Here is a 72089-nt window from a genome sequence, read left to right as displayed (position 1 = left end):
TAAAGTATATTAAAAAAAAAAAAACTGTGGAGACATTGAAACATACCAATCATAGTCACCTACTCCAACATTCATAAGTAGGAAATAAAGATAAGAACAAAGATAAACCAGGATGAGAGGCTGCATGACACTTTCCTGGCTTCTTGCTCACTATTGCAGCTAAATGTTGAAATGGCTTCCCTTTCTTTTCATTTGTTCTGGTAAAATACTTTGTTTCTTTTCCCTCAGAAATAGTCAACTGAAAACTCTCTTGGCTATTGGTGGCTGGAACTTTGGCACTGCTCTGTAAGTTCTTTTTGGAGATGACTTCCTAAGTTGATTTTACTCCAAGGTGTTGGGACCACCAAGGTCTCACCCTGCCTTCCTTGGGTCTCCCTCAGTTTCACTGCCATGGTTTCCACTCCTGAGAACCGCCAGACTTTCATCAACTCAGTCATCAAATTCCTGTGCCAGTATGAGTTTGACGGGCTGGACTTTGACTGGGAGTACCCTGGCTCTCGTGGGAGCCCTCCTCAGGACAAGCATCTCTTCACTGTCCTGGTGCAGATGAGCTAAGTTCCAGATCATTTTCACTGGAAAGCATACACCCATCTCATATGAAAGATCACTGGGACCTTAAACCTAGTTTCCTAGAATTTTATTTGGGGTGAAGGACCTGAAAATCCTATTCCAGTAAGGATGCTGAGGAATGAATGGAAGGATGGAAGAGGTTAATTTAATTCAGTGTCATGAACCTCATGAAAGTAAACTTAAAGTTACTATTCACAGACTTTCTCCTGCTCCTGTACAGGAAATGGGTGAAGCTTTTGAGCAGGAGGCCAAGCACATTAATAAGCCCAGGCTGATGGTCACTGCTGCAGTAGCTGCTGGCATCTCCAATATCCAGTCTGGCTATGAGATCCCCCAACTGTCACAGTGAGTGATGTGCCTTATCTTCAAACCCCTGGAGGTATCACTCGGGCAGACTAGACTTGTCTTTGGTCTGTCTTGCTATTCAGGGACCTTGTTTAGGAGGCTATGGAAGTGGTGCCTTGTGCCTGCACAGGTATGGGAAATGACCATCAGAATGATTTTAAATCCTCTACCCCACCTCAGGTACCCGGACTACATCCATGTCATGACCTACGACCTCCATGGCTCCTGGGAGGGCTACACTGGAGAGAACAGCCCGCTCTACAAATACCCGACTGACATTAGCAGCAATGCCTACCTCAATGTGGTGAGTCCCTGTACAGATGCAAGAGCAGACCAGAGATGATGATGAAAATCACATAGAGATTCAGGCACAAAAGGCATCATAAGTTTAGTGGTTTTCTCAAATGGGAAATTAGGCTGCCATAATTAATTAAATATTCCCATTTACTAAAAAACTTGCCTATTTATTAACACCATACTGATAATTTTACCTAATATGAAAGAAGATTAATAACAAGTGCATTGTTTTTTAATAAAAGAAAATGATATGCCACTGCTCCTATTTCAATAAATTATAAAAGGCTTTTTCCACCTTCCCCCTTTTGCTGTTTCCCTTTTGCCTTACCCATTTTCTACTGTTCTAATCCCTTGCCTATGTATATCATATAGAATTTTGGCCATTAACTAATGAATCATACCAGGAATATCATTTTAAAATCTCTGCTCCTCTATCATATATTTTTTATCCAGAGGGTATATGTAAAGCCTGCATGTTATTAAAAGAATTTAGTTGAGAATGAGACCTATCACTTTAACAGATATATGTCAGTGATGCTCTAAAATATGTTGCAAGTACTTTGTACAGTGGGCACAACCAAACCGAAAAAAGTTTAGCTAATAATTAATCACTAGGCCATCAGCTGTGGGTGAGAACTCTAGCTAACCCACTGCCATTGCAGGATTATGTCATGAACTACTGGAAGGACAATGGGGCCCCAGCTGAGAAGCTCATGTTGGATTCCCAGCCTATGGACACTCCTTCCTTCTGAGCAACCCCACCAACCATGGAATTGATGCCCCTACCACTGGTCCTGGCCCTGCTGGACCCTATACCAGGCAGTCTGGGTTCTGGGCCTACTATGAGGTATACACTCAGAAATGTTAGAGGAAATGTGGCTTTCTCTTGGTCCATGTAGCTAATAATATGAGCAATATTCAACAGTTCTTGGATTGGAGCTGAAAGTGGATGTTTGTGGCTATCTAGAAGGGAGGCAAGATAAACCCCCCTGTTGCACCACTTTAATTGGGCCCTCACTAGGTTCCTTTGAGGCTAGATTCCAAACACAGATTGTGTAGGAAAGCAGGCTACCATTAGTGAGAGTATATCAATCTGTAGACACTTCTGACTGCCAGGGCATTCCTTGATTTAAGAGTTTCTCCCCAAATTGAAAATAAATTACTCAAAAGGAGTAAACAAACAGAATCCCAAATAACTAAGAAATTTGCTGGTAAAGCCATAGACCTTCATTTTCAAGGAGTTTTTATGCAACACTCCTCTACTTCCCCTTCCCCATGTCCTTTTACCTCTGCCACCACAAGGACACTGCCTACCTCTTGACCTGTACCTTATATTCTGTTAGATCTGTACCTTCCTGAAGAATGGAGCTACTGAAGTATGGGAGGCTTCTGAGGATGTTCCCTATGCCTACAAAGGAAATGAGTGGCTTGAATACGATAACACCAAGAGTTTCCAAATCAAGGTAGACTGTGTTCTATGGGTTGTTGTTGCCTGTGAGCATGTTCCCATTATAGCCCTGGAGCCACAGCTCAGCCTTGGTGTCTGTACATAACTGACTTCCTTTCTAATTACCACAGGCAGATTGGCTAAAGAAGAACAACTTTGGAGGTGCCATGGTCTGGGCCATTGACCTGGATGATTTCACAGGCACTTTCTGCAACCAAGGAAAATTCCCTCTGATCACCACCCTGAAGGACGCTCTGGGCCTGCAGAGTACAAGTGAGTTAGGGAGTGAGAAGGGACACTAAGCCTCAGACTTAAGAGAAATTCCAAAGGTTCCTTGGAAGTCATGGAGCTGTTGCACAAGTAATTGTCTGACATTGTCCATTCCTATCTGGTAACAATTGATTAATGTTGGGAAGAACAAACAGGGCTCTTCACCATTTTTTCCTTCCTTCATTCATTTCACAAGAAATTTATTGAACATCTATTACATATACAGTGCTCTGCAGGTACCACAGGTGATCTAAATGCATAAATATCCATATCTACTCTATGGAAATTTACAATCTAGTGAGAGAAATTGGATTTACAAAAACTGCAAAGCTAGACAACAATACAGAAGATATTATGTGATACTGTGCCCCCTAAAAGAATAAGTAACCTTCTTGTGAGTTCATGATAATGAAAAATTTCAATCAGTAAGATGTAAGGAGGAAAAAATGCACTGTGACTTGAAGGATGAGGAAGGAGTTGGTAAGCAAAGGGGTGAGTGGAGCAGGAAGGATATATCAGATCAGAAGACTGAAATATGCGGAGACATAGAAGGAGGAGCCAAGAACAAAATCCAGGGTACTAGCTCTCACACATCAGGTATCACTGGCTAAAAGCAAGGAGGTTCAGGATTTGTTTTCTTTTTTCTTCTCAGGTTGCAAAGCTCCAGCCCAACCCATTGCTCCGATTGCCGAGGCAAACATCACATGCGGTGTCAGCCACAGTGGTAGCTCTGGGGGCCGCTCTGGCAGGAGCTCTGGGGGCAGCCCCAGAGGTAGTGGATTCTGTGCCAACAGGGCCAGTGGCCTGTACCCTGACCCCACTGAAAAGAATGCCTTCTACAGTTGTGTGAATGGAAAGGCTTTCACTCAGCACTGCCAGCCTGGCGGTGTCTTCGATACCTTCTGCTCCTGCTGCAGCTGGTTATAACATTTTTCAGATATCACCTCACCCAGCCTCAGAAGTTGTTGTGCAATAAAAGGTTGAGCATTACTGTACAATTGCTTCTGCTTCTTTACTGTAGGATCTTAGATGTAATTGATCCCTATTTCCCAATGATATACAGTTGCTCCACCAGCCCCCAAGCCTGCAGCATGCACTGCTAGTCCTGGATGTTGGGTAGCGGAAGCAGGGGGATTAAAGGAAAATACATGGTCCCTTCATTCTCAAAACACGTATTCAGATGAAGGCTGGGGAGCCCAAGAATGTAAGACTCAGATAACAATGACCCATAAGCAAATGTCATTTTAAAGTGATTGATTTGCCCTTTTGGCTGAGAATGCACAATTAGGAGGCTATTGCAGTGATTCAGGGGAGAGGTGCAGGCTCAGAACAAAGTAGTAGCAGTAGAAGTGGTCAGAGGTGATTGAATTTCAGCTGTATTCTTAAGATTTGTTAAGCCAGCAGGTTTCTTTATGGGTTGCATGTAGAACGTGGGAGACAAAAAGGGGAGCCAAGGATAATTTCAACATTTTGGCTTAAGAAATTGCAAATATGAAATTATCATCAACTGAAATGGAGAAAGCTAAAAGTAGAGTAGATTATGAAGGAAGAGCAGAAGTTCAACTTTGGACATGTTGAATTTAAGATTGTTATTGGGTTTCTAATTGGAGATGTGGAGTAGATAGTTGGACATAACATTTTTAGAGGTAGTTGGTATTTATAGTTGGACATAACATTTTTAGAGGTAGTTGGTATTTAAAGTCAATAGATTAGATGAGATCATTAAGGGAGACAGAGAAAGGAAAGCGTTCAAGGACTAAGCCCTGAGCATTTCAGCATTCAGAGGGAGGCTGGAGAGAAGAGTAGGAACAAGTAATGAAGACCAAAAAAGGAGGGCTAAGTGAGGTAGAAGGAAAACCAAGTGTCAAGTATCCTGAAAGCCAAGGAAAGAAACATATTAAGGAGGAGAAAGCGATCAAGTTTGTCAAATACTACTTAGGTCAGGTCAGATGAAGTCTGAGAATTGACCATTATGTTTAACAACCTGTAGATCATTGACAAACTTGACAGAAGTGGGGTTGGTAAACATCTTGGTGGCAAATGCCTGAGTGCAGTAGGTTTCAGAGAGAATGGAAAGGTAAGAATTGAAGACAGTAAGGATACAAAAACCTGTCTTATATGTGTTAAAGGGAAGCAAAAAATGGGATTAAGAATAAAAGATTATGGAAAACAGAAGCTGAATTTATGTTTTCAAACCCACATTTACTTATTTAGAGATATGGGAGATAAAAATCTAACATTCTTTCCATACCTCTCACTTTCTTATTTTTATTATTATTTTCACAGAGTCAAAAAATTTTTTTAACTTAAAAATTTTTTTTTTTTGAGACAAGGTCTCATTCTGTTCCCCACGCTGGAGTACAAAGGCACGAACATGGCTCAGTGCACCCTCGACCTCCTGGACTCAAGCAATTCTCTAGCCTCAGCCTCCTAAAGTGCTGGGATTACAGGCATGAGCCACCACATCCAGCCCCAAATTTTTAATATCACTTTGTTTTATAACAGAACTGAAGTCCTATATTTAAATCAATGCAATATTCATCCCCTATACTTACACTACAGCTTATCCAATATTCATTTCTTTAATTATCTTGTTGTTTGTTTTGTTTTTGTTTGCCAAGAAGGACTTGGAGTATCTTCCATTTTCTTGCATGTATGAAAGTGCCTGACTGTTGCCTTTATACTTGATTGGTAACTTTTTGGACATAGATATTGGCTCACTCTTTTACTCAAAATTTTGTAAATATTACTGCTTTTTATTCTGGCATTGAATATTGAGCTAGTGTTTTTCCTATGGTTCTTTCATTTACTTTTTCAGGTTTGGATGTTTTGTAGTTGAACAGTTTTTTCAAGTAGTTCTGTGGCTGCCACAGGCCTTAAGTTCTTTTATATGTGAGAATATCTGCCTGTCTCCTCGGTTCTTGAAAAGTATACTTCAAGAATATTATACTTGGTAGAGTATAATACGATAGGCTTGTACTTTCTTTTCCTCAGAACTCTTCAGGTGTAGACAAAACTTCTTAACATTATTTCAAATCATCTCTGCCTTACCTTTTAATTCCAGTTGAAGCTACAGCCACCAATTCTGCATAAGCCTTAATGGTCTTCATGGCGTTATGGAATCTTACCTCAGATCTGTGTTGTGTACTTCTTGCTACCCTTCCTAGGGCTTCTGAGATACAGGTTTCCACTCAAGCAGGTACAATCTAGACATGCAGAGGGGTTACTGTCACTTACAAAGATCAGGGAAACGTAATGTTTCCACCTTTCCTCCCCTGATGTTCTAGAAGCACATTTTGTAAGACTTTTAACACCGTTCCAAAGGGATAGAGCATTTAGTTGTTTCTACCAGTGGCTAATATGATAAAAGCATGATTTTATTGGCCCTCCCTTCTTCCCTGTTTCACTCCCCTGTCTCTTACTTATTCTTTGCATTCCACTCCCAAATTACTCTCACATGAGCTACTTCCAGGTGAACTTAGCCTTAGATAGTAGGCATTGCTCCACTGTGTCCTGGCATTGAATATTGTTGTAGGGATGTTTGAAGACAGTGGATAATCACTACCCTTTCTTTAATCCACACTTTTAAAGTTATTTGATTTTTTTCCTGTGAGTGCCTGAAGAATTCATGGTTTATTCTTGAAGTTCAATAACTTAACAAGGTTATGCCTTGATTATGATGGTTTTTGTCAATTTCTCCTATAAAACAGTTGAGAGGTAAGATTTAACTTGCCTGAGTTAACAGACCTGCAGGCGGCCTCCTGGAAAAGAAAGTTGGCCTGTTGCCTCTGGAAACCAGCTATAATCTATAGCCTAGGTCCTAATGCAATCCATCCTGGCAGAATGCTGACCATGGTGAATGAGAACTTCAGCCAAGTTTACACCAAGCAGTTGTGCATAATCACAGGGTTGGATTACACCAGAAGAAAGCCAAGTGTTCTCCCAACAGATGAAAGCTAAGGTAGTAGATAAGACTGAAAGCCAAGGTTCTGCTATATCATACTGCTATTAGATCCCATATCCTAATCTCACTAAAGAAGAGTTTTGTTAAGAAGCTTAAAAGTCCCAACATCCAAAGCCCAGAGCCTCTTTCTCAGAGCTAGATATGTGCTATGTTAGATTGTTGTATGCTGCCTGAGAATAAAATAAACACCAGAGGATCACTCATCTGCCATTGCTTCTGTCTCTGACTTTTTACCCAGAAGTACTATTCCAGAAAGCCCAGTGTGCATGCTGCTTGGCTACTCACCCTGAATCACTTGACAACTGGTGTAGAGAGCTGGATGTCAGACTAGGGGCACCTACCATGGCCTTCTAGAAGTGAACCAAGGGACTTGGGATTTAAAAAGTGTTTCTCAGATGATCCCATCGCTTTCAAAGATTGGTATGGCAGTCATGGGGACTAGTCCACTAAATTCCTGAAGATACAGAGTGATAAAAGTGATACTGCGTAGTTAAGATTATCGAGCCAAGCATTCCATGATTGTTATTATTGGCCTTGGAAGAATTAGCTCTAAGGAGGCAGACCGAGGGGAGCTTGACTCAGCATCTCGAATGAAATTACAATTTGAAAACTTTGGTGAATGTGAAATGATTTATATATGGTCTTATCCAAGCAGGATCAAACAAATTCCGTCCTCTGACCCTCTTCCTATGACTGATAGGATCAGTTCAAGATGGCACAGGTTGTCATGTTATTAGGGTGTTATGAGCTCCAGTTAAATGGGTGCAAAGGGAAGGAAAGATAAAGTATGTGACTTATGAGGTTAGTTCCCTCATAACAAGTGAAGAAGATAATCTGAAATAGGCTGATTGAACTAACCGAACTTCTGGGTAGACTCCCACTATAGCTCCGTCTTAGAAAGTCTATGTGATTACGGCTTCTATATAAAGGGTTAAACATGATAAAATTGATGATGGTCCCTATCTTTGTCTATGGAAAAAAATATCCAGTGAGTTTTGGGGGAACTCATGACGCAAGTCATAATAGGAATTTCAGGCTTCATAAAGACATCATGGTTGAAGCAGAGGTGCTCTGTTTCCAGCAAAGCCCAACAGGAAGCTAACTTTTGCTTTTTGAAAGGAGGATTCCCCACCAGACTGGGAAGCAACAGCCTAGGCTCCAGAGTCGGACACTGGACTTAAGTTGTTATCAGATGAATTTGCTCAGCTGCGTACTGTTGTGTTACAAAATCAAATGGCATTAGATATGCTTACCTCAGCCCAAGGAGGGGTTTGCACCTTACTGCATACTGAATGTTCTGTGTATAGCCCTAACAATTCTCACAATATTACTCACAAAGCCATGTTGGGTGTGGTTTTTATTAATTGTGCTTTTAATTCTGCTGTACTTAACCTGTATCTGTAAACTATATCAAATATCCCTTCCCCACGTATCTGTAAGGGTATTTTCCTGCAATTGAGTATCAGATTGAGGCCAAATGTGGAGGAAAAGTTAAATATTAAATTTGAACTCAACTGAACATGGACACAAACAATGGTCACCAAGTCCCGGAACAGGTTGTGTGAGCCCCTTGAGGCGTTCATCCAGCACTGTTTTGGAAAAATCTCTATTTCAATCTAGTCCTATATGTTAGTTATTGAAAAAAATAGACAGTCTCAAAAAACAAGCTGACCTTTTTATGTTCCTTGAACCTAGTTGTGAAGGGCCCTTGTTACCGGGCCTCATGCCAAACAACTCGTTACAAAAACAGCTAGAGTCCCAGACGGTGCCAAAGCTTCATGAAACCTCTCCTCGTCTGTGCACGAACAGGTGGCCGACTCTGGAGCCCAGGCTGTTGCTTTCCAGTCTGGTAGTGAATCCTCCATAGTCTGGTGAGTGTAAATATATATATATCTTTTCCCTTCTCCCTTTCCCATTGCAATTTGATTGTTACATCAATTTGCTTATTATATCAAGTTGCTTATTATATCGTTTGCTTATTACATCTGCATTGCCATTTATGTGAGATAAAGGTTGTTTACCCTTAAAGGTATTGTGTGTGTGTCTTTTCTCCTCCCCTCACACATCTCTCACACAGATCATTTTATACCCAAAGGGATATAAATCATTCTACTATAAAGACACATGCACACGTATGGTTATTTCAGCACTATTTACAATAGCAAAGACATGGAACCAACTCAAATGCCCATCAATGATAGACTGGATAAAGAAAATGTGGTACATATACATCACGGAATACTATGCAGCCATAAACAGGAATGAGATCGTGTCTTTGCAGGGACATGGATGAAGCTGGAAGCTATCATCCTCAGCAAACTAACACAGAAACAGAAAACTAAACACTGCATGTTCTCACTCATAAGATGGAGTTGGAACAATGAGAACGCATGGACACTGGGAAGGGAACAAGAAACACTGGAGCCAGCTGGGGGGTTGGGGGCAAGGGAGGGAGAGCATTAGGACAAATACCTAATGCATGTGGAGATTAAAACCTAGATGACGGGTTGATAGGTGCAGCAAACCATCATGGCACACGTATACCTATGTAACAAATCTACACATTCTGCACTTGTATCCTGGAACTTAAAGTAAAATTTTTTTTAAAAAGGGGGGAAAAATATATAGCAAAATGCAACTGGAATTTCCAAATGAATTAGTATTTTATTTAAACATCTATATTTTAAAAATAATTGTAATAATGAGAATACATAGACACAGGGAGGGGAGCAACACACACTGGGGCCTGTCGGCGGGGGTGGGGGTAGGGAAAGCATCAGGATAAAGAGCTAAAGCATGTGGGGCTTCATACCTAGGTGACGGGTTGATAGGTGCAGCAAGCCACCATGGCACATGTTTACCTATGTAAGAAACCTGCACGTCCTGCACATGTATCACGGAACTTAAAATAAAATAGAATTGAATTAAATCTTAAAAATAGTAATTGTAATAAACTTATATTTGAAACATGTAAGGTATTTAATTCACACACAATGTTTTGTGTGCAAACTCCCCTTTCCCCTATAATTACTCCTCAGCTATCCAAGGACTTGAGGTCTTCAGATTGGGAAAAATAACATTAACTAAAATTTATTAAATAACTAACATGTGCTAGGCCCAGTGCTAGGTAGATTATCTCATTTAATTCTCACAACAACCCTATAAGACAACAACTAGTATTATCCATATGTAATACACGAAGAAATTGGGGTTCACAGGTGAAATAACTTGTCTAATGTCACATATCTAGAAAGAAGGAGAACAAAAATTGAAATATAAGTCAGCGATTCTAGAGACCATGCTGATATTCTGTTCTGTCATATGGCAACCTTTGTGCTGGACAGGTGTGGGAGAATGGTCTCTGCAATTGACTGGCATTGGTTATTCTAACAGTCTTACCCTCTTTGTATGTGAATAAACTGGCATTCTCACTTACATTGACTGCATGGGCCAGTCTCCGTTGTCTTTTTTTCCATGTTTTAAAAATGTTTTTCTTGTGGTAAAATAGACCAAAACAAATTACCAACTTAAATATTTTAAGTGTACAGTTCGGTGGTACTAAATACATTCATAATGTTCTTGAACCATCTCTCCTTTTCATCTCCATAATTCTTTTCATCATGTAAAACTCCAGCTCTATACTCATTAACCTGTAAGTCCCCATTTCCCCCTCCCCCAGCTCCAGGAAACCACTATTCTACTTTCTGTCTCCATGATTTTGACTATTCTAAGTATCTCACATAAACAGAAAAATCATATAGTATCTGTCTTTTTGGACTGGCTTTTTTCATTGAGCCTAATGTCTCAAGATTCATCCATGTTGTAGCAAGTCAGAATTTCCTTTTAAAGGCTGAAAAATACTTTATTGTATGTATATATAACAGTTTTGTTATCCATTCATTCATTGAAGGACACTTGAGTTGCTTGCATGTTTTAGCTATGGTGAGTAATGTTACTGTGAACATGGAAGTACAAATATTTCTTTGACACCAAGCTTTAAGTTATTTTGGGTATACCTAGAAGCGGAATTGCTGGATCATATGGTAATTCTATGTATGATTTTCTTAGGAACTTCCATACTGTTTTCCATAGCAGCTATACCGTTTTACATTCCCACCAACAGGGCACAACTGCTCCAATTTTTCCACATCCTTGTTAACACTTATTATTTTCTGTTTTTTGATAGTAGCCATCCTAGTGGATATGAGGTGATGTCTCATTGTAGATTTGATAGGCATTTCCTTAATGATTAATGGCATTAAGCATCTTTTTATGTGTTTATTGGCCATTTCAATATCTTCTTTGAAGAAATAGATATTCAAGTCCTTTGTCCATTTTGAATCAAGTTGTTTGGTTGTGTGTGTGTGTGTCACTGAATTTTAGAAGTTCTCTCTATATTCTGAATATCTCTTATCAGATAAACTCTTTGCAAATATTTTCTACCATTCCGTGAGTTGCACTTTTACTCTGTTTGCATTGTCTTTTGATATACAAACATTTAAAATATTCATGAAGTCCAATTTGTGCATTGTATTCTTTTGTTGTCTGTGATTTAGGTGTCATATCCAACAAATCATTGGAAGTCCAATGTTATGAACTGTTTGCCCTATGTTTTCTTCTAAGAATTTTATACTTTTACATCTTACATTTAGGCCATTGATCTATTTTGAGTTAATTTTGCCTATGATGTTAGAAAATGGCCCAAAAACATCAATGGGGCCAGATGTGGTGGCTCATGCTTGTAACTCCAGTGCTTTGAGAGGCCAAGGTGGGCAGATTTCTTGAGCTCAGGAGTTTGAGACCAGCTTGGGCAACATGGCAAAACCCTGTTCCTATAAAAAATACAAAAAAATTAGCCAGGCATGGTGGCACATGACTGTGGTCCCAGCTAATCAGGAGGCTGAGGTGGGAGGATTGCTCGAGCCCAAGAAGTCAAGGATGCAGTGAGCTATGATCATGCCACTGCACTAGAGCCTGGGTGACAGAGTGAGACCCTGTCTCAAAAAACAACGACAACAAAGAAAACATCACTGAGATTTCGATAGGGATTGCATTGAATCTGTACATCATTTGGGTAGTATAGACATTTTAACAATATTGAGTCTTCCAACTCATGAACATGGGGCATGTTTCCATTTATTCATATCTTCTTTATTTGAACAGCATGCTATAGTTTTCATTGTACAAGTCTTTCACTTCATTAAGTTAATTTCTAAGTATTTTATTCTTTTTGATGCTATTGTAAATGAAATTATTTTTATAATTTTTCATTTTTATTTTCTTTGTTAGTTTATAAAAATGCAATTGATTTTTGTGTTGACTTTGTAACCTGTTATTTTGCTGAATTCATTTTTTAGCTCTGACAAAATTTTTGGTGTGGAATCTTTAGGGTTTTTCCTATAGAAGACCACATCTGCAAGGACAATTTTACTACTTCCTTCCCAAATTGGATGCCTTTTATGTCTTATTTTTGCCCAAATGTTCTGGTTAAGACTATGTTGAATAGAAGTGGCAAAAGCAGTATTCTTATCTTGTTGCTGATCTTAGAAGGAAAGCTTTCAGTCTTTCACCATTGAGTATGATATTTGCTGTGGGTTTTTCAAACATAGCTTTCATTATGTTGAGGTAGTTTGCTTCTATTTCTAGTTTGTTTTTATTATGAGAGGGTATTAACTTTTGGCAAATACTTTTTCTGCATCAATTGAGATGATTATGCCATTTTTTTCTTCATTCTTTTAATGTGGTGTATTACATTCATTGGTTTTCATAAGTTAAATCATTTCTTGCATTCTATGAATAAATCCCTCGTGAACACAGTATATAATCCCTTAACATCCTGTTAAATTCAGTTTAATAGTATTTTGTTGAGGATTTTTGCATCAGTGTTTATAAGGGATTTTGGTCTGTAGTTTACCTGTATGTTTATCTGGCTTTGATATTACAGTAATGCTGGACATATAGAATGAGTCAGAAAGTGTTTTCTCCTCTTCATTTTTTTGGAAAAATTTGAAAAGAATTGGTGTTCATTTGTCACTAATGTTTGGTAGATTAACCTCTCAAGTCATCTGGTCTACAGCTTTTCTTTGTTGGAAACTTATTGCATTTTATTATTTTTCTGAGACAGGATCTCACTCTGTCACCCAGGCTGGAATGCAGTGGCACAATCACAGCTCACTGCAGCCTCAACTTCCCAGGCTCAAGTGATTCTCCTACCTGGGCCTCCCAAAGTGCTGGGATTACAGGCATGAGCCATCATGCCCAGTGTAAGATTTTTGGTTACTAATTAAATCTCCTTAGTAGTTATAAGTCTATTCTAATTTTCTATCTTTTCATGATTTAGCTTTGTTAGGTTTCTTGTTTCTAGAAATTTGTTCATTTCATTTGGATTATCTAATTTATTGGCATACAATTGTTCATAAAAGCCTCATAATCCAACCACTGAGAATTAGGCAAGATGGCCAAAGAGGAACAGCTCCGGTCTGCAGCTCCCAGTGTGATCAACGCAGAAGACAGGTGATTTCTGCATTTCAGCTGAGGTACCGGGTTCATCTCATTGGGACTGGTTGGACAGTGGGTGCAGCCCACGGAGGGTGAGCCAAAGCAGGGTGGGGCATCGCCTCACCCAGGAAGTGCAAGGCACTGGAGGATTTCCCTTTCCTAGCCAAGGGAAGCCATGGCAGACTGTACCTGGAAAATCGGGACACTCCCACCCAAATACTGTGCTTTTCCAAAGGTATTAGCAAATGGTAGACCAGGAGATTATATCCCGCACCTGGTTCAGTGGGTCCCATGCTCACGGAGCCTTGCTCACTGCTAGCGCAGCAGTCTGAGATTGACCTGTGAGGCAGCAGCCTGGCAGGAGGAGGGGCATCCACCATTGCTGAGGCTTCAGTAGGTATACAAAGTGGCTGGGAAGCTCAAACATGATGGAGCCCATCACAGCTCAGCAAGGCTGGCTGCCTCTATAGACTCCACCTCTGGGGGCAGGGCATAGCTGAACAAAAGGCAGCAGAAACTTCCGCAGACTTAAACATTCCTGTCTGACAGCTCTGAAGAGAGCAGTGGTTCTCCCAGCACAGTGTTTGAGCACTGAGAATGAACAGACTGCCTCCTCAAGTGGGTCCCTGACCCCTGTGTAGCCTAACTCGGAGACACATCCCAGTAGGGGCTGACTGACACCTCATACAGGTGGGACGAAGCTTCCAGAGGAAGGATCAGGCAGCAATATTTGCTGTTCTATAATATTTGCTGTTCCGCAGCCTCCACTGGTGATACCCAGGCAAACAGGGTCTGGAGTGGACCTCCAGCAAACTCCAACAGACCTGCAGCTGAGGGACCTGACTGTTAGAAGGAAAACTAACAAACAAAAGGAATAGCTTCCACATCAACAAAAAGGGAATCCACACCAAAACCCCATCTGTAGGTCACCAACATCAAAGACCAAAGGTAGATAAAACCACAAAGATGGGGATAAAACAGAGCAGAAAAGCTGAAAATTCTAAAATCCAGAGCACCTCTTATCCTCCAAAGGATCGCATCTACTTGCCAGCAATGGAACAAAGCTGGACGGAGAATATGTTTGATGAGTTGACAGAAGTAGGCTTCAGAAGGTCGATAATAACAAACTTATCCAAGCTAAATGAGCATGTTTGAACCCATCACAAGGAAGCTAACAATTTTGAAAAAAGGTTAGACGAATGGCTAACCAGAATAAACAGCGTAGAGAAGAACTTAAATGAACTGACAGAGCGGAAAACCATGGCACGAGAACTTCGTGATGCATGCACAAGCTTCAGTAGCTGATTTGATCAAATAGAAGAAAGGGTATCCGTGATTGAAGATCAAATTAATGAAATAAACCTAGAACAGAAGTTTACAGAAAAAAGAGTAAAATGAAACAAACAAAGCCTCCAAGAAATATGGGACCATGTGAAAAGACCAAATCTACATTTGATTGGTGTACCTGAAAGTGACAGAGAGAATGGAACCATGTTGGAAAACACTCTGCAGGATATTATCCAGGAGAACTTCCACAACCTAGCAAGGTAGGCCAACATTCAAATTCAGGAAATACAGAGAACACCACAAAGATCCTCCTAGAGAAGAGCAATCCCAAGATGCATAATAGTCAGATTCACCAAGGTTGAAATGAAGGAAAAAATGTTAAGGGCAGCCAGAGAGAAAGGTCGGGTTACCCACAAAGGAAAACCCATTGGACTAACAACGGATCTCTCTGCAGAAACTCTACAAGCCAGAAGAGAGTGAGGGCTAATATTCAATATTCTTAAATAAAAGAATTTTCAACCCAGAATTTCATATCCAGTCAAACTAAGCTTCATAAGTGAAGGAGAAATAAAATCCTTTACAGACAAGCAAATGCTGAGAGATTTTGTCACCACCAGGCCTGCCCTAAAAGAGCTCCTGAAGGAAGCACTAAACATAGAAAGGAACAACTGGTACCAGCCACTACAAAAACATGCCGAATTGTAAAGACCACTGATGCTATGAAGAAACTGCATCAATTAACGGGCAAAATAACCAGCTAACATCGTAATGACAGGATCAAATTCACACATAACATACTAACATTAAATGTAAATGGGCTAACTGCCCCAGTTAAAAGACGCAGACTGGCAAATTGGATAAAAAGTCAAGGTCCATCAGTGTGCTGTAATCAGGAGACCCATCTCATGTACAAAGACACACATAGGCTCAAAATAAAGAGATGGAGGAAGATCTACCAAGCAAATGGAAAGAAAAAAAAAAAAAAAGCAGGGGTTGTAATCCTAGTCTCTGATGAAATAGACTTTAAACCAGCAAAAATCAAAAGAGACAAAGAAGGCCATTACATAATGGTAAAGGGATCAATTCAACAGGAAGAGCTAACTATCCTAAATATATATGCACCCAATACAGAAGCACTCAGATTCATAAAGCAAGTCCTTAGAGACCTACAAGGAGACTTAGACTCCCACACAATAATAATGGGAGACTTTAACAACCCACTGCCAATATTAGACATATCAATGAGACAGAAGGTTAACAAGGATATCCAGGACTTGAACTCAGCTCTGCGCTAAGCAGACCTAATAGACATCTGCAGAACTCTCCACCCCAAATCAACAGAATATACATTCTTCTCAGCACCACATCACACTTATTCCAAAATTGACCACATAGTTGGAAGAAAAGCACTCCTCAGCAAATGTAAAAGAACAGAAATCACAACAAACTGTCTCTAAGACCACAGTGCAATCAAATTAGAACTCAGGATTAAGAAACTCACTCAAAACCGCACCACTACATGGAAAGTGAACAATCTGCTCCTGAATGACTACTGGGTAAATAACGAGATGAAGGCAGAAATAAAGATGTTCTTTGAAACCAGCAAGAACAGAGACACAACGTGCCAGAATCTCCAGTTAAAGCAGTGTGTAGAGGGAAATTTATAGCACTAAATGCCCACAAGAGAAAGCAGGAAAGATCTAAAATCAACACCCTAACATCACAATTAAAAGAACTAGAGAAGCAAGAGCAAACGCATTCAAAAGCTAGCAGAAGGTGAGAAATAACTAAGATCAGAGCAGAACTGAAAGAGACAGAGACACAAAAAACCCCTCAAAAAATCAATGAATCCAGGAGATGCTTTTTTGAAAAGATCAACAAAATTGATAGACTGCTAGCAAGACTTACAAAGAAGAAAAGAAAGAAGAATCAAATAGATGCAATAAAAAATGATAAAGGGGATATCACCACTGATCCCACAGAAATACAAACTACCATCAGAGAATATTATAAACACCTCTACACAAATAAACTAGAAAATCTAGAATAAATGGATAAATTCCTGGACACATACATCCTCCCAAGACTAAACCAGGAAGAAGTGGAATCTCTGAATAGATCAATAACAGGCTCTGAAGTTGAGGCAATAATTAAGAGCCTACCAACCAGAAAAAGGCCAAGACCAGATGGATTCACAGCCGAATTCTACCAGATGTACAAAGAGGAGCTGGTACCATTCCTTCTGAAACCATTCCAATCAATAGAAAAAGAGGGAATCCTCCCTAACTCATTTTATGGGGCCAACATCATCCTGATACCAAAGCCTGGCAGACACACCACAAAAAAAGAGAATTTTAGACCAATATCCCTGATGACCATCGATGCAAAAATCCTCAATAAAATACTGGCAAACCAAATCTGGCAGCATATCAAAAAGCTTATCCACCACGATCAAGTTGGCTTCATCCCTGGGATGCAACGCTGGTTAAACATATGCAAATCAGTAAACATAATCCATCACATAAACAGAACCAATGACAAAAACCATATGATTATCTCAATAGATGCAGAAAAGGCCTTCCACAAAATTCAACAGCCCTTCATGCTAAAAACTCTCAATAAACTAGGTATTGATGGAATGTATCTCAAAATAATAAGAACTATTTATGACAAACCCACAGCCAATATCACACTGAATGGGCAAAAACTGGAAGCATTCCCTTTGAAAACTGGCATAAGACAAGGATGCCCTCTCTCACTACTCCTATTCAACATAGTGTTGGAAGTTCTGGCCAGGGCAATCAGGCAAGAGAAAGAAATAAAGGGTATTCAACTAGGAAGTCAAATTGTCCCTGTTTGCAAATGACATGATTGTATATTTAGAAAACCCCATCATCTCAGCCCAAAATCTCCTTAAGCTGACGATCAACTTCAACAAAGTCTCAGGATACAAAATCAATGTGCAAAACTCACAAGCATTCCTATACACCAATAACAGACAAACAGAGAGCCAAATCATGAGTGAACTCGTATGTACAATCGCTACAAAGAGAATAAAATACCTAGGAACTCAACTTACAAGAGATGTGAAGGACCTCTTCAAGGAGAACTACAAACCACTGCTCAACGAAATTAAAGAGGACACAAACAAATGGAAGAACATTCCATGCTCATGGATAGGAAGAAACAATATCATGAAAATGGCCATACTACCCAAGGTAATTTATAGATTCAATGCCATCCCCATCCAGCTACCAATGACTTTCTTTACAGAATTGGAAAAAACTACTTTAAAGTTCATATGGAACCAAAAAAGAGCCCACATTGCCAAGACAATCCTAAGGAAAAAGAAGAAAGCTGGAGGCATCATGCTACTTGACTTCAAACTATACTACAAGGCTACAGTAACCAAAGCAGCATCGTACTGTTACCAAAACAGATATATAGACCAATGGAACAGAATAGAGGCCTCAGAAATAACACCACACATCTACAACCATCTGATCTTTGACAAACCTGACAAAAACAAGAAATGGTGAAAGGATTCCCTATTTAAAAAATGGTGCGGGGATAACTGGCTAGCCATATGTAGGAAGCTGAACCTGGATCCCTTCCTTACACCTTACACAAAAATTTATTCAAGACAGATTAAAGACGTAAATATTAGACTTAAAACCATAAAAACCCTAGAGGAAAACCTAGGCAATACCATTCAGGACATAGGCATGGGCAAGGACTTCATGACTAAAACACCAAAGGAATGCCAACAAAAGCCAAAATAGACCAATGGGATCTAATTAAACTAAAGAGCTTCTGCACGGCAAAAGAAACTACCATCAGAGTGAAAGGGCAACCTACAGAATGGGAGGAAATTTTTGCAATCTACCCATCTGACAAAGGGCTAATATCCAGAATCTACAAAGAACTTAAACAAATTTACAAGAAAAAAACAAACAACCCCATCAAAAAGTGGGCAAAGGATATGAACAGACACTTCTCAAAAGAAGACATTTATGCAGCCAACAGACATGTGAAAAAATGCTCATCATCACTAGTCATCAGAGAAATGCAAACCAAAACACATTGAGATACTATCTCATGCCAGTTAGAATGGCAATCATTAAAAAGTCAGGAAACAACAGATGCTGGAGAGGACATGGAGAAGTAGGAACACTTTTACACTGTTGGTGGAAGTGTAAATTAGTTCAACCATTGTGGAAGACAGTATGGTGATTCCTCAAGGATCTAGAACTAGAAATACCATTTGACCCAGCGATCCCATTACTGGGTATATACCCAAAGGATTATAAATCATGCTAGTATAAAGATACATGCACACATATGTTTATTGCGGCACTATTCACAATAGCAAAGACTTGGAATCAACCCAAATGTCCATCAATGATAGACTGAATAAAGAAAATGTGGCACATATACACCATGGAATACTATGCAGCCATAAAAAAGGATGAGTTGGGCCGGGTGCGGTGGCTCACACCTGTAATCGCAGCACTTTGGGAGGCCGAGGTGGACAGATCACGAGGTCAGGAGATCAAGACCATCCTGGCTAACATGGTGAAACCCCATCTCTACTTAAAATACAAAAAAAAATTAGCCAGGCGTGGTGGCAGGCACCTATAGTCCCAGCTACTCGGGAGGCTGAGGCCAGGGAATGGCATGAACCTGGGAGGCAGAGCTTGCAGTGAGCCGAGATAGTGCCACTGCACTCCAGCAGCCTGGGCAACAAAGCAAGACTCTCTCTCCAAAAAAAAAAAAAAAAAAAAAGTATGAGTTCCTGTCCTTTGCAGGGACATGGATGAAGCTGAAGCTGGAAACCATCATTCTCAGCAAACTATCACAAGGACAGAAAACCATATACCGCATGTTCTTACTCATAGGTGTAAATTGAACAATGAAAACACTTGGATGTAGGGCGGGGAATATCACACACCAAGGCCTGTTGGGGGGTGGGGGATTGGGGGAGGGATAGCATTAGGAGAAATACCTAATGTAAATGACAAGTTATTGGGTGCAGCAAACCAACATGGCATATGTATACCTATGTAACAAACCTGCACGTTGTGCACATGTACCCTAGAACTTAAAGTAAAATTTAAAAAAAAGCCTCATAATCCTTTTTATTTTTTATAGTCAGTAGTAATGTCCCCATTTTTATTTCTGATTTTAGTAATTTGAGTCTGCTCTCTTTTTTCTTAGTTTATCTAGCTAAAAGTTTGTTGAAATGTTTTATCTTCTCAAAGAACTTTTTATTTTATTGATTTTCTCTATTGTTTTACTATTCTCTATTTCATTTATCTGAGCGCCAGTCTTTATTATTTCCTTCTTTCTGCTACCTTTGGGTTTAATTTGTGTTTCTTTTTCTAGCTCCTTAGGTGTAATTAGATTGTCAATTTGACATTTTTCTTGTTTTTCAATGTGAATATTTAGAGTTATAAAGTTCTCACTTAGTAGTGCCTTCACAGTATCCCATAAGTTTTGCTATGTTATGTTTTTATTTTCATTCATTTCTAAGTATTTTTAAATTTCCCTTATGACTACTTCTTTAATCTATTATTAAGAGTGTGTTGTTTAGTTTCCACAAATTGGTGGCTTCTACAGTTTCACTTCTATTATCAATTTCTAACTTCACCTCCTTTGTGGTTAGAGAAGATACTTTGTATGATCTCTATATTTTTAAATCTGTTGAGACTTAATTTGTGACCTAATATATAGTCTATACTGAAAAATGTCCCGTGTGCACTTGGGAAGAATGTAAATGCTGTTTTTGTTAGGTAGAGTATTCTGTATATATCTCTTACATCTAGTTGGTTTATTATGTTCTTTAGGTCCTCTATTTCCTCACTTATCTTCCGTGTGGTTGTTGTATTCATTACTGAGAACAGGCTATTGAAGTTTCCAACTATCATTTATTGTCGAACTATCTATTTCTTCCTTTAATTCTGTCAGTTTTTGCTTCATATATTTTTATAGTGTGTCATTAGGTACATAAATGTTTGTAATTGTTAGATTCTTGCTGTATTAAACCTTGTATTAATATATAATGTCCTGCTTTGTCTCTTGTACATTTTTAAATTTATAATCTATTTTGTCTGTTACTAATATAGCAACTCCTGCTCTCGTTTGGTTACTATTTGCATGGAATACCTGTCTCTATCCTTTCTCTTTCAAACTATTTATGTCTTTAAATCTAAAATGAGTCTCTTGTAGACAGCGTATGGTTGGATCATGTGTTTTAATTGATTCTGCCAATCTCAGTATTTTGATTGAAGCATTAATATATTTATATTTAGAGTAATTACTGATAAAGAGGGAATTATTTCTGTCATTTTAATTATTTGTTTCCTATATGCCTTTTAGCTTTTTTGTCACTCATTTCTGGCATTATTGTCTTTCTTTGTGGTTAGTTGATTGTTCGTAGTGAAATGTTTACATTTCTTTCTCATTTCCTTATACACACACACACATATACATCTATACACATGTATACACACATATACATACACACATATATATACACACACATATGAATACACACACATATATAGCTATTTTCTTCCCCATTGGTTACAATGGGGATTACATTTAATATCCTAAGGTTATAACATTCTAATTTGAATTTACACAGGTTTAACTGCAATAACATAAAAAAACTCGGCTCTTTTACAGCCCCATTCCCTACCCCTTTCAGTTGTTGATGGCATAAAATACCATCTTTATACATTGTGTGTTCCAAAATGTAAACTAATGATTCTTTGAAATGCATTTGTCTCTTAAATTATGTGGAGAACAAAAAGTGGAGTTACAAGCCATTGTTACAATAATACTAGCTTTTATAATTGCCCATGTGTTTACTTTTACTGAGAACTTTGTTTATTCATATGGCAGCAAGTTGCTGTCTAGTGTCTGTTTATTTCATCCTATAGGACTCCCTTGAGTATTTCCTGCAGGACAGGTCTATTGGTAACAAACTACATCAGCTTTTGTTTATCTAGAAATGTCTCATGTTATCCCTTGTTTTGAAGGATAGTTTTGCCAGATAAAAGATTTTTGGTTGACACTTTTTTTCTTTTAGAACTTTGAATCTATCTGCCAACTGCCTTCTGGCCTCTAAAGTTTCTGATGAGAGATCTGCTGATAATTTTATTGAAGATCCCTTGTATGTGGCCAGTTGCTTCTCTTTTGATGATTTCAAGACTCTCTTTGCCTTTGTCTTTCAAAATTTGATTATATTGTGTCTTGCGTGGATTTCTTTGAGTTCATCTTACTTGGAGTTCGCTGAGTTCTTGGATGTCTATATACATGTCTTTCATCAAATTTGGGAAGTGTTAGGCCATTATCTTTTAAAATATTCTGTCTGCTCCTTTCTTTCTCTTTTATGTTTCTTGAATTCCCACAATGTATATGTTGGTCCACTTGATGGCTTTTCACATGTCCTTTAGGCTCTCTTCAGTGTTCTTCAATTTGTTTTCTTTCTGTTCCTCAAACTTAATAATTTTCACTCTCCTATCTTCATGTTTACCAATTCTTTCTCCTGTCAGTGCAAATCTGCCCTTGAACCTTTCTAGTAAGTTTTCCATTTCAGTTATATTACTTTTTAGCTCCAGAATTTATTTTCTGTTTTTGTCCAAATTTTTAAAAATCTTATTATTGAAATTTACATTTTGTTCACACATCATTTTCTTCATTCGCTACATCTTTTTTTTAGAGCATATTCAAGACAGTTGTTCTAAAGTCTTTGCCTAGCATATTTGCCATCAGGTCTTTTTCAGAGACATTTCTGTTGATTTATTTTTTCGTTTGAATGAGCTATACTTTCTTGTTCCTTTGTATGCCTTGTGATTTTTGGTTAAAAACTGGACATTTGAATCTAATAATGTGGTATCTCTGAAAAGCAGATTCTTCCCTTTCCCCAGAATTTGCTGGGGGTTTTTTGTTACTGTTTTGGTTTCTTGTCTTTTTTGTATTTTTTATTTTTTAGAGATGTGATCTTTCTGTGTTGCTCAGGCTGGCCTCAAACTACTGAGTTCAAATCTCCTCCCAGCTCAGCCTCCACAGTAGCTGGGATTACAGGTCACTGCACTTGGCTTTGGTTTGGGGTTTTGTTTTGTTGTTTTTGTTGTAAGGTATCTCTGTGCTGAGAATAAGCCTGAAATATAAACTTAAGATCTTCACAGGTCTTTTCTGAGCCTTTCCTTGGGCATATGCAGTGACTTTCTAATTCTCCCAATATATACAGTTGTTTTTTAATGTCCTAGTGTTTGATGTCTGGCTTCCAAATGTTGGAAAGAGAAAAATAAAGGAAAGATAAGAATGGTGCCAACCCTTTACATCACCCAAATGTTACTTCATCCAGAGGGGAAGTAGCTTGCAACAATGGGGGGAGGTGCAAGAACAATGACTGCCTACCTCTTTGTCTGCACCTTTGTAATCAGAAGCAGCAATCAGTGATAAGAGCACAGATCACTGATAGTTGAAGGACATAGTCCTTTTTTGCCCACCCTGGCTCCCACAAGCTCTGTATAAGCTGCTCCTGGAACACATGCACAGCTGCCTGCCTTGGGGCTTAGTGGTGGGGGAAGAATATCTGCTACGGTGCTAAGAACTGAAATTGACTAAAATTAACTTCAATTTACCTACGAAGCTTTCTTCTGAAGTTGCAAGCCTTTAATAGACTCTAGAGTTCCAAAGTAGTTGCATCAGACAAATTCTGCCAGTAAAATTTTTGTCTAGGAAGGGAGACAGATTCCTGGTGCTTTCTACTTTGCCATCTTCTCAGAATTCGTTCCTCATTTTCCTTTTATGTGATTCTCCTTTAAGCTAAGCATATTGGAAAAGAAGAAAGAAAGCTGCCATTATTCTCAGATGACATAGAAACCAAAAAATGCGTAGAAAAATATTTAAGCTAATAATCATGTTTAGTGATATTGCTGGAATTAAAGTTTTTATATAAAGATTAGTTGCATTTATAGAAACAAGTAATAAATAGAAGATGCAGTTTAAAATGGTACCATCTATAACAGAGACAAAATATATAAGAGATCTGTAATTTCTTAAGATGTGAAAGACTACTATGGAGAAAGTTATGAAACTTTATTAACAGACACTTTCAAAGATGTAAATAACTTGACAGGCAACCCATTTTCATGGAAAACCTTAAAATCATGAAGATTTTCATTTTTTCCAATGTTATTCCATGTAATTCCAATCAAAATTCCAATGGGGTTTCTTATGGGATTTTTATGATAAAACTAAAATGAAAGCGTAAAAGGCCAAGATAACTAAGGCATTCCTGAAGATGATAAACAGTGTGTTTGAGTTGGAGGGTGGGATACCATTACCTATGGCAGGTCTGAGGAGTGGTAGAAATGGCATTTCAAATTAGCGTGGAAAAGATGGGTTATTAAAATTATGCTGGGGCAAGTAGTTACCCACATGGAAAAAATGAAATTGGATCAAGTCTATGCACTACACACAAAAGATAAATTTGATAAATTAAGAGCTCAAATTTAAAGGCAACATTTAAAATTTTAGAAGAAAATATAAAGGATATTTACACTCTCAGAGTAGGGAGAAATTTTTCAAATAAGATTCCAAAAAATCAAACGATAAAGAACAAGTGGTGTGCATTTGACTATATTAAAATTAAGAATTTATTTTCATTATAAGGCACCATAAAGAGAGTGAAAAAATAACCCATAAAGTTGGAAAAGATATGTTCAATGCACATAACTGAAAAATAATTACAACCCAGAATATATAAAGCATGGCTATAAAAATTAATAAACTTGTGGGCAGCACAATAGAAAAATGGGCAAAAGATACAAGCAGGCATTTCACAGAAAAGGAAACAAAAACAGCCAATAAATGTCAAAAATGCTCAACCACATCAGTAATTTGATAGATATAAACTAAAACTACTCACCTTAATGACACAAATTTTAGTCTGATGATTAAGTTTTGGCAATTTTAGTCTGATGATTCAGTTTTGGCAAAGATGTGGAGTGATAGGAATTCTCATACGTTGCTGTTGGTAGTGTAAATTGATATAACTACTTTGGAAGAAACTTTCTAGCTAAATAGTAAATTTTAATATGCATGTGTTATTTCACTGGGCAATTCCATTCCTAGGTGTAAACACTGGAAAAACTCTTGTAAATGAGTACCAAGAGACATGTGTACAGGAATGCTTATATAGCAGCATGTAGAAGAAAAATACTGAAAATAAAGCATATGTTGTTACACATAAAAAGGATAAGTAAATCACAGCATATTTGTATAATGGAATACCGTAGAGCTATGAAAATAAGTGAACAGCTGCTACTTGTACCAAGTGGATAAATCTCAAAAACAATGCTCAGCTAAAAATGCAAGAAATAGAAGAATGCATATGGTATTATTTCATTTCTATAAAGTCAAGACTAATGAATATGTTGAAACTAATATAATAAAGTGATTATAATAAGTGAATATAAAACTAATGAATGTATCATTTAGGGAAACAGACATATGTGATAATACTATAAATGAAGTAAGAAAATAGTTCAAAACTCAGAATAGTGGTTACTCCAGGGGAATGAGGAGCATTTAACTGGGGAGAAGTATGTAGGGTAATAGTCAAAGTTAATGTTATTTTTTAAGTTAGGTGATGGAGAAAAGGTTTTCATTTTTACTTTTTTTTTTCTTGAGATGGATTCTCGCTGTCGTCACCTGAGCTGGAGTGCAATGGCACTATCTCAGCTCACTGCAACCTCTGCCTCCCGGGTTCCAGCAATTCTCCTGCCTTAGCCTCCCAAGTAGCTGAGATTACAGGCACCTGCCACCACACCCAGCTAATTTTTGTATTTTTAGTAGAGATGGGGTTTCACCATGTTGACCCAGCTGGTCTCAAACTCCTGACCTCAGGTGATCCACCCGCCTTGGCCTCCCAAAGTGCTGGGATTACAAGTGTGAGCCACCAGGCTTGGCCATATTTTTCTTAAAATGTATACCTAAACTCATGTGTATGGTAGATTTTACAATTAAAGAAACTAAAATTAATACAAGGTTATTGAAAAAAATAATGTAAAAGGATACACATGGTCACAGTTTAAAACTATTCATTCTATGACTCATAAAGGCAGTAATTCTTTCCAATAACCAAGTGCTCAGATGGGATGCAAGTTTGCTGGGGCTCTTAAGGAGCTATTAAAAAGAAATGATTAATCTGTAGGTCATGTCATTTATTTAGAACCGGGGATGCCGAATTCAATAGAAAATACCTCACTAGCTATAAATGGTAGCTACACCCTATAGTCCTGAATACGATAAACCTGGAGCTACTGGCTTTGCTATTTGTTTTTGCAAATCCTTGACTTTGATTTGACATTCTCTTTGGCTCAACTGTATTCTCTTGACTACCTTGGGAAAATGCCTCACTCAGTTTAACTTGGGCCAAAATCTTGCGTACTTAACACAGGGATCTGGATCTGGTGTTTAATAGCTGATTAATTTTCTCATCAGCAAAATTGGTGTGATAGTAATAATCCTCTTTATAGGGTAAAAGAAACAATAAAGTCAAGCCCTCTGATGATAGTCATTTTTTTTAGTCACTCAGCTTTACTTTTTATTCTTTTAGAATTTCATTTTGTGACCAGTCCTTGTGAAAATGTAAATCCAAGTGCCCTGCCCTTTCCCTAATTGAGGGTCTGGTGTCATACAACAATATGCTTTTCCCCCAGGATTTAATTCTTGTCATTCATAGATGGAAAATAAAATTGGAGTTTATTTCTCCTAAGCCTTCCTCCCACACCCCTCCCCATAGAAAGACTTGGTTTCTATTGTATTAGAGGCAGGTTCTGTATTCTTTTTGATTCTGTGAGTTTCTTCATGTCTTTCAAATATATTGATTTGTGCTTCTTAGAGTTGGTTTTGATTGCTTACAGAATTAAAGCCTAAGTGATATAAGCACCAAATACAGTCTCTGGCACATAGTAGGTACTTGTAGTGTTTGTTGATATGATTATTTTCACAATTGAAATGTTCCCTGAACAACACACACTAGGGCCTGTCAGTGGGGGTGGCACGAGGGAAAGCATCAGGAAAAATAGCTAACGCATGCTGGGCTTAATACTTAGGTGATGGGTTAATAGGGACAGCAAACCACCATGGCACATGTTTACCTATGTAACAAACCTGCACACCCTGCACATGCACCCTGGAACTAAAATAAAATAAAAATTTTTCCTGGCAGCACTTCTATTAGACTTTCTCTGGTTCTGAGAGTAGAACAAAACACTTAACCTACCAATCACAGGAAGAATGGATACAATTTAGTTTCCAAATGTGATAAATGGATAAACCTGTCTGGACTCACAAGAACTCTGCTAAGGTGCTGAAATCCAATAATGATCACCCATATTCCCGCCAACTGCATTCCTGGTATTGTCACAAGACAGCATCATATAAGCAATACAGAAAATATGTGCTAGAGTACATAAAGTAAATCAGAAGAAGGAGAGAGCATTAAGATAGAAAAGATCTGAGTTGGACTTTGAAGAACTGCTAAGATTGGGATAGGCAGTGAGGATAAGGAGACACTGCAGGCAAGACATTACAGGCAAGGAGTGGAGGGATACCTTGAGCAAAGACATGCAAGGCATGTTTGAGGGCAAAGAATAGACCTTTGGCCAAAGGAGAAATGTATTATAGAACAATGGTAGTGAATTATGTTTGGAAGGGGTAGATTGGAGTTAATTTAAATACAAAGTTCCAGAAACGGTCAAGTTGCAAATATTTCTATGAAGAGACTCATTTCAATATCATCTATATTATTTCTATCCATTAGCAATGCAGTTTTTAGGGGATGTAATTTGAAACTACAGAACACTAGAGAGCTCTTGGTGACCTTTAGAGGGGACATTTTGAGATCCAAACATTCTTAGATAAAATTATCATTTAGTCATGACTTGAAGCCATTCCAAAGAACATGTGTGAGTAGAATATTGAGAGAGTAGCACCTAAAGAGGGAAGATTTCTTAGGCACTGATTGTACAAATTACATATGAATAATTCCATGAGGAAAAAAAGGTTTAAGAACAGCTAATAACTTCCAAAGTTTCTTTTTATTTATTTTTCCATAAAGACTTGCTTTGATGCCAGACACAAAATGTCCACAATAGAAAATCTGACCACAGTATCTAAACAGTTGCTTATCAGCCCTTGGAACTGCCAAAAAAGCTATTAAACTGGTGTTTTCCATGGTGATGGTCTCCACCACCCTGTTAGGAGCCATGACATTGTTCTGTCCTTGTTGGGCAGAGAAGGTGGTGATGCTGGTGGTGGGAGGGTGTAGGTTGAAGGTCTTGGGAGGGTGTTTGTAGAAGAGAAGGTCCGTTGATTTACTGATTAACTACATACACATCTGGGTCAAATTGTTCTCTATTTAGAAGCCTTTGTGATAACCACAGAATCAGAACATATAAAAAGCCAATCTAGGCTCTGCGGGACTGGTGCTGACTGCAACCATGACAAAGCTTATTCTCCTCACAGGTGGGTTTGTAATCAGAGATTGACCCTTCATCTTATCTAGTTTCTTTTTCTCTCACAGGCTCTGAAAATCATGAAGTGGTCTTCATACTACATCCCTATACTTTTCCATTCTTCTTTCATCATTTCAAATTTCAAATGAATCTTGTTATATACAAATCAGTCTGCCTCTTGTTCTCTTAACTTCAACTGACTCTGGTAACATTTCTGCTTTTGTTAATCCCATGGACCTGGTCCTAAAGGAAAAGCATACTTTCTCCTAGTGTTAGTCTTACTCTTTCATCTTTTGTTCAGCCATTCATTTTTCTTTACTCTTCTTCCTATGCCATCTCATTTTAATTGGAATAATGTTTATTTATTTGCTTGTGTCCTTGGACTAGCTTTTCCGGGGAAGAAAATCAGTAGGAACTGAGATAGAGTTATGCAAGTTGTCTTTGTTCTGCTGTTTTCAGAATTATTTCTCTATTTATTCCCCTATTATCCTACTGAGTTGATGATGTACCATAAACATGTTAGAAATTAAATTATTCAAAGAGGTTGATTCAGTAAGTTGTTTAGAGACAAGTCATACCAAGAATTTATTAGTTGCTCTAGAGCTGGGATTTGCAAACTGTTTAAGCTTCAGAACCTTTTCCAAATGAAACCTCAAGCTCAATTTATAAAACAATCAGAGTAGAAGAATTGCTTTCTAGAAGTCAGGGAAAGGTATCTGGAGTCTCACCCCATAGTTCCTAGCTCCTCTTTCCTCATATAAGGCCTCCTGAAAGTCATTCCAAAAAACCACTAAAGGCCAGAAGATACTGAATTCTCTGATTTAGCAGATGCCTTATCTGTTGGAAGGCTGTGTTCTATCACTCAGGTAGGGGAAGAACCAATGGATGTGTCATCATTGAGTACAGTGATCAGTTGGTGATTTCAGTAAGTACATCTTCCATAGATAGTAAACTTCAGACTCAGTATTCAGTAACATTTATTTGTGACAAGGAAGGTGTGAGACGAAAGTACCACGGTCATTTTTGATAAAGGTGGGGAAAGGTAGATCTACTGTTGTATTTACTGAAAAGCCTTTGGAATCACCACCAAATCTCACTGAGGCTGTAACAATTTATGGCAAATTGGAAGGCAATCAATCCTTCAGAATTAGATTCTACGGGGTACAGACAATCGGTTCAAAGTACATGCTTTTTCTTTCTATCCAGGTCTTGTCCTTGTACTGAATTTGCAGCTCGGTAAGTCATGGACTCCATGTTTTATCATTGAATGTATATATACGAGATAAACCATACTACGGAAAGAGAGCCGCTGTTTGCTTCACAGACAGATGGGTTTGATTTGGGAGTAATCTAGTGTTTTGGATTGGCTGTCACTGCTATCCTTTTCAGCATGACCATCTGAATTATAAACTGGTACTTACTGGGCTTCATAGGACTATGGGCATCTTTTCTTAGAAGGCTGCTAGCTAGGCTTATCCAAAATCCCAAAATGAGTCTGTGAAAGTTAAAAATAAACAACTCCAAGTTAGTGACCAGTTCTGAGTTAGAATCTTAGGATGCATTTGCAAGAGTGTTCATACTAACTACCTCCACACAGAGATCAGGCATCTGAGGCACAGGGAGGGAAACAGAGGCAGGGCCAAAACTCACCGCACACTTCAGTGGATCCTAAACCAGGCCATTGTCCCTCCTGCTGACTACACACAGGCTCTGCCTACCAGCTGACATGCTACTTCACCAACTGGGCCCAGTACCGGCCAGGCCTGGGGCGCTTCATGCCTGACGACATCGACCCCTGCCTCTGTACCCACCTGATCTACGCCTTTGCTGGGATGCAGAACAACGAGATCACCACCATCGAATGGAATGATGTGACTCTCTACCAAGCTTTCAATGGCCTGAAAAATAAGTAGGAGGAGGGAGATATTTAATTTGGTATCCCCTTTTTCAGTACTTCCCAAACATTAATGCTTCTTAAACTGTAGTTCAGATCCATGGATCTGAGATGGGGACCAAGACTCTGCATTTCATTTTTCTTTTATAATTGACAAAAATTGTATGTGTTTATTATGGACAATGTAATGTTTTGAAATATGTATACGGTGCGGAATGGCTCAATCGAACTATCAACATATGCATTTCCACAAATACTTAATGTTTTTTGTGGTGAGAACACTTAAAATGTACTGTTTGCAATTTTCAAAATACAATATATTGTTACTAACAATAGTAACCATGTTGTACAATAGACCTCTGCAACTTATTCCTCATTTGTAACTGAAATTTTGTATCCTTTGACCAACATGCCCCCCAACCCCCATCCCCACACCACCCCCAGCCTCTGCTAACCACCATTCTACTGTATACTTCTATGAGTTCAACTTCTTTTAGATTCCACTTATAAGTGAGATCATGTGGTATATGTCTTTCTGTGCCTGGTTTATCTCACTTAACATAATATCCTCCAGGTTTATCCATATTGCTGCAAATGGCAGGATTTCTGCCTCTTTTTTAAGGCTTAATAGTATTCATTGTATATAAAGACCACATTTTCTTTGTCCATTCATCCACTGAGGGGCACTTAGATTGATTCCACGTCTTAGCTACTGTGAATAGTGCTGCAATGAACATGGAAATTCAGATATCTCTTCAACACACTGATTTCATTTCCTTTGGATGTAAACCCAGTAGTGTAACTGCTGGATCATATGGTAGTTATTTCTTTGATTTTTTGAGGAACATCTATACTATTTTCCATAATGGGTATACTAATGTTCATTCCCACCAACAGTGGGCAAGAGTTCCTTTTTTTTCCATGTCTTTTCCAACACTTACCTTTCATCTTTTTGATAACAGCCATTCTAACCGGACTGAGTGGTATCTCATTTGATTTTGATATGTATTTCTCTGATGATTAGTGATGTTGAGCATTTTTTATACACTTGTTGACCATTGGTATGTCTTCTTTTGAGAAATGTCTTTTCAAGTCCTTGGCCCATTTTTTAATCAGGTTATTTGGTTTCTTACTACTGAGTTGTATAAATTTCCTATATATTTTTGATACTAACTCCTTACTTGACATATGGTTTCCAACTATTTTCTCCCATTCCATAGGTAGTCTCTTCACTCTGTTTCCTTTGTCATGCAAAAACTTTTTAGCTTGATGTAATCCCATTTGTCTATTTTTGCTTTTGTTGCTGCACTTTCCAGTCATATCCAAAAAATTCTTGCTGTAGCTCTTGGAGCTTTTTTTTAAGGTTTCCTTTCAGTAGTTTTACAATTTGAGGTCATAAATTTAGATCTTTAATCCATTCTGAGTTGACTTTGTTCAGTTTAGTCATATTTAAGAGAAGGAAAGCTACAGGTGATTGCTACTATCAGTAATGGCATTATCGTGAATACAGCTACTAGAATTTAAGTTACAATGACTAAGAGTAAATAAACTCCTTTACAGCAGTGTTTCTTGAAGTGTGGTCCATTGACTACTTGCCTCAAAATCATGTGAGGTACTTGAGTAAGTGTTAGTCCCTACTGCAATCCAACCGAATTGGAATCTCAGGGGAAGGGGTGATAAACCCAGATTTTTAATGTTGTCCTCATACAACCTTTGCACTTAATTATTATGTATGTTAATGTTTGGGGATCTCTATTCGAGAGAATGTGTATAATTTCAAGCCAATTAATTTATTTTAACATTACAGAGGCTAAAAATGTAATTAAGCTCAAGCAACATTTACCATTTTATCTGATAGAATAGAATATTATATTAGCTATTCATGCTTTTTAAACTTACACAATCAAAGATACTGCCAACACACAATATTTTTTAAAGCCCAGTTTCAAAATTTAGATTTCCCTAGGGAACCCTGAGTGCATTCATGACAGGAACAAAACAAAGAATTTTTATAAAGGAAGTTTTCAGTAGGGGAGGAAAATTGTTCTACAAAAGGCAAAACAAAAATATCTGACCAGATCCAATACTAAAGCAATGTATTTTAAATGGAGGGAGTCATGAATTTTGAAGTTTATCTGTTTCTATCCTTTGCTTTACAGGAACAGCCAGCTGAAAACTCTCCTGGCCATTGGAGGCTGGAACTTCGGGACTGCCCCGTAAGTCTTCTACGGAGAGCATGTTGTTCATTTGCTATGGAAAACAAGTTAGCCCCATGTGATCACTGTCCCTTTAGACTTCACAATCTAAGACAGGGTATTGAGGATGTACATAAACAAATATACGAATTAAATATATTGCTACACCAGAACCTCATTATTAAGTGGAACACAATTTATTTCATACATTTAATTTGGTGGACATTTGGGGGCCCTATCCACAGAGGTTTACTTACTGAGGTTCCCAAACAACCTCTTCTTAAAGTATTTCAAGAGTACAAACCCTGAGGAGAGTGTTATAATGCTTCCCTCTATTTATCTTCTGGTGGGGGGAGGAATGAGAAAATCACACAAATAAACAAGAGGACTTCTTGGAGGGTACATGTTTGGGGAAGGAACACAGTGTGCTGGGTTTGCCAGATATCCAAAGAAACAAGGGCAACTTGGGAGAAAGAGCAGAGATGGGGGGATAACAAAATAAAGGGAATGTTAAGATACCATGGCTGGGAAGAGTAATGATTACAAAGGAAGGAGAGGAGAAAACCAAGAACATGCTTTACTCTGGGCTATGGGTCCTGATGAAGGGCTCTCAGGCAGAAATTGAGAGCTTGATTTTACTCCAAGGTGTTGGGACCACCAAGATCTCACCCTGCCTTCTTTGGGTCTCCCTCAGTTTCACTGCCATGGTTTCTACTCCTGAGAACCGCCAGACTTTCATCACCTCAGTCATCAAATTCCTGCGCCAGTATGAGTTTGACGGGCTGGACTTTGACTGGGAGTACCCTGGCTCTCGTGGGAGCCCTCCTCAGGACAAGCATCTCTTCACTGTCCTGGTGCAGGTGGGGAAGGAAGTCCCAGTCTTTAGCCCAAAAAGATTCAAAGTCTTTCTTTCCGAGGAGAATTGGGTGGCTCTAGGGTAAAACAAAACTTGAATTTAAACTGATAGAATATTAGCATTGCAAAGAGTCTTATATATCGTGCGTTCATTAAACAAACATTTAATAGCAACAACAAAGCAACATGTGAGCTCTGTGCCAGGCACTGCTCTACATGTTGTTTTAAGAACCATAACTCATTTCATCTTCATATTTACTCTATGGCATACATACTATAAGTGTTATAATCTTTATTTTACAGATGAGGAAACTAAAGTAGAGAGGATTTAAGCAACTTGCCCAAGATCACACAACTAGTAGGAATCATAACTTCCTCTGCAGTTTGGCTACAGAGTCCATTGCTTCTAAGCATTACACTAGGCTGCCCGTTATTACTGAGTACATATTCTGTGGCAGACATTGTCAGGCTAAATGTAAGAATAAGACACTATCCTTGGCTTTGAAGAACTTCTTCTGAGGTGGAAGACTGAAAGAATATGAACAATGGCAGTGCATTGTGATAAATGCCATGTTAGAGGTCTGCAGAGTACAAAAGTAACAAGGAAAGAGGGTAACTAATTCTGCTCTGGGGCAGGATCAGAAAGTGTTTCCTAGAGAAAGGGATGCTTGGGCTCAGTCTTGAAAGAAACTGGTGTTAACCAATTAAGTGAGGATGGGAATGGCACAAATGATATACAGATAAGTGTGAGCAAGTGGGTGATAATGGCTGTGAAGTTGCATGAAGAACCAGATAATGTGAGAACTTTTATATTATGTTCAGGAATTTGCACTTTACCTTTGACGCAATGGGACTGTTTTGAAGAATTTTAAATAGTAGAGAGCTGGCTTTTACCATAGAGGATAAATTAGAAGGAGATGAGAAGGCATGGATAGAATTAGGAGGTTATTGCAGTAAATCAAGCAAGAAATGATCAGGGTCCCAACAAAGGCTCTAACACTGAGGGAAGAAGAGGATGTATATAAGAGATATCAAGAGGATAGAATCAATAAGATTTGGAGATCAACTGGAAATAGGAAATGGAGAGGACCTCCAATTTTCTGACTTTGAGGATGGGTTTGATTTTAATGCTATTAACTAAGATGGTAAATACAGGAAGAAGTGTAGATTTGAAAGAAGAAAAATTGACCTTGAACTTGATGAGTATGAGGTATCTGTAGAGCATCCTAACGGAGTGCCCAGTAGGCATCAGATAAATATCAATCTGGAGTTCAGGACAAAAAAGCTTGACTTGATATACTTGGTTTTTAGACTTACTGTCTCCCAAGACAGATTGTTTGCTATACCATTCTATGTAACAGATCGTCACCCAGCCTCTGAATAGTTTCAATGTTAAGTAATAGGTGAAAAGTCAATTTACTTACTTGTTGAATTGCCCTAATGATCATAAAGGAATATCTCTTTCTTGGCTGGAACATGCCTCTAGTCATAATTTATAACTTCTGGTCATTGTTTCTAGTTCTTCCTGCTGAAGCAACAGAGAATAAGACTGCACCTTTTGCAGTATATGGGCTTAATGTCTTAAGACAGCTGTAAATACCTTGCCTATAATTTCTTTTATTCCAGTTAAATATCTTAATTCCTTCAATCAATAATCACATGACAATTTTCAGAGCCAGCCTTCACTGGAACATACTCTGGCGCACCCTAATAGTGCAATTATAAGAACTAAACCCAGTACTCCAAATGAGATTACAGTCGCACAGATACAGGTGGATTAATCTCTAGTATTGAATGGGAACCTATCATCTAGCTGTTACCGCCTTCCTTATTGGCCAATACACCATTTTATTTGATGGGATGTCAGTCCTATAAAGTAGTTCATCTACTTTATGAAACAAATTTCTATGCTGCTGGATGTAGGGTATCACTGCAACTAGAGCTTCAAAGTATAGAGATACAATGGAGCCCTGATTGTCATCTGGGACCTGGGTTTTGGTCATGACCTACCTACTTACTCAGTGTGGGACTTTGGTGAAGTGTCCTAACTCTTATGCATATTAGATAGCCAGAAAATTCAATAATATTATCTATCCAGTCTACTTTACTTGGTTGTTGAGAGACTAAAGTAAAATAAAATATGTGAAAGCAATTTAAGAGAGAGAAGCATTATACAGACATATGTTTATTAGTATTATTTAAGGAGCTAAAATCATCATCATAGATGTCCTATTATGCCTTATTATTCTGTAGGAAATGCGTGAAGCTTTTGAGCAGGAGGCCAAGCAGATCAACAAGCCCAGGCTGATGGTCACTGCTGCAGTAGCTGCTGGCATCTCCAATATCCAGTCTGGCTATGAGATCCCCCAACTGTCACAGTGAGTGATGTGCCTTATCTTCAAACTCCTGGAGGTGTCACTCAGGCACACTAGACTTGTCCTTGGTCTGGCTTGCTATTCAGGGACCTTGTTTAGGAGACTTTAGAAGTGGTGTCCTGTGCCTGCATAGGTGTGGGAAATGACCATCAGAATGATTTTAAATCCTCTACCCCAACTCAGGTACCTGGACTACATCCATGTCATGACCTACGACCTCCATGGCTCCTGGGAGGGCTACACTGGAGAGAACAGCCCGCTCTACAAATACCCAACTGACACCGGCAGCAACGCCTACCTCAATGTGGTGAGTCCCTGTACAGATGCAAGAGCAGACCAGATATGATGATGAAAATCACATAGAGATTCAGGCACAAAAGGCATCATAAGTTTAGTGGTTTTCTCAAATGGGAAATTAGGCTGCCATAATTAATTAAATATTCTCATTTAATTTCACACAGAGACTGGGACAAAAAAGTAAACATAAATTCTGCAAGTGTCTCACTTAAACAACTGTCCTCAAGTTGATCGTATTTCATTAACTACAACTTCACCAAAATGTTTTGAAAAAAATACTAATCCATCTGGAATTAACAGCATAGAGTTTTACCTGTCAGAATAGGGGACTAATATAACTAAGTACTGGGTCCTCAGCTGGTTGGGCCCTGTAACTAACCCACTGACATTGCAGGATTATGTCATGAACTACTGGAAGGACAATGGAGCACCAGCTGAGAAGCTCATCGTTGGATTCCCTACCTATGGACACAACTTCATCCTGAGCAACCCCTCCAACACTGGAATTGGTGCCCCCACCTCTGGTGCTGGTCCTGCTGGGCCCTATACCAAGGAGTCTGGGATCTGGGCTTACTACGAGGTATGTAGATTGGACTGAAAACTGCTCTGTGAATTCCGTGCACTGTGCCTTAGGGCTAGAATCTGCTGAAATCTTGAATGTTCATTCTGTCTCCTACCTAAATGCTTTAAACACAGCTGCTTAAAGTGTTTAAATAGCATTCATTTACATAATCCAAATTAATAGCATTTAACAATGCATAATATCCCTTCACACAACAGACTACCTTTTAAATGTAATTTATATTAGCGCACAGGTAATAAAATAAATATACCTCTCATATTACTGTGGGTTCCCAAAATCATTTGACAAGCAACTTGATCCTCTTTACTACAAATAAAAACCTGTAACTAGAAATTGAGCAAAACCCCAACTGGAGACATGAAAGAAGAAAAATTTGAAACATGTTTTTCTTTAATGGGAGTAACATTTAAAAGATTTGAATCTCTTGACTTTTGAAAGATCTGTACCTTCCTGAAAAATGGAGCCACTCAGGAATGGGATGCCCCTCAGGAAGTGCCTTATGCCTATCAGGGCAATGTGTGGGTTGGCTATGACAACGTCAAGAGCTTCGATATTAAGGTAAGATCAGTCCCTTAAATGTGCTGAGGTCCCAGCCCTGAGTCCCAGGAAAGCAAGTGATTCCTGTTATCCTCTTTCTTTAAACAGGCTCAATGGCTTAAGCACAACAAATTTGGAGGCGCCATGGTCTGGGCCATTGATCTGGATGACTTCACTGGCACTTTCTGCAACCAGGGCAAGTTTCCCCTAATCTCCACCCTGAAGAAGGCCCTCGGCCTGCAGAGTGCAAGTAAGTGACTGAGGGGGAATGCCCAGGTGTATAAATACCCCTTCTCCAACTCAAAAAGCAACCCTGATGTCTTCCCACCTCCCCCTTGCCCAGGGATCCTCTTTCCACTTCACCTCACCGCTCTTGCCCAGATGAGAGACAGGTTTTACCCTTGAACGGCCATGTCAGGAACATTGTGCACTTATGGGAAGCCAGGCCTAACTGGGTGGGTGTTCTAAGTCTGCTAAGTCTTAAGGGTGTGGAAAAGCCTCAAGAAATTACACTAACATCAATATAAGTATCTGCTTCTCTATGAATCCCTTATTCAAAATCTTTGTCAGCCCACCTGGGGAGATTTAAGAAACCCTCACCAATGCTCACATATCTCTAATCAGTGATTCAGGGGATGTATCAATTCTCTAAATTTTTTCCAGATTTTTCCTAGAATTTATTTGTTCACCATTTATGCCCAGATTCTAGAAAAGTGTTTTGCATACATTTGGTGGTTAGTAAATTTTTTTTTGAATGATTTAGATGTTATAAGGAAAGAGCAACCTTTTTTTACAATTAAAAGCCAGGCTGGCTTGACACAATAGCTTTACTTATCTCCTGAATATGGAGCTACTTTCTCTTCTCAGTTGCAGGGATCCAGAGCCAACTGCACCCCACCTCCACACTTCCACTCCCACAGTTCTCTTCACCTCTAGGTGAAGCTTAGAGCCTCTCCCAAGCCCACTAGTCTGCTCTTACTGCTGTATGTTTCAGGTTGCACGGCTGCAGCTCAGCCCATTGAGCCAATAACTGCTGCTCCCAGTGGCAGCGGGAACGGGAGCCGGAGTAGCAGCTCTGGAGGCAGCTCAGGAGGCAGTGGATTCTGTGCTGGCAGAGCCAACGGCCTCTACCCCGTGGCAAATAACAGAAATGCCTTCTGGCACTGCGTGAATGGAGTCACGTACCAGCAGAACTGCCAGGCCGGGCTTGTCTTCGACACCAGCTGTGATTGCTGCAACTGGGCATAAACCTGACCTGGTCTATATTCCCTAGAGTTCCAGTCTCTTTTGCTTAGGACATGTTGCCCCTACCTAAAGTCTTGCAATAAAATCAGCAGTCAAAACATGACTGTCCTTGCTTTTAAGTGATTTGGGTGGAAACCTCTTCCAGATATGAAAATAGGGGCTATGCATGGGGGTGGAGTGGTGGCGTAGAGTGTGAGAGGAAGTGGTGGAGCTAACAGCGCCACAGTCTTCTATCTGCCTGTGTTCATCTGCATGAAGGTTGGAAGCTGTAAGGAGGAAATGTCTGAATGTTTGGTGCATGGGAGGGATGAGGATATGAAGAGGATAGGTCTGTTACCAGGCAATTTTCCTCAGGAAGGAGCTGAAGTGCTTCTGTAAGACTGGGGGACATAAGCAGTGCTGCCTGGCTTGCTCAAGTAGTGGAAGACTGGGACATCCTCTCCACTTCTACTGAAGTGGACTGGCAGCTTTGGGAAGATTTGTGCAGTAGACTCCATTTAGGGTTTCTGCCTAGCCCATGGGCCAGCCAGGCTCCCTTTCTCAGGAGATGACACCTACCATTGGAATCGTAGTGGTGGCCACCAGCTGCTGTGCTTGTATGCATACCCCCTCCCATGGCTTGGCTGATAGACTGGGATAGACATCAGGCTCAAGAGGGCCAATAAGATTATCACACCTCAGAATTTGCAGCTCGGAACAAGGAATTGCCTGTCATCACTCGTGTGGGTGGGTCTGCAATATGTAAGCTCAGGAGCTGTAGCAAGGGACTAGGGGGAAGGAAAAGTTGTCCTAGATGCAGAGCTGAGCTACAGACAAAAGCCAGGATGTGAGATGAGAGAGAACATTTACTGATAGATGGCTTTCTTCTTCTTCTTCTTCTTTTTTTTTTTTTTTTTGAGATGAAGTCTCGCTCTATCGGCAGGCTGCAGTGCAGTGGCATGATCTCGGCTCACTGCAACCTCCGCCTCCCGGGTTCAAGTGATTCTCCTGCCTCAGCCTTCCAAGTATCTGGGATTACAGGCACATGCCACCATGTCCAGCTAATTTTTGTATTTTTAGTAGAGACGAGGTTTCACCATGTTGGTCAGGCTGGTCTCAAACTCCTGACCTCAAGTGATCCACCCACCTTGGCCTCCCAAAGTGCTGGGATTATAGGCATGAGACACCACGCCTGGCCAGATAAATAGCTTTCTAGCTCTTGATTATAGTTCCTTCCTAAGGCCCAGATGCACTTTTGCCTATGGATTTTGTGAAATATCCCTATAATTACATAATAAATTCCTCTTTGCTGCTTAAGCTGACTAAAGTTTGCTTCTTTTACATGCAAATGAAAGAAACCTAAATAATGTAATGAGAATATAAGGGCTCATTTCTTTTTTCTGGCATTCTTACTATGTGTCAAACTGTTCTAAGTGTTTTACATGTATTTTCCTATTTAGTTTTCCTAGCAACTTTATGAGGTGGATAACGTTAACTCCAGGAAACTGAAGTAGAGATGAATTAATTAACCTGCCCCAAATCACACAGCTAGCTAGTTGCAGAGCCAGATACATAGCCAGGTGGACTGGCCCCAGAGCTCACAGTCTTATCTACTATGTTTTACTTGCCTCCCTTGACACACACCACATTGTTCTCATGGGAGATGACAGCACTGGTGGCAGTGATGAGGTGCACACCACTCTCTGGGCAACATCATTCATTCATAAACTCACACCATTTATTGATTATTATGTGTCAGGTGATATTCTAGGTACTGAAGACATAGTGGTAAATAAGACATACTCTACTCTCATGGGGATTATATTTTGCTAGTGGAAGTGTTAGATGATAAATAAGCAAATGAACAAATGAGAAAAATAAAACAGTGATAGAAAGTGACCAAAAGAGGAGACTACTTTATTTGGAGCAATCCCAGAAGGCTTCTCTGAGGAGGTCCTATACAAGACGGCCTTGACAGTCAAAAAGAGTTGTCTGTTTTGGGATCTGGGAAAAGTGTGTTTTGGGCAGAGGGACTAAGTACAAAGTCCTTGAGGTGGAAATGAACATGGAGTGTTAGATACAAGAAGCCCAGTATGGCCATGAGGTGGTGGGCACAGGGAAGAAATAGGCAGGGGTCAGATCATTCAAGGGCTTGAAACATGGTTAGAAGTTTGTATTTTATTGTAAGTGGCTGTGAAGCCATTGGAAAGTGATAATAGGGATGGGGTTGATGACAGGATCTAAATTCAACATTGATGAGATGAGGCTGGAATAGGATTAAAGAATATAGGAAAATGGCACTCATGGTGATGGTAGCCAATGGATTGACTGAGCACCTTTGTGATATGCCTTGAAGATTGAAGACAGAAGTGGGGGACTTGTGTCTTCAATGAACAGAGGAAGGCAAGAGACAGTAAAAGTGGGTATCACTAGTAATGTCGTTATATTTCTAGTCAAAGAATGATGAAATCTGGAGTAAAATAGAGCATAGAAATTTTGGTGGTGGCTTTTGAAAGGAGTTTCCTATTTAGGTCACTACTAAAGTAAATAGCACTGAGGGGAGACATGGGGATGTGGGGCTCTGGAGCTAATGAAAAAATGACATGACATCAGCTGTTGGCTTTGAGGAAGAGCGTCTTTGAACAACATAGTGTCCAGTGGCTAAATCAAAGTGGTTTTCAAAACTAGCACCTTTTTCAATGCCACTATTTTCCCACAAAGATGAATTCTACCACCATTTCTAGAACAGGAAAATTATTGCAGCCAAAAAAGTAGTGTCCCCTCCATTTTTCTTCCTATTTTTACATATTAATTGGTCATTCAAATGCATGTTTACTGTGCACCTACTATGTGCAAAAAGAGGGTGAGCATGAGCTAGCTCCCCTGACCACTCTGACCTCACCTCCAACAATTCTCACTCACTCCATTCCAACTATGTCATCTTCTTGCTGTTTCTCAAGTATTCCAGGCATGTGTTGCCTCAGGGCCTTCATACAAGCTAGAACACACTTTCCATAGATTTCCATTTGACTCTTTCCCTCACTTTCTTCAGGCTTTTCCTGGAAGTCACCTTCTCAGTGAGGTCTTTCCTGGCCACTCAACCTGATTTTGAAACCCCCTTTCTCCACCTCTGCCTGCTGTGCTTCTTTTGCCCTTTCTTGACACTTGTCACTACCTGACCTACCATTCATTTAACGTATTTACCTTTTTTATCGTCTACCTCCCTCACTAGTATTAACCTCCATGAGGAAAGGCATTTCTGTTCACTGCAACATTCTCACTGCCTAGAACAAGGCCTGGCATATTATAAGAGAATAAATACTTGGTGAATTAATAAATGAATGTGGTAAAGGAAGTGAGATAGGAATTAACAAGCTGACCCCTCATGTCAGGTGGTGTGTGGTCCATGGCAGACTTCTCTCAGCAGACACAAAGGGTTGGGTAGGCCTGCAGTTTCATGCAGGTCAGTCCTGGGTGCCTACCACTCACAGGAGGATGAATTCTCTCTTCTTGTTACCTGCCTGCAATTTCCCATCCCCAGGGATAGAAGATAACATGTTATGCCCTGACTGTGCTAAGAGGAATAAGAAGATGATAAAAAGATTAATAACAATAGAGAAGTAGCAGCAACCCGTTTGAATACAATGTAAGAGACCAGAATATGCCACCTCAAAATAAGTATTATTTTGATTTGAAGGCAACTGAAAAGAGTCACATGCAAGAGAAATTCTCTGCCTTCCCACTATAGTCTAAAAAACAGGACATAAATTTATAAAAGTCTCTTGTCCATTCTCTACCAGGAAGGACAAATGGTGGTGAGCCTGTAGATGACTTGCATCCCAATCATTGCTGTGTGGTGACCTGACCATATTTGGTGTCTCCTGATGCCTTCTGTACTGATTTATTAAACATTTAGCTGTACAAGAAAAGAAAAACAAGCTGAATATTTCAAGCATCAGGCAATGTACTTTATATAGGTTATCTCCTACTTAGTGAGTATTGTCCCCAGGTTTCAGGGTGAGGAAATCAAGACCTTGTGAGGATAAGCAACTTGCCAAGGATCACAGAGCTGGTAATTAGTGGACCTCATTCTCAAAAATTAGGCCTCTCTGGCTCTCTTTAAACCACAATGCTGCCTTGCACAAATCAATGTCACAATGACTTGAAGAGGGACTTCCAGAGTGGGGCTGTTGCTTAGCAGCCAGTCTTAGTTACACCCTTCATTTTCTTGGTTAAAGTCCCCATGTGAGAGTGGCAACTCATGGAAATAATACATGAGAGATCCAGGCTTACTGGAAGTTCCCCTGAGGACCTGTTCTTGCCCAGAATGACTGAGGAATCCAGAAGGTCCATGCTATCTTCTCTACCTGGGAGCTTGAGAGGCAACAAAACCATATCATGGATCAGACAGCCATACATCTGGAACTTTGGTAATGGTAATCATGTTCTTGGACTCTAGTAGATGTATGAAAACTCATCCTTTTAGCATTGGAGTCTAACTGGAAAGAAGTAGAATATTCACAAGGTCTCTGATTACACAAGTTCTCTGATTCTGGATGGAGGCAGAGAGAGTGTTCCACTCACCAAATTATTTGCTTCAGCAAGGGCCAGCTCCCATCTTAATAAACCTGCACTGTTTCTTCATTTGCACAAAGATACCATTGGAGCTAGCTGCAGCCCTGGGCATGGAGGTGGTAAAGTGGAAGTGCCTTAATATTTGTTAAATACCAAATATAGGTTAGTCCCTCACTGTATACGATTTGTCCTTGTGTTAGCTCCGAAATTCTTATGGCATCCTTAGGAGGAAAGAAATGATTCATGCCATTTTATAGATAAACCAAGGCTTAGGAAGTTTAAGTAACTTCCACAAGGTCACATAGCTAGTCAATGACAGACTAATACTTATTGAAAGCCAGTGCTGAGAAATTTCAAAGCCTTTATTCATTCCTCTACCATCAGATGGTAGATGTAGGTTTTAAGAAAGTCTGGAAGATAGTATGTAGAAATTATATTTTCCTCCTGTCTTTCTCCCTTCTCCAGAATAGAGATCTCTATTCTCTTGGACAGGGATTCTCAATCCTGCTTTGAGTGGTAGATTATTTTATAACACTCTATTTATTATCCTAAAATTAGAATTAATTCATGGATAACATAACCTACTACATATAATTTCACAAACAACTTGGTATAATGCCCTAATTATAAAGTAAAGGAGAAAAAATAATTTCTAACAAAATAATATGGATTTCAGTACATAAATGTTTAGATGTAACTACTTTAGAGACAAAGAAGTAGTCAGATTCTTGCACCATATGTTGTATAATGAATTAGTCCAGAATTAAGAGATCAGAAGTCCTTTCATACAAGCAGTTTAGGAAAATAAAAGAATAGAGTTATAAGTGGACACCAGAACAAAAACCAGTATTAGGAGAACTAATAACACTCCAGATTTACCAATTTCTGATAGCAGAAAAAGGTAAATAGCTTTAGTTGAAATAGGAATAATACCTAGACAAATTACAAGCCATTGAAATGAAAAGAGGAAGAGAGTGTAAATATGCTATTTTTTTACTGATGCATTATATTTTACCTATTTATGGGGTACATGTGATATTGTTACTTGCACAGAATGTGTAATGAACAAGTCAGGGTATTTGAGGTGTCCAGTACTTTGAGTATTTGTCACTTCTATATATTAGGAACAATTCAAGTCCTCTCTTCCAGTTACTTTGAAATATACAATTTGCTATCAATAACCATAGTCACTCTGCTGTTGAATGACAGAACTTACACCTTGTATCTAAGTGTATGTTTGTACCCGTTAACCTATCTCTCTTCATCCCCCACCACCCACTCACTCTTTCCAGCCTCTAGTATCTACCATTCTACTCTCTATTCTCTACCTTTATGAGATCAACTTTTTTAGCTCCTACATATAAGTGACATTGTCTTTCTGTGTCTGGGTTATTTCACTTAACATAATGACCTCGGGTTCTACCCATGTTGCTACAAGTGACATGATTTCACTCTTTTTTTATAACCAAATAGTATTTCATTGGGTATATATACTACATTTTCTCTATCCATTCATCTGTTTGTTTTATATCTTTACAATTGTGAATACTGCTGCAATAAACACACAAATGCAGGTATCCCTTTGATATACTACTAGATCATATGGTAGTTCTATTTTTAGATTTTTGCAATTTCCATACTGTTTTCCATAGTAGTTATAATAATTTCCATTTCTGCCAACAATATATAAGAGTTCCCTTTTCTCCACATCTTCACCACCATCTGTTATTTTTAGTCTTTTTAATAATAGCCATTCTAATTGGGGTAAGATGGCATCTCATTGTGGTTTTAATTTGCACTTTTCTGATGATTAGTAATGTTGAGTTCTTTTCATATACACGTTAGCCATTTCTTTGTCTTCTTTTGAAAATTGCCTATTCATGCCTTTTGTCCAATTTTTAGTGAGATTTTATTTGTTTTTTATTTTTGAGTTGTTTTACTTCCTTGTATATTGTGGCTATTAGTCCCTGTCTATGAATACTTTGCAAATATTTTCTCCCATTCAACAGGTTATCTCTTCACTCTATTGATTGCCTCATTTGCTGCACAGAAGCTTTTTAGTTTAATATAGTAGATTTGTCTATTTTTTAAATTATCTGTGCTTTTGATGTCTTAGCCATAAAGTCTTTGCCTAGACCAATGTCCTGAAGTGTTTTCCCTATGTTTTCTTCTAGTAGTTTTATAGTTCCAAGTCTTACATTTAAATCCTTAATAAATCTTATGTTGATTTTTTTATATGATGAGAGATAGAGGTCCAGTTTCATTCTTTTGCATTTGAATATCCATCTCTCCTTGTTGTGTCTGTGCCAGGTTTTGGTACCAAGATGATGTTGGCCTCATAGAATGGGTTGGGGAGGAGTCCCTCCTCCTCAATTTTTTGGAATCATTTCTGTAGGAAAATGGTCCCAGCTCTTCTTTGTACTTCTGGTAGAATTCTGCTGTGAATCTATCAGGTCCCAGGCTTTTTTTTTATTTGTAGGCTATGTATTACTGATTCAGTTTCAGAGCTTGTCATTGGCCTATTCAGGGAATTAATTTCTTCCTGGCTCAGTCTTGGGAGGGTGTATGTGTCCAGGAATTTATCCAGCTCTTCTAAGTTGTCTAGTTTTTATGTGTAGAGGTGTTCTTAGTAGTTTCTGATGGTTATTTTTATTTCTGTGGGATTGGTTGTAACATTCCCTTATCATTTCTAATTGTATTCATTTGGATCCTCCCTCTTTTCTTCTCTATTAGTCTAGCTAGTGGCCTATTTTATTATTTTTTCCAAAAGCCAACTCCTGGATTCACTGATTTTTTGAATTTTTTTTTTGTCTTAATTTCCTTCAGTTAAGCTCTGATTTTTGTTATTTCTCATCTTCTGCAAGCTTTGGGGTCGATTTGTTCTTGCTTCTCTAATTCTTTTAGTTGTGAAGTTAGGTTAATTTGAGATCTTTCTAATGTTCTGATGTGGACATTTAATGCTATGAATTTTCCTCTTAACGCTACTTTAGCTGGGTCCCAGAGATTCTGGTATGTTGTTATCTTTGTTCTCATTATTTTCAAAGAACTTCTTGATTTCTGCCTTAATTTCATGATTTACCCAAAAGTCATTCAGAAGCATATTGTTTAATTTCCATGTAATTGCATAGTTTTGAGCGATTTTCATAGTCTTGACTTCTATTTTTATTGTGCTGTGGTTTAAGAGTGTGTTTGGTATGATTTTGGTTCTTTTACATTGGTTGAGGATTATTTTATGTCCAATTATGTGGTCGATTTTAGAGTATGTGCCAGGTGGCAATGAAAAGAATGTATATTCTGTTGTTTTTAGATAGAGAGTTCTGTAAAGGTCTATCAGATCCATTGGGTCCAATGTTGAGTTTAGGTCCTGAATATCTTTGTTAATTTTCTTCCTCAGTGATCTGTCTAATACTGTCAGTGGAGTGTTGAAGTCTCTCAATATTATTGTGTGGGAGTCTATGTCTTTTTCAGGTTGCTAAGAACTTGCTTTATGAATCTGTGTGCTTCTGTATTGGGTGCATATATATTTAGGAAAGTTAGGCCTTCTTATTGAATTGAACCCTTTATCATTATGTAATGCCCTTCTTTGTCTTTTTTTTATTTTGTGAGTTTGAAATCTGTTTTGTTGGAAATTAAGAGGCAACTCCTCCTTTTTTCTGTTTTCCATTTACTTGATGGATTTTCCTACATCCCTCTATTTTCAGCCTATGAGTGTCATTACTTGTGAGATAAGTCTCTTGAAGACAGCACACCATTAGGTCTTGCTTTTTTATCCAGCTTGCCTCTCTGTGCCTTTTAAGTGGGGCATTCAGCCCAGTTACATTCAAGGTTCATATTAATATGTGTGGATTTGATCCTATCATTGTGCTGTTAGCTGGTTATTATGTTGGCTTGTTTGTTTAGTTGCTTTACAATAACACTGGTCTGTGTGCTTAAGTGTGTTTTTGTGTTAGCTAGTAGTGGTCTTTCTTTTCTATATTTAGTGCTCCTCTCAGGATCTCTTGTAAGGCAGACCTAGTAATGAATTCTCTCAACATTTACTTATCTAAAAAGGATCTTATTTCTCCTTCACTTAGGAAGCTTAATTTGGCTGGATATGAAATTCTTGGTTGAATATTGTTTTTCTTTAAAAGTGTTGAATATAGGCCTCCAATCTCTTCTGGCTTGCAGGGTTTCAGCAGAGAGGTCACCTGTTAGCCTCATGGGGTTCCCTTTGTAGGTGACCTGACCTTTCTCTCTAGCTGCTTTTAACATTCTTTCTTTCATCTGGACCTTGGAAAATCTGATGATTGTGTCTTGGGGATGATCTTCTTGTGTAGAATCTTGCAGGAGTTCTCTGTATTTCCTGAATTTGACTGTTGGCCTCTCTAGCATGGTTGGGGAAGTTTTCATGGATGATATACTGATACATGTTTTCCAAGTTGTTTGCTTTCTTCCCCTCCCTTTCAGGGATGCCAATGATTCGTAAATTTGTCCTCTTCACATAAATCCATATATATATATATATATATAATTTTTTTTTTGAGATGGAGTTTTGCTCTTGTTGCCCAGCCTGGAATGCAGTGGCACAATCTCGGTTCACTGCAACCTCCACTTCCCAGGTTCAAGTGATTCTCCTGCCTCAGCCTCCTGAGTAGCTGGGACTACAGGCATCCACCACCATGCCTGGCTAATTTTGTATTTTTAGTAGAGACAGGGTTTCACCACATAGGCCAGGCTGGTCTTGAACTCCTGACCTCAGGTGATTGGCCCACCTCAGCCTCCCAAAGTGCTGAGATTACAGGTGTGAGCCACCACACCCAGTCATAATCCCATATTTCTCAGAAGTTTTGTTCATTCCTTTTCATTTTTTTCTTTATTTTTGTCTGACTGTCTTATTTCAGAGAACCAGTATTCAAGTTCTGAGATTCTTTCCTCAGCTTGGTTTATTCTGGTGTCAATATTTGTGATTGCATTGTGAAATTCTTGTATTGTGTTTTTCAGCTCTGTCAGATCCATTAGGTTCTTTTTTATACCAGATATTTTTTACTTCAGCTCCTGTATTGCTTTATTGTGATTTTTATTTTTCCTGGATTGGGTTTTGCTATCCTCCTGAATCTTGATAATCTTTGTTCCTATCCATATTCTGAATTCTATTTCTGTTATTCCAGCCAGTTCAGCCTGGTTAAAAACTCTTGTTGGAGAGCTGGTATGGTCATTTGGAGGATATACCACACTCTGGCCTTTTGAGTTACTAGAGTTCTTGCATTGGTTCTTTCTCATCTCTGTCTGTGGGTGTGCATTTAACTGCAGTGTAGATTGAGTACAATCACTACACTTCTTTTCTGGATGTTTTCACCAGGCTGAGGCTTTGTGCAGGGCCTTTATTTGAAGCTGACTTCTTGTCTCTGGTTTCAGAGGGAGGCTTGTTAGTGAGGTATTTTTGGTGTTGAAGCTTTGGGGTGTGATCCAGCAAGTGGCACTTAGGCTTATTGGTCAGTCAGTAGACTCTTGCTTGGTTATGCAGCTCCCTATGTTTCTGCACAGTTGCAGCATTTTCTTTTTCAATGCTCTGAAATTGCAGAGTTCCTCTCCTACTTCAGTGCTGGCTGTAGATTGTGACTTGGCACTCCTGAGTTGCCCACTGCAGCTCTGGGGTGATCTCAGTGCTTATGTTTCTTCCTCACCATGGAGGCAGCAGAGGAAGAGATCTTAGTAGTGGTTGTGGCCAAGGGTTACTTGCTTGTCTCCTGGGGGCTCCACCCCAAAGAGATGCAGTTCAGCAATCACTCAGTGCAATCAGCCCAGGATGGAGGGTCTGTGCTGTGAGCCCAAGCCAGGGGTTCCTTGTCTGGTGATGAGCAGTTGTGGGGACCCATGGGAGATGAGCTGGCCTCTTCTCCTCTCCTCCATTTCTGAAAAATATCTTTACTGGGAATAATATTCTTGACTGGCAATTTTTTCTATTCACTTTGAAAACTCAAAGCACTTTGAAAATATCAACCCATTCTCTCCTGCCCTATAAGGTTTCTGCTGAGAAATCTGCTACGAATCTAATAGTTGAATAGACATTCCTTTGAGTGTGACTTGATACTTTTCTCTTGCTGCTTTCAAAATTCTTTCTTTGTCTTTTACTTTTGACAATTTGAATATAATGTGCCTCAGGACCTGTTTGGGTGGAATCAATTTAGCATTCTTTGAGCTTCCTGAACCTGGATGTCTGTCTCTTTCCCTAGACTTGGGAAGTTTTCTGATATTATTTCATTTAAATATGTTTCCCTCACATTTTCTCTTCACTTCTGCAATGCCCATAGTATGGACTTAATGATGTCCATAAATCCCGTAATCTTTCTTCATTCTTTCTAATTCTTTCTTCTTTTATTTTTAATCTGCATGTGTTATTTCAAAGGACATGTCTTTTAAGTTCAGAAATTGTTTCTTCTACTTAGTCCAGTCTGTTGTTGAATCTCTTAATTGTATATTTATTTCATTCATTGAATTATTCAGCTCTAGGATTTGTTTGGTTCTTTTTTATGATATCTATCTCTTTGTTAAATTTCTTATTCAAATCATGAACTGTTTTCCTTATTTCATTGAATTTTCTATCTGCATTCTTTGTATCTCACTAGGATTCCTTAATATTATTATTTTAAATTCTTTTTAGGGGGGACATTCCATATATTTCCTTGTGATTGGGGTCTGTTACTGGAGAATTTTTTTTTTGGTGTGGGGTGGTGACACGTTTTCTTGCTTTGTCATGTTGATGTGTCCCTACATTGATTTCTACACATCTGATAGGAAAGTCATCTCTTCAAATGTTATGCAGTAGGTTTCATAAATAAAGACTTATTTATATGAATGGGTCTTGGGATGTCAGTTCAGGGAGGGTGCATTGGCCTTGTTCTAGGCAGAGTAGTAGTGTGTTCTCCATGTAGTGACCAGCTATAAGCCACAATGATGGCATTTGAGAGTTTCTCAGTGGATTAGGCTGAGAGAATTGGTGGCAATGATTATTTAGTTTTGTCAGAGTGGGCTCACTAAGCTGTTTTTCAGGTCAGGAGCATGTGTGTTCATAGGGTGGGTTGGCCAACTTGGAGTCTGGCTCACCAGGATTGGAGCCACGTGGCTGTTATTCTGGCTAGTAGAATGGGCATGTGGTTACTTGGAGGTGTGCCTGCCTGGGCAGTCTGTGGGGCTGTTATGCAGTTGTTTGGCTTCTTGGTTGGCCTGAGGATGTGTCTTCTGGAGACAACCCACAGCAGTTTCTCAGGTCTGTCTGGGACCCAGCTCTATGACTGCTTCATTGCCCTAAGGCCATGTTTGTCATATGTAGCCCATCAGGCTGTTTCTCGGGCCTGGATTGTGGTCATTTGGCTTCTTGGCTGGTCTAGTTATGAGTCTGCAGTGGGAGGCCTATAAAGCTATTTCTGTGGCTTGGGACACAGACCTACAGCTACTTGGCTGGACTGGGGGCATTTCTGCAGACAGTAGACCACAGGGATGTTTCAGAGGCCTGAGACGTAGGCACAGGACTGCTCAACTGGCCTAGGAGTATCTTTGCTTGAGGTGATCTGTGGGGCTGGTTCTCAGGTCTGGCATGTAGGTTCAAGGTCTACTTGGCTGGTCTGGAGGTATGCACAGGGCTTTTCTGAGACACAGACACAGGGCTGCTCAGCTGGTCTGGAAGGGTGGCCTGTGGGACTGCTTCCTGGGCCTGGGACAATGGTGCAAACTGCTTGGCTGATCTAGGGATGTGTCTGCAGGAGGTGACCCACAGGACAGTTTCTGAGGCCCAGAACATGAGCAAACAGCTGCTCAGCTGGCCTGGGGGCTTGCCCTCCAGGGGCGGCCTGTGAATTTCTCAGTCCTGGGGCATAGATACATATTTGCTCCACCAGCCCAGAGGCGTTTGTACCAGGTGCCACCTGTGGAGCTGTTTCTCAAGTTCTAATTGTAGGCACAGGGGCACTGGACAGGTCAAGGGCCTGTCTGCAGTGAGTAGGGCATCTCAGGGCTGTTTTTCAGGCCCTGGATGCAGGTCCATAGCCACTCCACTGGCCTGGGAGCATGTCAGATGCTCAGAGGCTTGAGAATCTCTCCTGTTTGGGGAAGGGTGCACAGCAGTTTGGCTGGCTTGAAGGCAGGTTCACCCTGGAAGGAAATTTCAGGCTATTTCCCTGGCTGGGGGTGAAAGCAGTGGGAATTGGTTTCCCTGCTGTGCAGGACCAGCATCACAGCCTATCCTAGATCGGGCTCCACACTGCTGGGGTTGCAACATTCAACCACCAGTGGAAGCTTGTGGAATAAAGATGGAGCTGCAGTGCTGGAGAGGTGCAGTGGCTATTGGCCCCCAGAGGAGGAAGCACTCCAGAAGTACCTCTGGTCTCAAGATGGCTCCATGCTGCAGCAGCTTGGCTGATAGAGGGGTGAGGTGTATACCCTTGTGCTCCTAATCTGGGGCAATGCAGGTATGTGATTTCCCAGCACATCTCCAAACTGGGCTCAGGCCTCATGAGGACTGTGGTATTCTCCTGTTGTAAGCACTATAGGTGTTTGTGGTGACTGGTGGGAATCTTCTGCTTACCTTTTCCCCACAATAGGAAGTCCCTCCTGACTCCCAGCAGATTTGATTCAGGTGGGGAAGGAGAGGCTGCAGAGGAAAGGTGCCTCCATTCTGCCCTCCTGGACTTCCCATGACCACAGATGCATCTTTGCTCCCCCACTGTACTATAGCACTCTGTCTGATACTCTGGTCAAATCTTAGCTGTTTATTTATTGCCTTGGTACCGTCTTCTTTTGGGGAGTGTCAGAAATAAATGTCAGGCATCTGCAATCAGCCCTCTTGCTGATGTTCAGAACCTCATAACCAGAAGTAGGCAATTCTGAGCTGGAAGGCCTGGTCTGTCATTCTCATTGCATATACAGTCCATCGTTGATCAAAATGTCTTTATGTGGTGCGGGACTGTATTAGTATAGAATTGATGATTTTTACTTTCATTAATAGTTTAGGTAATATTAATATTTGTAGGTAATCACAGTGTTTTTTGAAAACAGTGTTCACATTATTAGTGACATAAAGCATATTTCACAAAGTACCTTGAAAATATGGTAATCCTTTCTTGCATCGGTAAACTGGTTTGCTTCAGACTAATTCTCCAGCTGAGAACAGGTAGAAAAGGCTGGACGAAATAACTAAAATATATATGTTTGACGATATCAAAGATATACCAAGAAAGAAAGAACATGCAAAGCCAAAATCTCAGAGAGAAAAGTGGCGACAGTTTAGGAAGGGCAGGGCTCCAATCATTTACCAGAGCTGAGGCAAATCTGGGCTTAGGGCACCACCTGGAGCTCAAAAGGAGGCAGTGACCTAGCAGTAAAGAATCTATTAGTAAATATATCCAATAAAAACCAAAACAAGCCAGACAGAGAAGGCTGGAATAAATAATACTTCAATGCCAAGACACAGATGTACATTCACAAGAAACAGAAGCAGACAGGGAACCATCACCTCCCCAAATGGACAAAGCAAGGAACCAGTAACTGACCCTACTGAGACAGGATATGTGAGTTCTCTGACCAAAAATTCAAAATAGCAGTTTTAAGGGAACTCAGTGATCTCTAAGATAACACAGAAAAGCAATTCAGAAACTTATCAGGGAAATTTTAAAAAGAGATTTAAATGATAATTTTAAAAAATTTTTAAAATGGAACTGAGAAAATAATTTTCTGAACTGAAAGATTAATTAGAGGCTCTCAATGGCAGAATGGATCAATGAAAGGAAAGAATCAGTGAGGTCAAAGATGGATTATTTGAAAATAAACAGATGCCACGCAAGGTGGCTCATGCCTGTTAATCCCAGCACATTGGAAGGCTGAGGTTGGCAGATCACTTGAGCTCAGGAGTTTGGGACCAGCCTGGCCAACATGGCAAAACCCTGTCTCTACCAAAAATACAAAAATTAGCTGGGCGTGGTGGTGCGCACCTGTAATCCCAACTACTTGGGAGGCTGAGGCAGGAAAATCACTTGAACATGGGAGGAGGAGGTTGCAGTGAGCTGAGATTGGGTCATTGCACTCCACCCTGGGTTACAGAGTGAGTCTCTGTCTCAAAAAAAAAAAAAAAAGACAGAAAAGAAAAGAAACAGAGAAGAAAAAGAATAAAAAACATAGAAAATTTCCTACAAGAGAGGAGCCAAGATGGCCGAATAGGAACAGCTCCGGTCTACAGCTCCCAGCGTGAGCAATGCAGAAGATGGGTGATTTCTGCATTTCCATCTGAGGTACCGGGTTCATCTCACTAGGGAGTGCCAGACAGAGGGCGCAGGTCAGTGGGTGCAACGCACTGTACACGAGCTGAAGCAGGGCAAGGCATTGCTTCACTTGGGAAGTGCAAGGAGTCAGGGAGTTCCCTTTCCTAGTCAAAGAAAGGGGTGAAAGACGGCACCTGGAAAATCAGGTCACTCCCACCCGAGTACTGCGCTTTTCCGATGGGCTTAAAAAACGGTGCACCAGGAGATTATATCCCGCACATGGCTCAGAGGGTCCTACGCCCATGGAGTCTCGCTGATTGCTAGCACAGCAGTCTGACATCAAACTGCAAGGGGGCAGCGAGGCTGGGGGAGGGGCACCCACCATTGCCCAGGCTTGCTTAGGTAAACAAAGCAGTCCGGAAGCTCGAACTGGGTGGAGCCCACCACAGCTCAAGGAGGCCTGCTGCCTCTGTAGGCTCCACCTCTGCGGGCAAGGCACAGACAAACAAAAAGGCAGCAGTAACCTCTGCAGACTTAAATGTCCCTGTCTGACAGGTTTGAAGAGAGCAGTGGTTCTCCCAGCACGCAGCTGGAGATCTGAGAACGGGCAGACTGCCTCCTCAAGTGGGTCCCTGACCCCTGACCCCTGAGCAGCCTAACTGGGAGGCACCCCCCAGTAGGGGCAGACTGACACTTACATGGCCGGGTACTCCTCTGAGACAAAACTTCCAGAGGAACGATCAGACAGCAGCATTCACGGTTCATGAAAAACCGCTGTTCTGCAAACACCGCTGCTGATACCCAGGCAAACAGGGTCTGGAGTGGACCTCTAGCAAACTCCAACAGACCTGCAGCTGAGGGTCCTGTCTGTTAGAAGGAAAACTAACAAACAGAAAGGACATCCACACCAAAAACCCATTTGCACATCACCATCATCAATGAACATAAGTAGATAAAACCACAAAGATGGGGAAAAAACAGAGCAGAAAAACTGGAAACTCTAAACAATGGAGCACCTCTCCTCCTCCAAAGGAACGCAGTTCCTCACCAGCAATGGAACAAAGCTGGACGGAGAATGACTTTGACAAGTTGAGAGAAGAAGGCTTCAGACAATCAAACTACCAGCTACAGGAGGAAATTCAAACCAAAGGCAAAGAAGTTAAAAAATTTGAAAAAAATTTAGAAGAATGTATAACTAGAATAACCAATACAGAGAAGTGCTTAAAGGAGCCGATGGAGCTGAAAGCCAAGGCTCGAGAACTACATGAAGAATGCAGAAGCCTCAGGAGCCGATGCAATCAACTAGAAGAAAGGGTATCAGTGATGGAAGATGAAATGAATGAAATGAAGTGAGAAGGGACGTTTAGAGAAAAAGAATAAAAAGAAATGAACAAAGCCTCCAAGAAATATGGGACTATGTGAAAAGACCAAATCTATGTCTGATTGGTGTACCTGAAAGTGACGGGGAGAATGGAACCAAGTTGGAAAACACTCTGCAGGATATTATCCAGGAGAACTTCCCCAATCTAGCAAGGCAGGCCAACATTCAGATTCAGGAAATACAGAGAACACCACAAAGATACTCCTAGAGAAGAGCAACTCCAAGACACATAATTGTCAGATTCACCAAAGTTGAAATGAAGGAAAAAATGTTAAGGGCAGCCAGAGAGAAAGGTCGGGTTACCCTCAAAGGGAAGCCCATCAGACTAACAGCTGATCTCTCGGCAGAAACTCTACAAGCCAGCAGAGAGTGGGGGCCAATATTCAACATTCTTACAGAAAAGAATTTTCAACCTAGAATTTCATATCCAGCCAAACTAAGCTTCATAAGTGAAGGAGAAATAAAATCCTTTACAGACAAGCAAATGCTGAGAGATTTTGTCACCACCAGGCCTGCCCTAAAAGAGCTCCTGAAGGAAGCACTAAACATGGAAAGGAACAACCGGTACCAGCCACTGCAAAATCATGCCAAAATGTAAAGACCATTGAGACTAGGAAGAAACTGCATCACCTAACGCGCCAAATAGCCAGCTAACATCATAATGACAGGATCAAATTCACACATAACAATATTAACTTTAAATGTAAATGGACTAAATGCTCCAATTAAAAGACACAGACTGGCAAATTGGATAAAGAGTCAAGACCCATCACTGTGCTGTATTCAGGAAACCCATCTCACATGCAGAGACACACATAGGCTCAAAATAAAAGGATGGAGGAAGATCTACCAAGCAAATGGAAAACAAAAAAAGGCAGGGGTTGCAATCCTAGTCTCTGATAAAACAGACTTTAAACCAACAAAGATCAAAAGAGACAAAGAAGGCCATTACATAATGGTAAAGGGATCAATTCAACAAGAAGAGCTAACTATCCTAAATACGTATGCACCCAATACATGAGCACCCAGATTCATAAGGCAAGTCCTGAGTGACCTACAAAGAGAATTAGACTCCCACACAATAATAATGGGAGACTTTAACACCCCACTGTCAGCATTAGACAGATCAACGAGGCAGAAAGTTAACAAGGATACCCAGGAATTGAACTCAGCTCTGCACCAAGCTGACCTAATAGACATCTACAGAACTCTCCACCCCAAATCCACAGAATATACATTTTTTTCAGCACCACACCACACCTATTCCAAAATTGACCACGTACTTGGAAGTAAAGCTCTCCTCAGCAAATGTAAAAGAACAGAAATTATAACAAACTATCTCACAGATCACAGTGCAATCAAACTAGAACTCAGGATTAAGAAACTCACTCAAAACCACTCAACTACATGGAAACTGAACAACCTGCTCCTGAATGACTACTGGGTACATAACGAAATGAAGGCAGAAATAAAGATGTTCTTTGAAACCAACGAGAACAAAGACACAACATACCGGAATCTCTGGGACACATTCAAAGCAGTGTGTAGAGGGAAATTTATAGCACTAAATGCCCACAAGAGAAAGCAGGAAAGATCCAAAATTGACACCCTAACATCACAATTAAAAGAACTAGAAAAGCAAGAGCAAACACATTCAAAAGCTAGCAGAAGGCAAGAAATAACTAAAATCAGAGCAGAACTGAAGGAAATAGAGACACTAAAAACCCTTCAAAAAATCAATGAATCCAGGAGCTGGTTTTTTGAAAGGATCAACAAAATTGATAGACCTCTAGCAAGAATAATAAAGAAAAAAAGAGAGAATAATCAAATAGACACAATAAAAAATGATAAAGGGGATATCACCACCGATCCCACAGAAATACAAACTACCATCAGAGATTACTATAAACACCTCTACACAAATAAACTAGAAAACCTAGAAGAAATCAAAAAATTCCTCGACACATACACTCTCCCAAGACTAAACCAGGAAGAAGTTGAATCTCTAAATAGACCAATAACAGGAGCTGAAATTGTGGCAATAATCAATAGCTTACCAACCAAAAAGAGTCCAGGACCAGATGGATTCACAGCCGAATTCTACCAGAGGTACAAGGAGGAACTGGTACCATTCCTTCTGAAACTATTCCAATCAATAGAAAAAGAGGGAATCCTCCCTAACTCATTTTATGAGGCCAGCATCATCCTGATACCAAAGCCTGGCGGAGACACAACCAAAAAAGAGAATTTTAGACCAATATCCTTGATGAAATTTGATGCAAAAATCCTCAATAAAATACTGGCAAACCGAATCCAGCAGCACATCAAAAAGCTTATCCACCATGATCAAGTGGGCATCATCCCTGGAATGCAAGGCTGGTTCAATATACTCAAATCAATAAATGTAATCCAGCATATAAACAGAACCAAAGACAAAAACCATATGATTATCTCAATAGATGCAGAAAAGGCCTTTGACAAAATTCAACAATGCTTCATGCTAAAAACTCTCAATAAATTAGGTATTGATGGGACGTATCTCAAAATAATAAGAGCTATCTATGACAAACCCACAGACAATATCATACTGAATGGGCAAAAACTGGAAGCATTCCCTTTGAAAACTGGCACAAGACAGGGATGCCCTCTCTCACCACTCCTATTCAACATAGTGTTGGAAGTTCTGGCCAGGGCAATTAGGCAGGAGAAGGAAATAAAGGGTATTCAATTAGGAAAAGAGGAAGTCAAATTGTCCCTGTTTGCAGACGACATGATTGTATATCTAGAAAACCCCATTGTCTCAGCCCAAAATCTCCTTAAGCTGATAAGCAACTTCAGCAAAGTCTCAGGATACAAAATCAATGTGCAAAAATCACAAGCATTCTTATACACCAATAACAGACAGAGAGCCAAATCATGAGTGAACTCCCATTCACAATTGCTTCAAAGAGAATAAAATACCTAGGAATCCACCTTACAAAGGACGTGAAGGACCTCTTCAAGGAGAACTACAAACCACTGCTCAATGAAATTAAAGAGGATACAAACAAATGGAAGAACATTCCATGCTCATGGGTAGGAAGAATCAATATCGTGAAAATGGCCATACTGCCCAAGGTAATTTATAGATTCAATGCCATCCCCATAAAGCTACCAATGACTTTCTTCACAGAATTGGAAAAAACTACTTTAAAGTTCATATGGAACCAAAAAAGAGCCCGCATCACCAAGTCAATCCTAAGCCAAAAGAACAAAGCTGGAGGCATCACGCTACCTGACTTCAAACTATACTACAAGGCTACAGTAACCAAAACAGCATGGTACTGGTACCAAAACAGAGATATAGATCAATGGAACAGAACAGAGCCCTCAGGAATAACGTCGCTTATCTACAACTATCTGATCTTTGACAAACCTGAGAAAAACAAGCAATGGGGAAAGGATTCCCTATTTAATAAATGGTGCTGGGAAAACTGGCTAGCCGTATGTAAAAAGCTGAAACTGGATCCCTTCCTTACACCTTATACAAAAATCAATTCAAGATGGATTAAAGACTTAAATGTTAGACCTAAAACCATAAAAACCCTAGAAGAAAACCTAGGCATTACCATTCAGGACATAGGCATGGGCAAGGACTTCATGTCTAAAACACCAAAAGCAATGGCAACAAAAGACAAAATTGACAAATGGGATCTAATTAAACTAAAGAGCATCTGCACAGCAAAAGAAACTACCATCAGAGTGAACAGGCAACCCACAAAGTGGGAGAAAATTTTCGCAACCTACTCATCTGACAAAGGGCTAATATCCAGAATCTACAATGAACTCAAACAAATTTACAAGAAAAAAACAAACAACCCCATCAAAAAGTGGGCGAAGGACATGAACAGACACTTCTCAAAAGAAGACATTTATGCAGCCAAAAAACACATGAAAAAATGCTCACCATCACTGGCCATCAGAGAAATGCAATCAAAACCACAGTGAGATACCATCTCACACCAGTTAGAATGGCAATCATTAAAAAGTCAGGAAACAACAGGTGCTAGAGAGGATGTGGAGAAATAGGAACACTTTTACACTGTTGGTGGGACTGTAAACTAGTTCAACCATTGTGGAAGTCAGTGTGGCGATTCCTCAGGGATCTAGAACTAGAAATACCATTTGACCCAGCCATCCCATTACTGGGTATATACCCAAAGGACTATAAATCATGCTGCTATAAAGACACATGAACACGTATGTTTATTGCAACATTATTCACAATAGCAAAGACTTGGAACCAACCCAAATGTCCAACAATGATAGACTGGATTAAGAAAATGTGGCACATATACACCATGTAATACTATGCAGCCATAAAAAATAATGAGTTCATGTCCTTTGTAGGGACATGGATGAAATTGGAAATCATCATTCTCAGTAAACTATCACAAGAACAAAAAACCAAACACCGCATATTCTCACTCATAGGTGGGAACTGAACAATGAGAACATATGGACACAGGAAGGGGAACATCATACTCTGGGGACTGTTGTGGGGTGGGGGGAAGGGGGGAGGGATAGCATTGGGAGATATACCTAATGCTAGATGACGAGTTAGTGGGTGCAGCGCACCAGCATGGCACATGTATACATATGTAACTAACCTGCACATTGTGCACATGTACCCTAAAACTTAAAGTATAATAATAAAAAAAAAATCTTTTAATCATCTGAATGTGTCAAAGTATTGAGAAAATATCAGATATATAGAAAGGGAACTTTGTTCCAGAAGGAGTGGTAGCAAAAAAGAGTGGACAAATGTGGGCCTGGGATCATACGGGCCCACCAAATCTGGCTCTGTATGGCCTGTGTGAACTTCGCAAGTCACCGTCTCCCTGAACCTTAGTTTCCTCATCTGTAAAATGGGGGAAATAACAATTTTTACTTTTCAAGGTTGTTGTGAGGCTTACAGGTAATGTATCAACATATGAAGCTTCTCATATATCAGTAGTTAATACTGTTGCATGGCAAATTTCCTTCAAGTTTAATCCCGCGTAGTCAGGCCTGTGATTCTAAGAGTCGGTTGATTGGATGACTCTGAAGCAGCTTTGTTAATAGTGCGGACAATTTGTATGAAGCTTTTTATCATATAATGATCTATGTTAATTTACTTTGGACTTATTTCTCGTTTCACTTGAAAAGCTTTATTTTATATTTGGTGATATAAAATAATGTTTTAATGAAAAAAAAAAGAAAATTTCCTACAAGATATACAAAATTACCTCAAAAGACCCAATCTAAGAATTACTGGTGTTCAAGAGGGAGTCGAGCATGAGCAAGGGGTAGAATCTCATTCAAAGAAATAATAACAGAAAACTTTCCGAAACTTGAGAATGATATAAACATCTATGTACAGTAAGGTCTGACAACATTAAATAGACATGACTCAAATAAGACTACCCCAAGGAATAAACTCTCAAAGGTCAAGGAGAAAGAGACGATCCTAAAAGCGGCAAGAGAAAAGAAGCAAATAACATATAAGGATCCCCAATTCATCCAGCAACAGATTCCTCAATGGAAACTATACACACTAGGAGTAAGCATAATGACATTTTCAAAGTGCTGAAAGAAAAAAACTGCCAGCTAAGAATACCGTATCCAGGTGGCCATGTCTAAGTTCTGTACATGAGTGGAAATGATGTGTCCAACTTTCAGGCCTTGCCTTCTTGGTCCCTTTCTCTTTCCACAAACTGAGACCTAGCAAGAGCATCAGCCTTGGAGCCAAAAGTGGAACCCCTTGTTGAGATATCCCTTGTTGAGATAAATTCTTAGTGTGAGAAGGCCAGCTAGGGGTTTGTGCCCAGGAGACCTGTGGGATGAACTTCCTACAGCTTTGCACTGCTGAACAGCCACTCTGATTTGGCATCTCCTTTAGCTGAGTTACAGAGTTTTCAGGGCTGGTTAGGTAATCCTGCCTCCTCCCTTTGCCTCTGCCTGTTTTCAGGTATATTTCTCCCCCCAGGCACTGTGATGCTTCCTGTGGGTTAAGGCAGGGGCAGATCTTCTGCAAGGAAACCCAAGATAGTGGGAAAACTGGTTGTCCATCTCAGTATCACTTTTTCCAATGTAGAAACTGAACTGGAGGAAAATTTTCCACATGCTTGTTCTGGGCAGAATGGCAGGAGGGGTGCCACAGATGTGGAAGTCCAATTCTCTTACCATCTGCTTGGAATTTTTTCACTTCTCGTGGCACTGGCAACTGTTTTCATATTTGAATTCTGGGATATTTTTGGTGATAATCCCAGTGCTGTATATCTGGTTTTGGTTTTCTAGAGAAGGCAAAGGGTGAAGCCAGTTTGCTTCTATGCTGCTATTTTGGAACTGGAAGTCCATTCATTCACTTTTTTCAGCTTTTCTAATCTGCTGTTAAACCCATACATTGAATTATTATTTTCAGCAACAATACTTTTTATTTCTACAATTTTATTTGATTCATTTACTGTTTCTAAATTCATCTTGTCATTTAATTTCTTAAATATGGTAATCAGCTTTTCCTCTGTGTTGAATTGATTATTATTTAATTCAATAATTTTAAAATGAGACAAATCTATTTAAAACATTATGCCAAAAATTGAATCTACTTATCCTCATTAAATTAGACCATTGCAACAGAGCAAGTAATTCCCTGGAATAATAATAATTCTTATATGTCCTCAGAGACAGTCAAGTGAGAAAAGCCATTAACTGTCTCATAAAGCTATAACAGTCTCCATAAACATCTGGCATCCTCTTGATACTATAAAATGTGCATGATGGAAACTACTGAATTCTTAAGGTCTTCATCAAAACTGGCTACACTATAAAACTTTGTCTAAGTACTCCCTGGTACTAGCAGACACCTGCATGAGTTCCTTTGTGCATGGTCATCATTCAAAAACTGGCATTTTGGCAATTCTTAGAGCTACCTGAAATTCTGCATTAGCCTATTATCATTACACAGATGGTTATACAGGAGATACACATGACATATAGACAGTCTGTCTTTGACTATACGATGTTCGGTCTGGCTTTACTGAAAAGTTGATAAATTTTGCATCAATCAGGATGTAGATGGGCCCAGTTAAGTTATGTTGATCACATTGGCAATATGAACAGAGATTGATGGGAAATTTCTCTTTCCTTGAGTATACTGGGATCTTTATTGACTTTGTTTTTAGAGTCTGATCTTTTTCTTTTAGCCTCTTACCTAAGAAGTCAAGCATTTGCTTTATGTTATTTCCTTGCTTTCTTTCGCTTCCCTATGTTCACCTTGCAGTCCTGTTGCTTTCTCCAAAATCTCAAACCAAGTATGGTTATTTTAAAGTCCATGTTTAATGACTCCGATATCTGGATTTTTCTGTGGGTCTGTTTCTACTCTTTTATTATAACCTCTTGTTTTATATCAAATGCCAAACATTTTGCATGAAAAAAATGTAAAAATTAGTTGAGTCTCTGGATGATATCTTCAGAAAATACTTACTTTTGTTTATTACATGCAATAAGGATAGAAGTGGATCACTTTAATGCAATTGGGAACTGAATTGGTGCAAAGCTGAACTTCAGGGTTTTTTGACAGCTGGTCTATTTCTTGTTTACCCTTATTCCTAGGGTTTATCTCTTTGAAGTTCTGACTTAAACTTCAAACTGTGTTTTCCAGTTTCCCCTTCTCCATGGCCAACCTAAATCTTGTTTCCGAGTTCTCAGAGGCTGTCTAACCAAAGTTCTGCTCAAATCTTCTGCTTCTTAGCCAGCTTTTTATTTAGCAAGCGTTCCAATGGAAGAGCAGCACCAAGGTTGAACTCACCACTTTGGGCTTCTCTTCTCTCTGAGATTTTGGTTCTGAATGTTCTTTCTTTCTGGGTATATCTTTGATATCTTCAAACATATATATTTTACTTATTCAATTCACCTGTTCTCAGCTGGAGAATTAGTCTGAAGCAAACCAGTCTACCAAAGTAAGAATGGATTACCACATTTTCAAGAAACTTTGCGAAATATGTTTCATGTCACAAATAATGTAAACATTATTTTCAAAAAGCACATTAATACCTACAAATGTTAATATTACCTAAATTATTAATGGAAGTAAAAATCATCAAATCCATACCAATACAGTCATACACCACATGAAGACATTTTGATCAATGATGAACTGTATATACAATGGTGGCTCCCTAAAATTACAATGGAGCAGCCCTATACAGGTGTACCATTTTTAATTTTAAACCATAGTTTTACTGTTCCTTTTCTATGTTTAGGTAAGTTTAGATACATAAATACTTAATATCATGTTACAATTGTCTACAGTATTCAATATGGTAATGTGCTGTACAGGTTTGTAGCCTAGGAGTAAGAGGCCATACTATAAGCCTAGGTGTGTAGTAGGCTATACCATCTAGGTTTGTGTTAAATATAGTCTATGACGTTCGCAAAACAAAGTCGCCTAATGACACATTTCTTAGAAAACATCCTCATCACTAAGTAATGGGTGATTGCATTTCTTTACATTTTATTTACTATCAGTATTATTGCAATTGTATTTTAAGTAGACAAAATGCTTGGAGTAAATTATACAATAATTTTCAGACCCTATCTTTATTCCATTTAAGCTTGGCTCCTCATAACAACCTTTTATATTACTGGGCTTTCTGCATTATTTCCTATAAATTTCTTCGCAATGTTAATGTATATAACTACTACTAATTATTTTTGTAGAGTCCAACAGGACATATTTGAATGTCATGTGGGACATGGGACAATTCACTGTATGCCTGGGCAATGCAGTGTAGGATGTCTAGCCTCCCTAGCCTGTTGACCAGGAACAACACCCCAACAATTTTTAACAAGCAAAAATTCTTCCACAAATTTCCAAAACACCCTCTGGGAGTCACTGTCACCTTTTTTGGAAAGTCTACCTTAGATCTATAAAAATCATCCCTGAAGGCTGTCCTAACGCGGAGTATGTGTGGATTCCAGGGTCATCACCTGTAAAGGGTCAAAGTATGGACCAGTCACACTGGGTGTTCTGTTAACCTCTAACACCTGGACAACTCCTAAAGCCATCCTAAAAATCGAGTGAAAACAAGCTAGTGTTAATATCCATGACAAAGGCAAAAAAGACAAAACACACTCTGATCTTTTTTTCTTCGGTTATTATTATCTTCAGTGATAATAACCTGTCGTATGTCACCCACCAAGTACCACGTTCTGAACTGTTTTAATCCTGTCATCTTGATCCTCTCAACAATCCTATATAGAGGAATTTTTATTCCCAATTTAGAGATGAGAAAACTGGGGCTTAGAAATTTGACTGCCCCAACTTCTAAAAAAAAACTATTAGAGTCTTCTCTGATTCCGTGGCATTCTACCCGGTCCACGCAAGGCCTCCAGTTCTTTTAAAACCTCGCGCCCCCTCCCCACGGCCCCCCGGGATAGAATGGGCAACCTGATTGGAGGGGCTTCAGGAAAAGGAAAAATGGTCTAAGGGCCTAATATGGAACTAGCTGTCAGCTCAACTCCGCCCCCTACTCCTCTGCTGGGGCGTTGCCCAGGGAGTCCACCCCCGTACGCCGCAGCGGCTGTCTTTCTACTTTCACTTTACTTGCTGGTGGCCCAGGCTTCGGGATATTCTGAACCTCACTGTCCTTCCCTCTACAACAGCGCATTCCTCTTGGCCCAGCTTCCAAAGCTATTTGCCGCCCCGTCAACCCTGCAGCCCCTACAGCCGCGAATCCAGGAAACCCTCTACCCGCAGCCCAGCTACTGAGTTTACAATCCCCTGGGCTTTGGGCTCCAAGGTGCGGGTTCCTGCCCCAGTAGTGGCTCGGTGGACGCCCCAACTTGCCGCGCAGGCGCGCTCGGGCCCTCTCCCCCTCCCCGCGCTCCGCAGCTGGGAATCACGGGACTAGCCTTCGTTTCCTTGGCAACGCAGTACACAAGTGCTAGCCCTAGCAGCTCGCGATGTGCTTCAGCAGAGCAGGTGAGGAGGGCTGCCGAGAAGCCTAGAGTAGAGGGCAGGTAGGGGGAAGGGTGGGGAAGCTGGGAAAGACGAAGTGGGAGGAAGTGCAGTTCGCCTCCCTCCAGGAGTTTGGCGTGGTTTTGTAAGCGCACGGTTGGGCCCTTTCCTCTGCTCAGTCTCCCCGACCTTCCCCTCCCGGAACGCGCTCACGTAGACCCAGGTGCGGTCCCTCACGTGGAGCCTCTCCTCTTTATTTTAGACGCTGCGGATAACTACCCTTTTGGAACATGTCAACAGAGGAAACTTTTTCCTCACTTCCATCCCCCAAATTTGATTGGGAACAAGTTTGTCCCTCTTAGGGGATCACCCCACAGAGGGCCTGGGTGTTATTTTTCAGATGTGAGTATTCACCTCCCCTTAGATGCTCCTCAGTTCCCCGGCTATTGAGGGATAGCCAAGTTTCCAAGTTTCGTAAAAGAAAAAATTCTGTGGGACTTGAGATCTCCAGAGTCCCAGCATAAGAAAGCGCTCTGTTCTTCTGCAAGCAGCTGTTTCAGCCAATGCCAGAGATGAAAGGATTATTGCTCCCCGCCTTGCACCTCCATTAAACGCAAGCCCTAGCTTCATATAATCCCTACTCCTTCCTCGCTTCCAAAGGCCTCTGAGCCAGTGCCAGTTACCCTCCCATTCCTCCAAACCTCAGGCTGACAGTTGCATTAGAGTAAGTTCAGCTCTGTGGGGCTCCGAAGACTGATGCATTCGAATATATGGCAATGTCCTATAGTCTACGTATCCAGCCACACCCCTCTACAAAGTTACCTGTATTACTTGTGTAATTCTATGGTCTTGACCTCAAAGGAGTCAAGACAAGAAAGAATAATCCCTTGCAGAGAAGGTTCAGATGGGAACATGCTAAGCTCATTCCATTTCGATGGCCCTGATGTTCTCTGACTATGCGTTGTTTTCTCTTTTTTTTTTTTTTTTTTTGGTGTTTTTGTTTGTTTGTTTTTTAATATACCACCCAAAGGGATATGGCTTGGCATACGACTTATCTAAGATCCCAACCAGTATAAAAGGATATACTTTGGGAGCCAGAACAGCTGTGAGGTTTAAGCCAATACAGAAGGTAATGTGCTGGGATTTTAGTGTTATCCACATTGTTGCATGCATTTGCACAGGAGTACAAAGGGCAGAGAGCAAGAGGGGGGTGATCTAAAAGAATATGCCCTGAAATTAAAGAAAAGTAGGCATTTAAGCAAAAGCTATTAAGAAGCCTATCTGAAGAGCTTGGGCATTAACATTGCAAATATGCATATGAGTGTACCGGGGGAGTGGAAAACAATTTACTGAAGAAATGGTCCCAACACAGGGCTTTAGTGTTGAGATACCTGAGGTTAAACATTTGAAGCTTGTGTTTATATACATTATATTATCTTGTCAGTTAAATAACAAATTCCAACTTTTCCACCCTTTTGTGTGATTGGGTTTCAAGTCTAAAGTTCAGTAGGGGATCCTAATCTCTTATTGGACGACATTTTCCTGACACTTGAGCTTAAGGAGCAGAGATACAATCTCTAAAAATCTCTCAGTGAGGTGTTAAGCATAGTGGCCGTGATAAGTTGCCTTGGTTCTCTACCCATCCTAGATTTATTTCTACAACCTATATATTATGTATCACTAGGTAGCTGAACCACACCCATATCTCGGTTTTCTACCTACCGAAGACTTATTTCTGTAGCTTGAGGTGGTTGAACCATAGCTGATTTATGAACAGAAAGAGGATGATTCTGTTTTTCCTACCTGGAAGGCTTTGTGTGTATATATATACATATCACTCTGTAACATAATGATCTTTTTCTTGGAAACAGGAAATGACACCTCATGCAGGCAAGTACCAGAACATAAGTCCTCAGCAGGAAAAACACAAACAAAATTTTGCTCCATTTAATGTCTTGGTGCCTCGATTTAAGAACTACCCAAAGGACACTTACTATCCCAGGTATGTCTCCTCTCTTTTGGTGCACTTCAACAAAAAAGCAATAGGAGGAAAAGAAGTACGTAATAAAAGAAGCACATAAAGAAGGGATGACATCCAAACCATCACAGTTAAATAAGGAACCATTCAGAGATTTAATCAATTGTCTCACAGATTTCTGGCATTGTAGAATGTAGAATCATAGTTACTCATTCAATGAATTTTTATTAATATGCCAGGCAGTTTTGTAGGTTCGATAGATTTTTGCACTAAATCCATCACACAAGGCTCCTGATTTCTTGGGGCTTACATTCTAGAGTCCAGACAGAGCACAAGCAAATATACAAGAAAATATCAATAGTGATAGAGTGACCATATAATTTGTTAGTCAAACCATGACACTTCTGAGAGTAAAAGGGGGCCTATTAATAATTCTACCAAGACAGTACCCATAAGGTAGGGACTGTCATAGACAAACCAGGAAGTAGGTTGTCCAGGCTACAAAGAAGGTAAAACAGGATGACAATGTGATAGGGAGTGATGACCTGGAGTCTACTTCAGAAAGGGTTGAAGAAATGACAGTTAACCTGAGATCTAAATGACAAGACTGAGCCAGCCTTGTGAAGATCTGGGGACCGAGCATTCCCAGCAGAAGGAACAGCAAGTGCAAAGGCTATAAATTGGGAAGGAATTTGACGTGAACAAAAAGGCATGCTGCCATGGCTAGAGTGTAGTGAGCAAGTAGGAAATGAGACAGAAATGGAGGGCATGCTGGAGCACATAGGCCTTGCAGGCCAACAGGCTTACTCTCAATGCTTTAGGAAGCTATTCAGAATGTATAGACTTGTAGGGCAAAAGATCAAGGACTTTCTTTTATTGATGAGAAATCCAAGAATCACAGAGTGATGTAACTTTCTCAAGTTGCATTAAGGAAGTAGAAGCATTGAGTCTTGACCCCTAAGTCCAGTCCATTATTTCCTGACAGTAAAGAGTCCACACCAAAAGACAAAGTGTATATGAACAAAGACAATTTTTAAATGACCCCATTGTCAAGAAAATTTAACTGGCTTTGCTTTGCTTTGCCTACATTGCAGATAGATTATCACTGCACTTTTATCACCAACTTTAAATTGTGGGCAGTACTAATTCATCACTGCTTTAGATCTCTTTCATCACCCACCGCTTCTAGGACCTTCTCGTCTCTCAGCTATAGATACTGAGGTACAGAAATATCTTTTAATCTGGAGTCGATCTGTGCTCCAACTGGATGTCAAGATTGTCAAGTTAGATGTTTAACGCTAACATCTAACTCGAAATACATTAACAGGTAAAGGAATCCCATGCTTAATTAAAAAGTTAATCAATCTGTTGCCTTTTTCCAAGAGGTTAGGCCTAGTCCAGGGACGGCTCTGGTACTGATGGAGTTTGTGTATGATCACTAACTCATTAGACATGATGCTTGTATTTTTATTTCTAGCCCTGGTGCATACAACCCAGAGAAGAAGCCACCACCAAAAATTGCCTGGCCAATGAAATTTGGATCTCCAGACTGGGCTCAGGTTCCATGTCTACAGAAAAGAACCCTAAAAGCTGAGGTAATAAGATTGGAACTTCTGTAGAAGACTCTTATTCGATCTAGTACTTTCATAGGTATCAGGGACTCTTAATTAGGGGTCTGTGAATGAACTTCAGGAAGTCCTTGGTCCCAAAAAATTATATGCACAATTTTGTGTGTATATGAATGTGAGGAACTTTTTGGAGAATTACACTATTTCATTAGATTCTTAAAGGTATATATGACTAAATAAAAGTGACATTTTCTTATTTGATCCTTAAATAACTTTTGTGGTAGGTACAGAGGAAATATCCCTACACAATAGAGGCCCAGATGGATTAAGTGATTTGTGCAGGTTTCACTACTGGAATCTGGATCTTGTGACTCCTAATACATTGCTCTTTCCAACATACCCCTTGAGTACTAGATCACTGAGGAGCCATAGAGAATTCAGCTAAGAGCATGGATTCTGGGGACAAAACTGCCTGGATTCAAATACTAGCTGCAGTATTTACTTGATGTGTAATCTTGAGCAAATCTTTTGACTTTTCTAAGCCTCAGTTTTTAATCTGTAAAATGTGTATTACAATAGAATCAATCCGATAAGGTTATAAAGAAAATGTGGAAAATCATTTAACACAGTACCTGATAACATAGTAATTGTTCAATCTGTTAGCTATCATAATTCCAGAGGTGCTTTTTTCTTTCCTAGTGGAACTTTTCATTAATTCTACAATTATTTATTAAATGCCAAATGTATTAACATTATTGCATTAGGGCCTATGGGCAACAACTCAAGAATTAAACATATAGTCCTTGACTTCAAGAAGCCCACCAACTGCTTGGGGATTTACTAAGTAGTAAATAATTCCTAGCATGGTATACAGTATAGTAAGATGATAAAGGGTAGATGTACATACAAATTTTGGGAGAATCACTAAGGCTAGATTACTATGGAGTTGGGATTCACCTCTATAATGTACAGTTTTTTGTTTTTTTTTTTTGCATAACTGGGAAGACCAGAGGGAGAGGGTTCTCATTAGAATATTGATCTAGACAACATTCTTTCATTGCAGCTGTCCACAGACAAAGACTTTAGAAAGCATCGGAACCGTGTGGCCTACCTAAGCCTGTATTATAATTGAGCAGCTGTGACTACCTTCACGTGCTCCTCTTATACACAGACTCTCCAGGACTGAGGACAGAGCTGCTCTTCTTCTTCTACATTACTGTGGCCCTCTTGTCTGGCAGCCTGGAGCCCAGGGAGGGACAGGGGCTTATAGCTGCTGTATGAGAACATAAAGACTAGTGCACAGTGCTATCTCCATCTACTGACTTGTGGTGTACACGTGCGTGTCTGGGTCTGTGGGTTCCTGTTGGGTGCTGAGTTGGGTGATTTCATTTTAGTGAAATATTTGTGGGCCCCTGCTCTCTAGTTCTAATTCCCAGGAGCCAATTTTATATATTCTACCACTAGCCCTGGTCATAGGAGGCTGTTAGCCTATACATATCAAGGGTTTGGATGGGATTTGGGCTTGCTAGATACAGAAAACACTTAAGGCAGATTAAAACATGTATTGGAGCTCTTCCAATTGTGTTGCTCAGTGTGGAGTGGGAAGGTCTTGATTTGGTTGACTTTCCCAGATTGACATAAAACTCAAAAACCAAAAAATTGCCCCTTTCCTATGACATCATCCATTTAGTCTGTGAGTCAACATATATACTGAGGTCCTACTATGTGTTGAGCAGAGCAGTAAGCACTGGGGATATGGCAGGAATCAAAATAAAACTTATCTACTAAGTCCTTGGGCCTGGCCTGAAGTCAGAGGAGGACTCCCCAGGGCAGCTAGGGGATTGGGTCTGCCCTCCAATCTGAATGACCCCCTAGAACCTTACAAGTCATTCTGGGGTTATAAAGATCATAATATTTATAGCCCCAGACTGACTTGTAAGCAGCTGCATTTAAAGTACTTACTCAGACACTCAGGCCTGAGAGGTAGATCCCTTTCCTTCCAGCACTAGCTGAAATAATCAAGTATATAGTTTGTTCAGGATTGGCACTAAATATGATTTAATCTTTTAATAAGACGGTCCTTTTGTACCCACTTAGGCTTCTTCGTAATTACCAGAAAGGTGATAAGCCTGCATGTGTCTGGACACCAAAGATTGAGAAGCTGCCAGTGGCTGCAAGAGAGCCTACTGTAACCCTCATGGCCACCCCCTGATGAGTGTTACCTGGGGAAAGGGCTAGCAAGAGGTGAAGCCTCCTGGTCATATGATGCTGGGGGTGCCTAATTCCTTAAAGGCCAAGGTCTTCTGAAATAATAATGGTGAAGGACAGAAAAGTCTTTATGAGAAATCACATAGGATATATTAAGATAATGATAAAGATACCTCAGCAAGAACATACCTAATATATACACTTCTTTTAATCTGATGACTTAATGATTTCTGTTATCTTATCAAGAAGTATTTATGACTTGAGATACGTCAGGATTAACTGTTATCACCTCTCCTGTACACCTCCCTCCTTTTTCTCCTTTGTACCCACATGTGCAGATTTTTTCAGAGGTGATAATTTAGCATTTAATGTTTTTTTTTTCTGCTTCAAGGTCTTAGGTCCCTTTGGAGGATATTGATGGGGGTGGAGGTGGGGATAGAACATCTTTCACACTGTTTGGTACAGAGACGCTCAAAGCTTTTCCCAGGGAAAGGAACTCTCTAAAATAGTAATCTGATTTGATGAAAGATAAAATTTTAATATAGCTTCAGTTAACCTTCAGGATACTTTAAATGCTACATTGTATATAAAAGTAATAAAGTACAAATGAACACGAAGACTAAAACATACTGTGCCATATTTATTTTACATCTAGACTTGGTTCGAGGAGTTTATAGTATTTTTAGGTCTTAATAGAGTTAAGCTTTATTATAATGCAGTTTTAGTGGGGTAAAGCTTCCAAAGTGACAGATTTACATAATATGTAGACTACATGACATATTGGAGGATGTAGTTTGACATGCAGACAACAGAATCTGTGACACTAGGATTTTATGAGTATGTTTAAGGCCAGTTGCAACACTTACAGTTCTGCTCCAACCTTGGGCATACTTGAGGTGAAAGGTATTGCCTTCCACACACCAGTAGAACTTGTTATTATCTTCAGGATTACTATAAATGCCATCTGCTTTACCACTACAGAAAGCTCTGTCTCCCCTATTGCCCCCATCACTGCCGCCTTCTCCATCACTTCCCCCATCACTGCCACCTTCTCTACCACTGCCACTGCCTCTGCCAATATTAGCACAGAAGCCTTCACTTCTGGGTGTCACAGGTCGGTTATACCAGCTGTTGACAGCTGGTGGAATACATTCTAAAAGAATAAAAACATTTCAAAGCATCATCTTAACCTCTTTTAAACGTAGAAACAAGCAGCTCTGGACATTCCCCTGTATCAGTTCTGTTCTCAGAGAACTGGAGGGAAGCTGTAGCTGGGAAGAATGCTGCACGGGGACAGATGTCCAAAGCAGGGAGGAGTGAAACAAAGGCCTCTGGGGTCCTAGCAGGATGTCAAGCCTGGGCTTCCATTCTAGTTCCACTAGAGGGGAAATAAATCCAACCCAACAGTGATAGGAAAGGACTTTATGTTGAGATTCATTAATATTTGGGTTTCGATAAGGGAGGCTTATCTGTCAGTATTTCTGTCATATGTAATATATTTGGGTTTTTGTTACCTTGTTATGCTTTGTCTTTTGTGCTCTATGTTTCCTTCCTTCGTTTCAGCACTGTTTTTCCCTTCTTTCCTCTTCCACGGTGATTCAGAAGTTTTATATTTCATTTTCCTCTACCAGTAGAATGCTCTCAACCACTAAAATTTTCTGGCTCATTGTTTAATTTGAGCAAATAATTTTTTTGTTGTTGTTTTTTTGAGACAGAGTCTCACCCTGTCGCCCAGGCTGGAGTGCAGTGGCACAATCTTGGCTCACCGCAACCTCTGCCTCCCAAGTTCAAGCGATTCTCCTGCCTCAGTCTCCTGAGTAGCTAGGACTACAGGCGCGTGCCACCACTCCCGGCTAATTTTTTGTGTTCTGTAGTAGAGATGGGGTTTCACCATATTGGCCAGGCCGGTCTCGAACTCCTGACCTCATGATCCACCTGCCTCGGCCTCCCAAAGTGCTGGGATTACAGGCATCAGCCACCGCACCCAGCCAAACA

General features: G+C 39.8%; 2 protein-coding genes and 1 pseudogene across 4 annotated transcripts; all 3 read left to right on the top strand.

The window, feature by feature from the left end:
• Window positions 1-3919, top strand: part of LOC748766 (acidic mammalian chitinase-like) — a 6050-nt pseudogene extending 2131 nt beyond the window's left edge.
• Window positions 3920-28152: 24233 nt separating this feature from the next.
• Window positions 28153-38297, top strand: CHIA (chitinase acidic). The gene is made up of 11 exons (XM_054685601.2): window positions 28153-28226; window positions 29423-29452; window positions 29924-30125; window positions 32270-32326; window positions 33000-33165; window positions 35414-35538; window positions 35719-35842; window positions 36227-36412; window positions 36854-36973; window positions 37061-37202; window positions 37947-38297. The coding sequence occupies exons 1-11, from the start codon at window positions 28202-28204 to the stop codon at window positions 38198-38200; spliced, it is 1431 nt and encodes a 476-aa protein (XP_054541576.2). The 5' UTR covers window positions 28153-28201; the 3' UTR covers window positions 38201-38297.
• A 4062-nt stretch (window positions 38298-42359) lies between these two features.
• CIMAP3 (ciliary microtubule associated protein 3) lies at window positions 42360-69200 on the top strand. Of its 3 annotated transcripts, none has more exons than XM_016925731.4 (6): window positions 42360-42606; window positions 64603-64742; window positions 65371-65469; window positions 66212-66342; window positions 67796-67913; window positions 68950-69200. In XM_016925731.4, the coding sequence occupies exons 1-6, from the start codon at window positions 42438-42440 to the stop codon at window positions 69016-69018; spliced, it is 726 nt and encodes a 241-aa protein (XP_016781220.2). In that variant the 5' UTR covers window positions 42360-42437; the 3' UTR covers window positions 69019-69200. The 3 variants fall into 3 exon arrangements, with proteins under 3 accessions (XP_016781220.2, XP_016781219.2, XP_513643.2); XM_016925730.4 differs by having other exon boundaries at window positions 42380-42612; XM_513643.7 differs by lacking the exon at window positions 42360-42606 and adding an exon at window positions 63131-64364.
• The last annotated feature ends 2889 nt before the right edge of the window (window positions 69201-72089 follow it).

Source organism: Pan troglodytes, chromosome 1 (assembly GCF_028858775.2).
Source record: "Pan troglodytes isolate AG18354 chromosome 1, NHGRI_mPanTro3-v2.0_pri, whole genome shotgun sequence".
NCBI classification, from domain to species: Eukaryota; Metazoa; Chordata; class Mammalia; order Primates; family Hominidae; genus Pan; species Pan troglodytes.
This window is presented reverse-complemented; position numbering and strand designations above follow the sequence as displayed.

Excerpts from the sequence above, each read along its gene's own strand:
- CIMAP3 (XM_016925730.4), top strand. The coding sequence starts at position 42,438 with ATGGAAATAATACATGAGAGATCCAGGCTTACTGGAAGTTCCCCTGAG. Across the intron at positions 66,343-67,795 it reads AAGGACACTTACTATCCCAG|CCCTGGTGCATACAACCCAG; the intron begins GTATGTCTCCTC and ends TTTTATTTCTAG. Across the intron at positions 67,914-68,949 it reads AAAGAACCCTAAAAGCTGAG|CTGTCCACAGACAAAGACTT; the intron begins GTAATAAGATTG and ends CTTTCATTGCAG.
- CHIA (XM_054685601.2), top strand. The coding sequence starts at position 28,202 with ATGACAAAGCTTATTCTCCTCACAG. Across the intron at positions 35,843-36,226 it reads GCAACGCCTACCTCAATGTG|GATTATGTCATGAACTACTG; the intron begins GTGAGTCCCTGT and ends CTGACATTGCAG. Across the intron at positions 37,203-37,946 it reads CCTCGGCCTGCAGAGTGCAA|GTTGCACGGCTGCAGCTCAG; the intron begins GTAAGTGACTGA and ends TGTATGTTTCAG.